At 37.3% G+C, this 72,089-nt stretch overlaps 2 protein-coding genes and 1 pseudogene across 2 annotated transcripts; 1 reads left to right on the top strand and 2 right to left on the bottom strand.

The window, feature by feature from the left end:
• Positions 1–37,893: 37,893 nt before the first annotated feature.
• LOC149402780 (uncharacterized) lies at positions 37,894–42,098 on the bottom strand (annotated as a pseudogene).
• A 5,817-nt stretch (positions 42,099–47,915) lies between these two features.
• LOC149402779 (putative folate-biopterin transporter 2) lies at positions 47,916–51,578 on the bottom strand. The gene is made up of 9 exons (XM_089608527.1): positions 51,543–51,578; positions 51,353–51,436; positions 50,143–50,175; positions 49,547–49,640; positions 48,934–49,193; positions 48,768–48,863; positions 48,401–48,691; positions 48,053–48,295; positions 47,916–47,951 (listed from the first exon to the last, which is right to left on the bottom strand). The coding sequence occupies exons 1-9, from the start codon at positions 51,576–51,578 to the stop codon at positions 47,916–47,918; spliced, it is 1,173 nt and encodes a 390-aa protein (XP_089464653.1).
• A 2,750-nt stretch (positions 51,579–54,328) lies between these two features.
• Positions 54,329–56,368, top strand: LOC149402778 (uncharacterized). The gene is made up of 3 exons (XM_089608198.1): positions 54,329–54,984; positions 55,062–55,141; positions 55,910–56,368. Exons 1-3 carry the CDS (start codon positions 54,615–54,617, stop codon positions 56,201–56,203), a joined length of 744 nt encoding a protein of 247 aa, XP_089464324.1. The 5' UTR covers positions 54,329–54,614; the 3' UTR covers positions 56,204–56,368.
• Positions 56,369–72,089: the final 15,721 nt, after the last annotated feature.

The following is a 72,089-nucleotide window of genomic DNA, read 5'->3' as shown; positions in this document are numbered from 1 at the left end:
AGTCATCAAATGAACTTGTCAAAAAATTTATTGACATTCATTTCATCCTTTGTCTCAAAAGACAAAAATACCCTTTTGACTATTTTCGTTCTCGTTTTGACTTAGCTTCCAGTTTAACTATTCCTATCGATGTGATTCGTGACAGTGACCTCATGGACCCAAATGAACAAAGCTTGAGCTAAACACTTGGACTCAAAAGTTCACAAACCTTTTCCAAGTTTAGCTTAATGCCAACTGACTCCACTAAAGAGCTGACACTGAAAATCTCTCGGTTCAAATGAATTTGTTTTCTACTCAAGAATTCGACCTAATTATAATGAGCGGATCCACTGAATATTATCTATGCTACCCTTCATGAATGTCGTCAGCTAGTCGGGATTTACTAAATTACCATTTTACCCTTCTAGCTGTTATTTCCTCAACTCCTATGTCGCTTGTGAATAAGTTAGAAACAATGTATTGACGAGGAGCTAACAAGTCACATTGTTTCATCCAAAAGAGTCAGGACTCAGTTTGGACACTGGCCAGTTCATTTATTCACACTCCAAGGAACAAAGCATGAGGTGACATACATTGCATTTCAGCAATCTTGTACATGAATTCCATATCTATGAGAACTTCACAAAGTTACTCATGACATACTCACAACTTAGTACTTCACCAATAGGCCCTGTTCGGAATCACATAGTGAGTCCGAACTCTGACTTTCTCAAATGAGAATACTAAGGTGTGAAATGGCATGTCTCATTTCAGGATTAAGGTAAGCATGATGCAATTCATACATAGTGACTTCGAGACATAAGAGGTTAAATGGTTTGTTCTTATCTTGTCTCTAGAAGTGCACTGGTCAATTCAGTACCTTCGGAAGATACCTAGAAGAACTATAGAGTCTCCAACTCTCAAGGCCTCATAACCAGACATCATAGATTCTTCTAACAATCATACTGAGGTCAATAGTCCTTTGACCCTTAGATTGCGAATATATCGTTTTAAGCAAACTACGAAGAGTTTGTTCATGCAAATCTACATTTGTCTCTTCGTAAGTTGTTAAGTTTGTTTATGGACTAAAAGACTAAGGTTTTATCATAAAGCTTCAAACAAAGAAAGAATGAATGAACGTTTCAACTTTATTATTAATGAATAAGCAATTACAAGCAAGAGTCTTCGTAAGACTATATGACATCAAATGTACATAAATAGACACTACTACTCTTCTTGTGGGCACCATTGACAACAAAAATCAGATCTATTCGAGAGAATCAAAGAAGTGCAAGGACGTGATCCTGAGATGTCAAGGCTGAAGGACAATGCACTGGAAGGTCCAGAGTCAAAATTTTCTCTTGGGGAGAATGATGTACTGTTTTTCGATAGAAGGATCTGTGTACCCAACGAAAATGAGTTACGAAGACATATTTTGATCGAAGCACATGAGACTCCATATTCAGTCCAGCCAGGGTCCACGAAGATGTATCAAGGCTTTCGAGAACACTTTTGGTGGAATGGAATGAAGGGCGAAGTTGCAAAGTTTGTCAGTATTTGCCTTACATGCCAAAAAGTGAAGGTCGAACATCAACGACCAGCTGGAGAGTTACAACCAATCGAGATGTTCCTAAATGGAAGTGGGAACAAATACAAATGGACTTTGTGGTTGGGTTACCTAAGACAAATGAAGGTTATGATGCTGTATGGGTAGTGGTGGACCGTTTGACCAAATATGCCAGATTCATACCGATGAAAGTCACGTATTCCGTGGAGAAGTTGGCTGAACTATACGTTAATAACGTAGTGAGACTGCATGGCGTCCCTTTGTCCATCATCTCAGATCGTGACGATCGTTTCACTTCTAACTTCTGGAGGTGTGTGCAAAAGTCTATGGGATCGCAACTGAAGTTCAGTACTGCTTTTCACCCCCAGACGGATGACAAATCCGAAAGGACTATTTAGACTTTAGAGGATATGCTATGAGCATTGTTGCAAAATAACTCGCGCACGCTAGCGTACGTATGTGGCTCAAGTAATATAGAATGTAAATTCGAGTATCATACCCACAGAGAGTAGTGAAACAGGGATTTCCTAAAACTTGATGCTAATTAACTTCAAGTTAAATTAAGAAGATGTTTGTAACAAGAGTAATAATATAAACTAAAGCAGAGAATTAAATACGAGTTTTGCAAGAAGAGAAGGTACGGGTCAGGACTTCAACAGAGCTAACTAGGTCGGGGAGTTTCAGGTTCGAACAACAAATCTACTCCTATAAACCCTAATCTCACTTTGTCGAAAATATTCACTAGCCTATCTCGAGTGATCTAGCAAACCTATGCAATTGACGGATTATTATCCTCTCGGCTTATAATCCTATTAAAACAATCATACGCAATAAAACAAGAGTTCAAACGATTACATAAATTGCCTAGATTTTCTAACCTAGGATCAACTATGAAGCCATGAATAAACGCACGATTATCGATTCTCTCTCGAGTAATAAACAATCATAGATAACAGTTATAATGGTGATCAAGCATTAGACAGCATTAAACATGATTCATGACAAGCAATTTAATAGATGGAGCAAACAAGCATAATCCAACCTAACAAAATCCCCGTCCCATTGTTAACCCTAGCTACATCGTAACCCCATAAGAATCTAGCCGCTAAAGGAATCCATGATAATCACAACACAAAGCAAAATAATTAAAATCAATAAGATGAGCATGGAAAGCAAAAACAAATCCATATTGAAATTTAAACGAAGTTCAACGATAGCAATAAAATAAAAGTAAAGGAAGAAGGATAATTACTGGTTGTGAGTTCAAGTGAATCGCCAGAGTTGTCGATTCCAACAAAGAACACACACTCTCTCTCTCTCTCTCTCTCTCTAAGCAATGCTCTAAAAAAACAACCTAAAAGCAATAGGGAAACTAAAAATAAAAGACCAACTATGTTTCTAGGTTACAAGAGTGGTTTATATAGGAACTAGGGTGATTTTCAGCCCAAAATCTTCAAAAACGGAAATAAGTCATGCCAAAACCAAAGCCTCTCGCGGCGCGTGAAACAAAGGTCATGGCACGAGGATGTTTTCTGGAGGACGTCGCGGCGCGAGGAATGCTGGTGGAGGTGTTCCGCAAAAGCCGAAAGAACATCGTGGCGCGAGGAATGAGGGTCGCGGCGCGAGGAGCTCCATAATTCATCTTCTAATTCTTCTATGCTTTATTTTAACTCGTTTTTCGTCATAAACGCTTCTGTTTGTCATCAAATACTCCGACACTCTCTAAAAACACCATTTTCTTGAAATATTTTGTAAAAACTCACAAGAACCGTTAAAAACCACTTAAGGGCTAGCTAGATTCAAGTCAAATGATGGTGGATTTGCACGTAAAATACGCTCTCATCAACCCCCCCCCCCCCTCCCCCCCCCCCCCCCAAACTTGAACTTTGCTTGTCCTCAGCAATACAAAACCTAGAAAATAAAAATAAACTCACCCAAAGAAGCTATACTAAAAATGACTAATGATCACAACATTTAGCAAAAGTCTCGAGTGTATGTTATATGCCTCAACCTATTAACAATTTCCGGAACCAAGTCAACTCTTGAATGAAACCAAACAAAAATAGAGTGACTAGATGGTCTTTATGAGACACTCTCCCAATTGATGCCCTCGTGTGAAAGTTTTTGTCCTGAAGAGATTGCGGTCAACTAAAAAAAAATTCGTTCATGCTCTCTAATGTCAAATACTCCATTAAAATGACAATTATGAATCGAACACCATAATGCTTTTTGCTGCTCACTCTCCACTGATGTCAAATACTTACCGAAGAAATCAATAGGGCTTTTTCGGCTTGTAACTTTAGGCTAGGGTCAATGGTAGGATAAAGAAGGAAAAAGGCTTAAACGTTAAGTTTCGCGACTCCAATTTCACTAAAGACTTTCATTCTCTCAATGTTTTCATTCACTCATCCCATCCCACATTCTTGGCATGAATTATCGCCTTTTTGAAACATTTCCTATCTCTCGTCGTGTAAGAACCCAAACCCCCACCCCCCCAAACTTCATTTCAACTCGGGTTTGTTTCTAACATACTAACCTCTAAAAACTTACTACCACGCCAAACAAAAAGTGAAAACAAATCATTGCGGTAAATAAACACTTTCTCTTTCTTTTTCTTTTTTTTTCTCTTTTTTTGTTATTTTGTTTTTTTATCATAATTTTTTTCGACAGACCATGCAAATAATCAGAAGACAACAATCACCGGCGTGGTGTAAACACAAAAACACCTAGAGGCTAGTTATATAATGTACAAAACCCAAACTAAAAATTCACTCAGTGTCTTTTAGGAGTCGCTAAGTTAACGGGGTTCTTTGTGGGATTTCGACACATATAGGCTTGGCTTTTTCTGACTAAGTAACGAAAAGAGTTAGCGTTTGGCTTTTTCTGAAAAGGATGCTTAAAGGGATGTTACGGGACGGCTTTTTGCCTTGGAGTGGCTAACAAAATGAAGGCCTAAATCACTTTTCCTCGGTTCATATCAAGTCATTTCGCCTCGAAGAGGGCTAGAGCGGTTCTTAGTGTTCGTGAGCTAATGTCATTTAAAAACATGATCGAACCTCTAAGGACTACTCAAACCCCGGGATGGCGTGTGTGCATATAGGAACGCAACTACTAGGGTTGTGTCACGCAAACCACAGTCAAATCACAATTAAACGCATGCTTCGGTATCAAAATTGACTCAAATCCAGAAGAAAAAAAAAATACTAGCACGCTATGGTATCATTGGCACACAACAGACAAAAACACTCTAAACATTCTACGAACATGTGATCATCAATCAAAATTAAGAAAATAAAAATTAAATAAAAACAACCTAATCTAACAAAAATCCCGCACAAAGTAGTTCACCCCCTTCCCAAAAAAAAAAACGTAATCTCTACATTGTCCTCAATGTAGATCCATAAAAACACGGGAGATAGAGAACTTACCTCGCGGGGGTGGTAGAACTCCCCTACTCGTCGCCACCGCGTCTAGGCAGCGGTGGAGCTTCTTTCACGCTCTTTTTCTTCCTCCATATCTCTTTGAACGGTTTCGGCCAATGTCCTCGCCATGGTTTAGATGGAGACTTTAGCTTTTCACCCTTGCTCGCACCTTTTGTTGATTTTTCTTGAGGAGCATCTGGCGGAGGTGGGGGTGGCGGAGTAGTGACTTCCTCATTCTTCACGCGCGTCTTTAGCTCACATTTTTGCACGTCTATGCGAACACCGCAAGTGACCAAGAAAACTCTTCCAAAGAGAATGGGAATATCACGATCTTTGTCCATGTCGATGACGTAGAAATCGGCCGAAAAGGTGAATTTTCCGACATTGACAAGGAGGTCTTCAACGAAGCCGCGCGGGTGCCTTACGTTCCGATCTGCCAGTTGGAGAGTGGTGCGTGTGGGCTTTAGCTCACCCACCCCGAGTTTGTTGAAGACGGCCAAAGGCATGAGGTTGATGCCCGAACCTAGATCACACAAAGCGTTCTCGATGAAGATGTCTCTAATAGTGTATGGCAATATGAACTTGCTCGGGTCTTCTAACTTTGGCGGGAGCTCTTGTTTTAGAAGTGCGCTACATTCAGCGGAAAGCGCCACCATGAGCCTTTGCGGGAACGAAAGTGGCGGCTTATAGGTATGGACCGGCGAGGGCGGCTTAGGACCTTTGGTGACCAGGGAAGCCTCTTCTTCTTCTCTCTTCGGGCTCTCGATAACTGCAGCGTGTTGATGTGAAATGGCATTGCAGTGCTCCCTTGGATTTACTTTGGAGGTGCTTGGAACTGTGCCTTGGGGTCGTGTGTGGATGGCGGTGACGAATTGCCCCACTTGCGTCTCGAGATTTTGGATCTGAGCCGATTGGTTCGAGAGTGCCGTCTTCGTATCGTGCATGAATTATGTGGTGGAATTTATGAAGGTGGTTGTTGACGTGGCCAATTTGACGATGAGCTCATCTAGGTTGGTCTCGCCCTTATATGTCTGGAATGGATGGGCTTGGTATGGCAGTGTTGGGGCTGATTCTGTGGCGATCGAGGCCGGGCTTGAGGTGCGGGTTGCATTGGCATGTTGTTTTGGGGACCTCTTCATCCTCCATTCTGGTAGTTGTTCCTCGGGCCTTGGTTGTAGTTGTTTTGGGGCAGCCTGTTGTTGATGAAGTTGGCCTATTGGCCATTGTCCCCATAAGCGCACTCGTCGCTATTGTGCTGCCCGTTGCACCAGAAGCAGGCCTAGGGGTGTGCACGGCTTGGACGGAGGCCTTCTGTCCCTAGACTGACTTTGTGAGATCCGCCACCTGTGCCGCCAGTGCCTTCATCAGCTCCATCTCGGGAGTGACTGGCATGTTCTTCAAGATACGCCGCTCGAACGAGCATTGATCGTTGTTGTATGCCAGCTCCTCAAGGATGCTGTGAGCTTCCTCCTCCATCTTCTGAAAGAACGACCCTCCAGCGGCCGTGTTGAATAGGGTGCGAGATGATGGCGAGAGACCGCCTTAGAAAATCTGTATCATCATCCACTCTTGGATGCCGTGATTGGGACACCACCGTTTAACTCCTTGAAGTGCCCTTATGCTTCACATAAGGACTCCCCGTCGTATTGCGCAAACGAGTGGATCTCGTTGCGTCTCTTGTGCATCTTCTCAAACGGGAAGAACTTTGAGACGAACTTGATCCGTAGGTCTGCCCATGAGGTGATGGAGCTCAGCGAGAGTGAGTTGAGCCACGTCTTGACTCGATCCTGTAGAGAGAATGGGAAGAGGCGAAGACGGATGGCTTCGTCGGACACGTTATGGAGTTTGAACGTGTTTGGGATCTCGAAGAAGTTCGTCAGATGGTCTTGCGGGTCTTCCACATGTGATCCAGAGAATTGATTCCCTTGGACCATATGTATTATGTCGGTCTTGATCTCGAAGTTCTGATTACCCGCAAGAGCCGAGAGAGCGATTGCCGATTGCGCAGCGTCAGCTGGTGGTAACCCATATTGAAATAGGGTCATTGGCTCTTCGATCGCCGCGTTGTTTGCTCTATCTCCCATTGCTCGTTCCTTTGATTGCTTTCTGTTTGTCTTACAGAATTTTTTGATCTCAAGATTGATTGGAACGAGGTTTGATGTTGCCTTACTCCGCATGCACCTTCAAAAGCAAGAAAGTGACACAAAAGTTAGAAAACAAAATTGAGAAATTAAATAGCAGGAGCAAGTAAATTCAATCGCTATTGTAGATTAATCCATGGCAACGGCGCCAAAAACTTGTTGCGAAATAACTCACGCACGCAAGCGTACGTGTGTCGCTCAAGTAATATAGAATGTAAATTCGAGCATCGTACCCACAGAGACTAGTGAAACAGCAATTTTCTAAAACTTGATGCTAATTAACTCCAAGTAAAATTAAGAAAATGTTTGTAACAAGAGTAATAATAAAACATAAAGCAGAGAATTAAATACAAGTTTTGCAAGAAGAGAAGGTAGAGGTCACGACTTCACCGGAGCTAACTAGGTCGGGGGGTTTCGCGTTCGAACAACAAATATACTCCTATAAATGCTAATCATTCTATCGAAAATATTCACTAGCCTCTCTCGAGTGATCTAGCAAACCTATGCAATTGACGGATTATTATCCTCTCGGCTTATAATCCTATTAAAACAATCACACGCAATAAAACAAGAGTTCAAACGATTACATAAATTGCCTAGATTTTCTAACCTAGGATCAACTATGAAGCCATGAATAGACACACGATTATCGATTCTCTCTCGAGTAATAAACAATCTAGATAACAATTCTAATGGTGATCAAGCAGTAGAAAGCATTGAACATGATTCATGACAAGCAATTTAATAGATGGAGCAAACAAGCATAATCTAACCTAACAAAATCCCATTCCCATTGTTAACCCTAGCTACATCGTAACCCCATAAGAATATAGCCGCTAAAGGAATCCATGATAATCACAACACAAAGCAAAATAATTAAAATCAATAAGATGAGCATGGAAAGCAAAAACAAATTCATATTGAAATTTAAACGAAGTTCAACGATAGCAATAAAATAAAAGTAAAGGAAGAAGGATAAACACTGGTTGTGAGTTCAAGTGAATCGCCGGAGTTGTCGATTCCAACAAAGAATACTCTCTCTCTCTCTCTAAGCAATGCTCTAAAAAAACAACCTAAAAGCAATAGGGAAACTAAAAATAAAAGACCAACTATGTTTCTAGGTTACAAGAGTGGTTTATATAGGAACTATGGTGATTTTGGGAGCTCAAATGAGCTTTTCAGGAAGTTGACTCAGCCCAAAATCTTCAAAAACGGAAATAAGTCACGCCAAAACCGAAGCCTCTCGCGCCGCGTGAAACAAAGGTCACGGCACGAGGATGTTTTTTGGAGACGTCGCGGCGCGAGACATGGAGGTCGCGGCGCAAGGAATGCTGCTAGAGGAGTTCCGCCAAAGCCGAAAGAACATCACGGCACGAGGAATGAGGGTCGCGGCTCGAGGAGCTCCAGAATTAGTCTTCTAATTCTTCTATGCTTCATTTTGACTCGTTTTTCGTCATAAACGCTTCCCGTTTATCTTCCATTTGTCATCAAATACTCAGAGACTCTAAAAAAATACCATTTTCCTTAAATATGTTGCAAAAACTCACAATAACCGTTAAAAACTACTTAAGGACTAGCTCGATTCAAGTCAAATGAGGGCGGATTCGCACGTAAAATACGCTCTCATCCAGTATGTGTCAAGGATTTTGGTGGGAGTTGGAATAAGAGGCTACCACTTATTGAATTCTCATATATCAATAGCTACCAAGCTTCAATCGGCGTCGTCCCATATGAAGCTCTTTATAGTAGAAAGTGTCGATCTCCGATTCACTGGTTCGAATATGGAGAAAATAGCCTCGAGAAGACAGATTTTATTCGGAAAGGTAGCCTACCGTCTAGCTCTGAATCCCGAGTTAGCATCGGTGCACAATGTGGTTCACGTCTCTATGCTAAAAAAGTACCTACTCGACCCAAATCATGAGCTAATCCAAGAGCCTATCGAAGTACACGAAGACTTGATGTATGAAGAAAAGCCAGTACAAATTCTTGATCATGAAGAAAAGATCCTAAGGAACAAGGTGATTCTGTTAGTCAATGTACTTTGGCGGAATCATAAAATCGAAGAAGCAACTTGGGAACGCGAGGATGATATGAGATCACGATCTCCCGACCTATTCCTAGAAGCTTAATGTTGTCAAGTAAGAATCTTTATGTTCTATCTCAACCCTTATATTAATTTTCGGGACGAAAATTCCAATAAATAGGGGAGATTGTGAAATCCCGAATCTTAGCCTTAAAAAAGAAATTTTAATTAGAATCTGTTTGTGTGAGAAACCCTTATTCGAGTTATATGGCTTGGCGGTATGTATGTTTTTTTTTCTCTAATTGTTATGCTGACTTCGAATTTAAGTTCGGGGGATGATTTCTCTTTGAGATAAATTTAAATCTCATAAATTTTTTTATCATGAATTATTAAAAAAAAAAAAAACTGTATATATGTATATGTATAATATTGTTGATATATGTAATTCTAGTAGAAGCTAGTATGTTCAGTTATACATTTATTATATGTATAAATGTCTCTCTCTCTCTCTCTCTCTCTATATATATATATATATATATATATATATATATATATATATATATACGCTGATTTACATTGGTTAATATATATATAGTATCAATATATATAATAGATATATATTACCTCAACTTACTTTACAAATATATATATATATATATATATATATATATATATAATAGATATATATTACCTCAACTTACTTTACAAATATATATATATATATATATATATCACGTGTTTACCTTTTTATTACTCTATGTATATTACGTCAACGTAAGGAATTCAAAAAGAAAGAAAAAAAAAAAAAAAAAAAAAAAGTAGCAAATTTTGTGGTTAATAAATGGCCTTGATTATGCCATAATCGAATCTGATCTTTTTGCCAATTGAGATTGATATAGCACGTTAGAAATTATTTCAAGGCTCTTTTCTCTACAACCATATACCACATACATTCAAAATTTCTTTTCTCTCATTCTCTTCCTCAGACGCTTTACAAATTCTCTTTTTCTTCTTCTATCGAAGAAACAAAAAACCATAGTCACCATATTATAGTTTCCACTACTCTACTTTGAAAGCCTTAGGACTATTTTTCAAACAAGGTTTTCACAACTCTCAAGGTATTTTCGAAAATATTTATCTCTCACTGTTTTTGGTATTTTCTTTTCAGTAATTATGTTTATTTCTAAGGAAATCTAAAGTGAATTTGATTTCATCACATTTCAGGGCAGTAAGAAAACATGTTTTTTTTAAATAGCTACCAATTTTTTTGAGCCAATAATTTTAAACATGAACTTTTCAGATGTTATTGATACATTTCTAAAATTTCAAGATTTTTGGATAAACTGTTTTTATTCTAAAAATATTTTACCATTGGTACGTAGAACGTTTTTTTCATGATCCAAACAGCGTGTTTTGATTTTAATAAAATAGATACAAAACGAATTTTTATTCGAAATTTTTATACCAAAATATTCAAGATATTTGTAATACACATTTTAAATTATTAAATTTTTGGACTAACCGTGGTTTTTTCTAACAATCAATTATGATCAGCACACAAACTTTTTATTTATGTTTCAAACAACATGTTTTGCAATTTTTTTAAAGTACTTGCAAAACTTATTTTGGCATGAAAGTTTTATACGAGACACATATATTTGTTATTGTTATATATAAAAATAATTAGGATTTTTCTGTTAAAAAGTATTTTTGTCAGTATTTATTTTAACAAGTGCTCAGATCTGTACCGTTTTCTCTAAAACTCAATTTTTAGACAATATATGTTTAAATTAGATTTCATCATGTTGGAGTCCGATTTTGGAACTTTCACCAAAGAAGAAAATGTTTGAAATTTTATTTCCTATTCTATGGAATATTTCCAGAATTTTTCTCGGAAATTATTGTTTTGCCGAAACCCTAGAGCGAAGGGTCTTTTTGTCTTTTCACTTTCGAGTCCTGCCTCTCAGTGTTTCCAGAAACTTTATCACGCCAAAAATTATTAATTAGAACCTGATTTTCATTCTTTCGTTTAGGTCCCGAGCAAAATACATTTTCCGATCGTTCGATAGTTTAAAGTCGCACGTTTCCGTAACAATGTGAGAATAATCTCACTACAATTACGGATTAGTTTAAAATTAATTACGATGAGTGTGTGATCTGAATTGGTTAATATGTGTTATATGATTGATTGTGTGATATATCTTATATGCGTGTAGTTGTTATTGAGTGAATTGTGATTATTATGTTATGTCTTGTTATGATGAGTTTATGTACGAGATTAGTACAACTATGGCATAACATGTTCCAACTGTTTTGTATGTTTTTATTTATGTTTATGTCATATGTCATCTTTGTATGTAACGCAAATAATCAAGTGATAAGATAAGTAAGAGAGTTGTACCGCCTCGAGCTACAGAGGTATTAAGAGAATTCTCTCGAGCCGACCTAGGGGCTCATAAAGGGAGTTTTCTCATATGATATGTTTATTAGATGGTGCGAACTATGGAGGTCGCAGCCCCGTAGTTCTTTTTCAAAGTATACACTGAAATTGGTACGAATACTCTAGGGGCAACACGAATAAAATATGATAAGATTTATGATACGAAAGACCATGTCACCGTTAGAACTAAAACACTAATTAATCGGTCATGCATTGCATTACTCATCTTTTTTGTGAGTTATAGTTATTCTCGCTGAGCGTTAGCTCATATTATGTATATTCGTCCATATTTTAGGTAGACAACAAATGAACAAGTGAGGAGGGTGGATCAGCGGCGTTCGATGGCTAAGGGGTTGGGTTGTGGTTCCGCTCGCTTATTTAAAAGACTTCCGCTACGCAATTTTCTATACACTGGTTTGAGATTTTTATGCTTAAGATACTTTTCAAGTTTAATTTAGTTTTGCAAAACTGAAGTTGAATTTTTATGATTTTCTTTTCGTTGAATATTCCAACCATCTACTTTAGTTTGGAATTCCGAATTAACTATTTCTCTTATTTTCATCAAATGTTTTTGTAAGATTTCAAATGTTGGTTATTTTCAAAGTTGTTTTATTTTAAAGTCTAAATTTTATAAATAAATGAAATGATGTTCAAAAGAATAGCGTTGAAGTCGAAGATCAAACCGGTATACTGAACCCTACTCAAGCTCTACCATCAAAAGAATGGCGTCATATGGCATTGATTCTATTTTCCTTTTTTAATTATTTTCCTTTTTTTTTTTGCTATTGACATTGTGTTTGAATATGAGAGGGATAGTTTTTTTTTTCTGTGTGTAATAAGAGTTACAAATCTACCTCGAAGTCAGAGAGAGAGAGAGAGAGAGAGAGAGAGAGAGAGAGAGAGAGAGAGAGAGAGAGAGAGAGAGAGAGAGAGAGAGAGAGAGAGATTTTTAATATATAAAAGTAATACAAATTAGTTTATTAATTTTTAAATTCTCAAAATTATCAGATGTTTACACGTGTCATGGACATCCAAAGTTAACAGCTTGGTAGTTACGGAGAGATAAAAAATCGAAATTGAGTATTTATCCCGTGACTGCCCTTTAAACAATAGGTATACAGGTGTTATAACTCGTAAACAATAAGTATTTTTCCCACTATTTTCTCCCATTTTAGCTTTAATTCCGGTATATGTTTAATTTTAGGGTCCATTAGGTATATTGCCATATTTACAGTTTCACATTATTATATAGTTAACGTTTCGTAAAACTTAGGTAAATAGTAACGTCTATGTATTTACGCGCGTAAATTTACGTAAAGACTCCACCCTTTTATTTTAATGAAAGGGCAAATTAGGAGTACCACGTCATCTTTATAACTATTTTATCTAAGATTTATAAAATGTTGGCTATATAGCAATTTCAAACGTTTTAGTTGAATAGTTATTTAATTTTTTTGTTACTTTTATTACATATATTGAATTTATTTACATTTTGACAACTTATTACTTTGAAATGTGTCGAGATGTAAACATATTCCGTGAATGTTAAAAAATTGAAAAAAAAAATTAAAAATCAGAAAATGTAGAAGAAAAAAAATTACAAATTAAAGATAAGAAATTTCGAAAATATATTAAAAAGGGAAAAGTGTCCACATGTGAGTAAAATTTATATTTTTGAAATTTTAAGAGGCTACCAATAATTATAGAATTCCAATTTTCAAACTCTGTATATATGTCTTTTTCCAAATATATATTTATATATATATATATATATATATATATATATACATATATAAATAATGTCTTTCTCCACCAAGTGCATCGCATTAATCATTTAATATTTATTATGTATAAAAATATCAGATCGTGAGACTACATGCATGCACATTTTAGGACAACATTTTATATTCATTGGTAAAAACAATTCAATATCTAAAAATTCCCGTGTCCCAAATCACCAATGCAACGCACGTTGGCTGACTTGAATTTTTAAAGAATTGCACAAATAAATTCCACCAAATCAATGTTGGAATATGTGATTTTGCTCTCTAATTAACAATATTGACTACAGTATTGATGGACTAGACGCGAGTTATTTACTTTAATTCTCGGACTATGTAGTTTAATAATCAATAAAAATATTCATTTTTGAAAATAGTCAACGTTTGCAAATTTTTAGAAAAATAGTCAAACAGCTTAGGTAGCATAAGTGATAGCTAATAAAAAATTACTTTTATGACCTTACCTTTTTAAATTCGTCACTTTCTCTCTCCTGATTTTAAATTCGTCACTTTCTCTATACTATTTTCTTTCCTACATTTTTTTCATGAAAACTTCAAAAATTCATATATATTTCATACGAACCCGAAATTGAGTGATTCAAAATCCTACGAATTCGTGGCATCGAGATCTTAAAAAACAGATCCATTGTGTTTAATGAAAAATCATGTTTAAAGCCATAGATGTAGAAAAATCACGTTAAATCACGTTACTGCGTTATATATAGAAATAACTGAAAATTTTCAGATATAAAAGTCATTAGTAACACACATAAACATGACGCATTAAACATGATTTTTCATCAAACACAATTGATCGGCGCCACGAATCCGTAGGATTTTGAATTACTCAATTTCTAGTTCATATGAGATAGATATGAATTTTGAAGTTTTGATGAAAAAAAATGTATGATAAAAATTATGAGAGAGAAAAGTGACGAATTCAAAATCAAGAGAGAGAGAAAGCGATGAGTCTAGAAAAAAAACTGCTAAATTGATTTAAGGACACATTTGGAATTTTAACCTATTACCCCAACTGTCACCTCATACATTTGACTATTTTCCTATAATTTTTCAAACGTTGGCTAAATTCCAAACGTTAAGATTAAGATGACTTAGTTAGTTACAAATTTCTTAATTTTTTTTTTATAAATGGACTAGCTAGTTAAAGTTTCACCTATAAAAGTACTTACTTTAATGATTATAAATTATTCAAATTAGTTTTTGGCACATGATTGTACTTTATGTATGTCAATATTCGAGCATCATATAAATGATGGCTAGGTTGCGTTTATATTAAACCAATTGCTAAATTGTTAACATATAATGTTTTAATTTTGGAACAATTATTGCTCTAATATGGTTGCCAAAAGCACAAGTAAGAGTAGTGTTGGGGTAGCAACTCAAATCCCACATCGCAAGAATACGCAAGAATTATTTTGGATATAAGAGTCTCATCAACGCAATTAGTATGAGGTCTTTTGGTAAGGTGCTCAGATATAAAAACCGTGCGGGCTTAGATCCAAAGCGGACAATATCATAGTAATGTGGATTCATGTTCAGGTGATAGTCCAACAAGGTGGAAGAAAAAGGGCTCAACAAAAAATTGGTATCAGAGCAAGGTTGATGGAGTTTTTTTTGTGTTGTGGTTTCATGTGCATACCAAGTGCTTGAGAAATTGTTTCCTTGAAGTTTTGGGTTGATTTGTGATGGCATCGACTTCGAAAGTAGATATTGAGAAGTTTGATGGCTTAAATGACTTCGGGGTATGGAAAGTGAAGATGTTTGCTCAACTCGAGAATATGGGTCTCGAGAAGGCTCTTGACGGGTCCAATAAGCTTCCGGCGACGTGGGACGTGACGAAGGAGGAGGTGTTGGAGAGGGCTTTCAACACCTTGATTCTTAGTCACGGTGATAAGTTTTAACGGGAAGTGATAAGGTGTACGTCAGTGGCCGAGATATGGTTGAAGCTAGAGAGACTTTACATGACGAAAACGTTGTTGAGTCGGTTGTTTCTCAAGGTGTGATTTTTCAAATTCAAGATGACGGAAGGAAAGGATTTAATGGAGCGTCTCGACGAGTTCAACAAGTTGATTGTCGATTTGGAGAACATTAACATGAAGTACGACGATCGAGATCAAGCGTTGGTTTTGCTTTATTATTTGTCGAGGTCGTACGAGCACATGGTTAACATTCTTCAACATGGTAGAAAGGAGAATACGCTCGACGAGGTTGTTGGAGCTTTGAAGTCAAAGGAATACAAACGATGGATAGAGATGGAAGGTACTAGCAGAGAAAGCTTGTTCATGGTTGGAGGTAGATCTGAGAAGAAAGACACTAAAAGAAAGAAAAAGGCACGATCAAAGTCTCGGAACTCGAAGAAATTCATCATCAAGTGTTACAAGTGCCATGAAGAAGGGCACGTGGTGAAGAATTGGACGAATCGGGGAAACGATGCGACGGAGTGACGAAATGGAGAGGCGACAGTTGTTCAAGAAGTTGTTGATGGTTATGAGAGCTCTAATGTTCTCATTGTCTCCACCACTCATTCCGAAAAATATTGGATCATGGACTCCGGATGCTCATTCCATATGACACCGAACGAAGATTGGTTCGAGACCTACGACAAATCCGCGATGGGAAAAGTGTTGCTCGAGAACAACATGTCATGTAAGATGGCCGGAATCAATACGGTGTGGATTAAGTCGCATGGTGGGATTGAGCGGATTTTGACGGAGGAAAGGAATGTCCCGAAATTATGGAAGAAGCTCATTTCACTTGAATCTTGGACCAACAAGGCTTTTCCTGCAAAGGTGAAAATAATGTCTTGAAGGTCACGAAAGGTTCGCTAATTTACATGAGAGGTGTTAGAGAGCGTGGTCTCTACGTCCTTCAAGGTAGCACCTTGGTCGGTGATGCGTCGGCGATTATGGAACCACAAGAGAAATCTTTGGCGAACCTTTGGCATAAATGATTGGGTCATGTGAGTGATAGTAGTTTGAAGGAGTTGAGCAAGCAAGGTTTGTTCGAGAGTGACAACCTTGGTGACTTTGGAGTTTTGCGAAAATTGTATCTACGGCAAGGCCATGAGATGAAGTTTACATGTTCCATGGAGGTTAACGTGAGATATGTTGAGCTACGTGCACTCAAATTTGCGGGGACCGTTGAGGAGCCAACTCTAGGTGAAGGCCGGTATTTCATCATGTTCATCGGTGATTGTTCTCGGAAGGTTTGGGTCTACATCTTGAAGCATAAAGATGAAGCTTTTGGAATTTCAAAGAATGGAAGAAGATGGTAGAGGTACAAACCGGGAGAAAAATCAAGAAGCTTCGAACGGACAATGGTTTGGAGTATTTGGGTGAAGGAATTCAAACAGTTCATCAAGGATGAAGGGATGGTTAGGCACAAGACCGTCCGGGGGTACCCCGCAACAAAATGGAGTTGCGGAAAAGATGAATCGAACACTACTTAAGAGGGTGAGATGTTGTTATTTGAGGCCGATTTTCTAAAGCGATTTTGGGGATAAGCCATTAACACGGTGGCACCGATGCCCATCAGTGGTGTTGAATTGCAAGACACCGTACGAAGTGTGGAATGGTTCTCCACTGAAGCTCGAAAACTTGAAGGTATTTAGTATGCACCAAAGAGAGGACACGCTAGATCCGAGAGCAAAGAAGAAGCCCTCAATGTGATGACCTCACGATGGGAGTGTCTTGTGTTGAAAGTCTTCCTGACAATGGCAATGGTCAGTAGGCGTGTCGCGTTAGCGCCAAATGGCGGTACAAGATGATTGCGCTATAAGGGAGGTCACGTGTATGTGATTCTTGGTTTGAAGAGATGATTATTGGGGTAGCAACCTAGGTCCCACATCGGAAGTGTAGGCAAGAGTTTCCTTGGATATAAGAGTCCCACCAACTTCATTAGTATGGGGCCTTTTGGGAAGGTAACCAAAGATAAAAACCATGGGGGCTTGGGCCTAAAGCGGATATCATTCTAATGTGGAGTAGTGAGGTGCGAGCCCTACGATGTGGAAGAACGAGGGCCCAACAAGGAGGATATAATAATAATAGTAATTTTCTATCATTCCTTAACGAACGTAACTGAATAGATTGAGAATGTGAGAAAGATGGAGATACAGTGCTCCAATATAGGGATATGTGCTAAAAAACGCATCCCCGTCAGCTTTGTCCAGATTTGTACTAGAGCGAATTGGTGTGGGGCTTGGGTTTGACAATGTCATGTTTGCCTTGCGCAGTAATTCTCTCAGATACTTCTTCTGAGTAAGGTTTAGGCCATGCTCATTTCTACAGGCCTCAAAGTCGAGAAAAAAACTGATTGAAGCAAGGCTTTTCAATGTGAAAAACTTGTCCATGTTAGCTATTGCTTTGGCTATGAGTCGAGGGTCATTTCCTGTGACTAAGATATCATCAACATATACAAGGAGGTAGATGCACGAGTGACCTTTTATTGTTTATGAAGAGAGAGCTATAGGAGACAGAGTTGGTGAAGCCCCATGATATCAAAGCAGAGTTTAGTTGATCATACCATGCTTGTGGTGCTTGTTTAAGACCGTTTAGAGCCTTGTTAAGCTTGCACACGTGTGTGGGTTTGGTGTGATCAACAAAGCCTTCTAATTGATATGTGAACACTTCTTCTTGCAACATGCCATTTAGGAAAGCATCGTTCATGTCCACGTGCTTGATATCCCAATTGAAGGTCATAGCTAAGCTGAAGATGACCTTGAGTGTTATGGCTTGACCATACTTCTCGAAGTAGTCGACTCCGGCTGTCTGCACAAAACCATGTTCCACCAATCGTGCCTTTTGCTTGAGAGTGAGCCATATGCATTTTTCTTGACTTCAAAAAGCCATTTGTTGCTAACAATGTTTGTTGCTTACTCACCTGGTACTGGGGACCACATCTGTCTCTGCAAGGCAATAAACTCTTGGTCCATGGAATCTTTCCATAACGAATTAGACAAAGTTAGGCTCATCTACAATAGTACACATAGGTGATTCAAGATTAAAGACTTTGGCTTTGGTGATTCCTGTTGGTGATTATTGCACCTTGATAACCATATTATGTGCGGAAAAGATTAATTACACCAACAAGAGATAATTAATATTATGGTTATCTAACAAGATCTAGATCTACTAATTAATTATTCATTAAAGAATTGTCAAGCAACCAATAAGAGCTCGTTTCAAATATTCAGTAATACTTACATGTTTTGGATCAGCTACTGAATCTTCAAGCTTTGACTCCTCCGTCTTCAGTCTTAAAAGACTATCTTCAAGCTTTTAGCTCCTCGACGCTCTGAACTCGTCAGTGATGACACCGTAATCTTCCGAAACGTAATCTCCGACACGAATAGGAAATATGAGTGGGCACAATCTTTATCTCACTACGATCTACAACGAGGTGTTTAGATCGCACCGTGTTTATGGGATTGGAACCACGGAGTTCCAATAGGATTAGGGAGAAGTCGGACAAGAAAGAGAGGAAGAGACTCTTGGTCGAATTTTTTGATTCACAAAAGTGTGTGTATTGACTTCTTATGAACCCATATTTATAGTAGTGGAAATGATATCTATTCTTGGTAGTTTCCAAAAAATATTATTTCCTTTCATTGTGTTCACACTAGTGAATCAAAGTTTGGCCCTTGGATCTCACCTAATGAATCTTACTTTCTCTCTTAGCCATTAGATCAATATCCATGAGATTTTATTTCCTGTTTAAATAGAGAATATTTATTAATGAGAGAATAAAGGAAATATCTTATTTCCTTTTAAATATTATTCTCTCCTAATATTTATGAGAGAGAATAAATGACAATATCTTATTTCCTTTTAAATATTATTCTCTATAAACATTCATGAGAGAGAATAAATGACAATATCTTATTTCCTTTTAAATATTATTCTCTCCTAATATTCATGAGAGAGAGAGAGAACAAATGACAATACCTTATTTCCTTCTAAATATTATTCTCTCATAATATTCATGAGAGAGAATAAAGGACAATATCTTATTTTCTTTTAAATATTATTCTCTCGTAATATTCATGAGAGATAATAAATGACTATATCTTATTTCCTTTTAAATATTTTTCTCTTTCTTTTATTTAAAAAACTAAAGAGAAAATATTGGTAAGTACCAATAATAGCATGGACGAATTTTGGCACACGACCCAGGAGGGATTAGCGCAAATCTCAATGCCCGAAACCCCTAAAAAATCGTCCACCTCAATATGTGCAAGGCCTAATTGCTTAAAATCAATTAATTATTTATTTACTTGGTCCAACAATAAACAAATAAGAAATTGATTAATTATTTACTTGATCAAATAATAAATAATTAATACTACTATAAATAAATATTTAATTATGCAAATACCCATATTTCAGAATTCATGATGTCAATCACAATTACATCTAGTGAGATTATAATAATGAAAACATTATTATTCAAAAGTTCTTATCCGCCTTTATCAGAGCCGAACTGGATACTATGGATCTAGTATTACAAGCTTAACAAATCCGATGAAAAGACGAAAAAGTCCTCCTCCAAGGTTGCAAGCCGAATTGAGAAAAGTCAATTATTTCGGTATACTTTTCTTGACACCTAAAAGCCCTAAGCATTGTTACTTCCCCAACAAAAGATTCTTCCGAACATACAAACTTCATAAGTGCGCGCAATGTATCAGTTTTGGAATCAACCCTTAGGTGAGAGAACATTTACCTTCTTTCAGGAAGGTTGGATTCCATATCTGTAAATCACTTCCCACTCGAGCCATGTTCCGCAGTTCTCCCAAAACATAAGCCGTGATTAACATGATAGTGGCCTTTTAGCGAATGAGTCAAAGAGTGCGGTAACATAATCCAGTTTCCATGATCACTTCAGGATACAGATCAAGTCTCACTGTGACCATCATCGACCAGTTTTAGTTCACCGCCCAAGCTTAGATGCTGTGCATGTAACTCAGTTTGATACGGAGAGTATGGGTTGATGAATGTTTGATAAATCTTAATATATATAAGAAATAATGCTTACGATTCGAATAACTTTAAAATCTCAAAACTTTATCTTATTAATATTTCATCGAGAATTTACAAAAACATCTTCTCGTGGGCAAGAATTCCTAACAATCTTCCACTTTGACCTAGAGAAGATGTGGCATATATCTAAGACCCATCCCTTCTATGTGTTTCAAGAACACATGTTCAGGCAGTCCTTTACTCATCGGATCCGCGATGTTATCCAGCGTCGAGATCTTTATGACAACCACGTCTCCCCTTCAAACTATCTCCCGTATGAGGTGGTATTTTCGCTCTATATGATTTCCTCTCGTATGGCTGTGAGGTTTCTTCGAGTTTGCAAGCGCTCCAGTGTTATCACAGTGGAGTTGCACATGCTCGATCATATCAGGAACTACCTCCAGTTTGGATATGAAGTTCTTAAGCCAAACAACCTCTTTGGCTGCCTCGGATGCTGCAATATATTCAGCTTCCATCGTAGAGTCTGCGATACTAGATTGCGTAACGCTTCTCTAGACAATCGCCCCTCCATTGAGAGTGAACACTGTTGTCACGGTCTACTTGAAATCAGAATAAGTGTATCCTTGTACCACCAAGTCATTACTTGTCTACACAAGCATCATGTCCCTAAGATATTTCAGGATATGCTTAACAGCTATCCAATGATCAATACTAGGATTTGACTGGTATCTATTAACAACTCCCGATGCATAGCATCTGTCGGGTCTAGTACACAACATGGCATACATCAGCCTCCCAACTGCCGAGGCATATGGAACTCGACTCATATCCTCCACTTCTTGAAGTGTCTTCGGACACTGCTCTTTTGACATGTCTAACCATGTCCACATCGATAACAATGCGCCATGTGCGTTTTTCATCGAGAAGCGGGCAAGTACATTATCAATATAAGTACCATGAGACAAAGCTAGTAGTTTGTTCTTCCTATCATGTATGATTTGGATTCCAAGAACAAAAGACGCATTTCCTAAATCCTTCATTTGGAATTGCTTTTTCAGCCTTGCTTTTATCTTAGACATATCACTTCCTATTAGTAGGATGTCGTCTACATAAAAGCACTAAGAAAACCACTACCTTTCCCTTTGAGTACTTGTAAACACAAGGCTCGGAAAGGTTTTGTTGGAAACCATAGGTCTTGATAACCACATCAAACCTTTGGTTCCAGAATCTAGACACTTGTTTGAGTCCATAAATGGATTTCAACAATTTGCAAACCTTGTGCGCTTGATCCTTTTGTATGAATCCGTCTGGTTGAGCCATATAGATTTCTTCTTCCAGATAGCCATTCAAGAATGCTGTCTTTACATCCATTTTCCAGATCTCATAATCATAATGACGGGCAATGGCCAGAAGAACTCTTAGCCGATTCCTTCTCTTTGGGTGAAACCCTTAGCCACAAGTCTAGTCTTATAGGTTTCGACTTTTCCATCAGCTCTTTTCTTTCTCTTATAGATCCACTTGCACCCAGTCGGTCTAATTTGTTCGTGTACATCTACAAGAGTCCAGACTGAGTTTGAGTGCATAGACTCTATCTCTTGATTCATGGCTTCTAGCCATTTATCTTTGTCCAAGTCGACCATTGCATCATTAAATGAGGTGGGGTCGTAGTTGCTCGCATCCAATGCAACGACGTTTTCTTTAAAACCAAGATATCAGTCAGGCTCTCTAGAGACCCTCCCACTACAACGAGGCAATGTAGCACTTGGACCAACATTTGTGTTTTCTTCTTCATCTCCCACTCTCACATCAGTTGTAGGTGGAGATGGTTCCCCTAGGACGTTAGTCTTTGGGGTTGGTCTAATCGTTTCCTCGAGTACAATCATACTACGAGGTTTATGTGGTTTAACATAATCCATTTGAAGAAAAGTAGCAAGAGCAGAGACGAAGGTTTTCTAGTCCCTTCCGGATAACCAACAAAGAAACATAAGTTTGTTTTTTGTTCCAGTTTACTCGCAAAATTACCCGAAATTTCTCAAACTTGTCAAAAAGTGATTTTACTCATGAAAAAATTAAAAACTTTTAGAACTGATTCTAGTGTTTTAATATCATCCCAAGTTTATAGAAAATAAACATGCTTTTAATTTAAAGACACGAGCAATAAATTAAAAAAAAATCTAAAATGACAATTCTAGCAAAACCATAACTCGAGTAAATTCAAGAAAACGATTTTCAAACTCATATTTCAAATTACATGTACATGCTAACACTTTGACCATAGCTTTGATACTATTTGTTGGAATAGATCTAGGGTTAAGAAAAGTTTATCGCTTCTGTCAAGCGACGGAATATAAAAAATTTCTTTAAAACATGTAAAACGTTTTTACAACCTAGACAAAGCGCATGAACATATAATTTAAAATTTCAAGACTACATTTAGTTTTTACTCGGTACCAACCTTGAATAGAGCTTGAACGTTGAGACGCCTTCGGAAGGTTGAAACGTTCGTCTCCCCACGCAGCACGCCTCTCCCACTAGTCTTCTTGAACCTGTTTGAGCAACCACAAAAGTTTCTACCACTAGAGTCTTAAGAGAATGGTTGGATTTAGTGTGTAGGCACTTTTAAACACGATGACTCAAGAACTAGTCTTTGAGCCAAAGAGCTAAAACAAATGCTAGGTCTAATGAGGACCTAGGTGCCAAAACAAAGAACAAGAGGGATTCTAGAGAGAGAGAAGGGGCGGCCAACTTAGAGAGAGAGGCTCTCAATCTCAAAATTGTGTGTTGTTAGTTGTGAATGAGGTGGGGTATTTATAGGAGGAGGATTACCTTCAAAAGGTAGTTTCCTCTTCTCTATTGAATATCACATATTCATGAGCAAATATTTTATTCCCATTTTCCTCATGTCACACGTCCAAATTGAGCTTCTAGAAGCCAATTCGTTTCCTATTTTGATTGCCTCTCTCCTTGTCTTGGTTGCCGCCCATATCCTTTCCTCATAGAGGAAATTTGTTTCCTCTTTTTCTTTTGGCAAGTATCTTCATATATCAATTCACAAAATAATCTCTTTTCTCTTGCTATGTTGGACGAGTAAGGCCTTCTAGAAGGAGCTTCTAGATGTTTCTTCATTTGTTCATGACAACATAAGAAAAGCCCACAAAGACTTTTCACATAAAATTCCATGTAATGAAATTCAATCCTCAAGGCCATATTAATACATTATCGCCGAGTGACATGAATTTATTGTCATCACATGACAATGTCAAAAAACTTATTTATTGACATTCATTCCATCATATGTCCAAAAAGACAAAATTACCCTTTAGACAATTTTCGTAAAAACTTGTCTAGTTCTTGTTTTGACTTAGCTTCTAGTTTAACTAATCCTACTCTAATGACTTGTGGTAGTGACCTCATTGATCCAAATGAACAAAGCTTGAGCTAGCATACTTGGACTCAAAAGTTCACAAACCTTTTCCAAGTTCTAGCTTAATGTCCACTGACTCCACTAAAGAGTTGACACTGAAATCTCTCGGTTCAAATGAGTATATTTTCTACTCAAGAATTCTACTTAATTGTAATGAGTGGATCCATTGAATATTATCTGTGTTTACCCTTCATAAATATCATTAACTAGATGGGATTTACAAAATTATCATTTTACCCTTCTAGCTGTTATTTCCTCAACTCATTTGTAGATTGTGAATAAATTAGAAACAATGTATCGACGAGGAGCTAGCAAGTCACATTGATTCATCCAAAAGAGTATTGACTCAATTTAGAACTGGCCAGTTCATTTATTCACATTCCAAGGAACAAAGCATGAGGTGATATACATTATTGCATTTCAGCAATCTTGTACATGAATTCCATATTTATGTGATCTTCACAAAGTTACTCATGACATCTTCATAACTTAGTACTTCACCAATAGGTCTTGTCTATATCACATAGTGAGTCTAGAACTCTGACTTTCTCAAATGAGAATACGTAAGTTATGAAATGACATGTCTCATTTCAGGATTGAGGTAAGCACGATGCAACTCATACGTAGTGACTTCGAGACATAAGAGGTTAAATGGTTTTTTCTTATTATGTCTCTAGAAGTGCACTGGTCAATTCAGCACCTTCTGAAGATACCTAGAAGAACTATAGAGTCTCCAACTCTCAATGTCCCATAACCAGACAGTCATACTGGGATCAATAGCCCTTTGACCATTAGATTACGAATATATTGTTTTAAGGAAACCATGAAGAGTTTGTTCATGCAAATCTATATTTGACTCTTCATTTGTTGTTAGGTTTGTTTATGGACTAAAGACTATAGTTTATTATAAAGCTTTAAAAGACAAGGAAGAATGAATGAACGTTTCAACTTTTATTAATAATTTAGCAGTTACAAGCAAGAGTCTTCGTGAGTCTTTATTACATCAAATGTACATAAGTAAAGACTACTACTCTTCTTGTAGGCACCATGGACAACACTCCCACTGCGAGAACATTATCCACGGGTTGTCTTATCGGGGAGTAATAATGATATAAGATTGCCACACCAGCAGAGTGCAATCTATAAAGGAACTCGTCCTTTACTAAACCATCATGCCAGGCTAGAAGTTCAACTTGGAACTTCTTCATGACGTACTTTGGGCCGAAACCACGAAAGTACTCTTTAAAGCCGATGTACTCCTCAGCGAGGGATTCAAGAATTATCTCGACCCGAGTAGCTTCATTAATCTCAGTGTCTAAGAATACGATCAGATTCAATCTACCGGTTATCGACTTCATGTGGTCGATGTCACACTCTCTGCTCTTCATCTTAGTGTCCATTATTTCTTTTAACAAGGAATAGGTTGAAGCCATGCTGAAATTTAATAAAATACAAGTACATGAATAATTATGGGAAAAGAAAAACATTCATCACAAAGGTTTAGGAAATTAAAAAAATAATGCATTGAAGCACGAGGAAAAATACTAATCTCTAAAAAGACTTATTTTTTTATATTCCATGGTAATTCGCCAATAGCCACAGTCTGTTTCACTAAGGTGACGTAACGGAGTGCACCTAGCGAAAATGAGGACCATCTCAAATTAATAAAACAATCATGGTTCATAGACATTCATAATTATGCTTTACTAACTACCAGTTTTATAGGAATCTTTTGCCATATGAGACAACCACCGGTCATCTCATACTTTAGTGGACCCAACATTTCAGCAAACAACGCTTAGCCCGTGTGTGCTAGGGAAGCCTAGGTCAGACACGAGATCCACTTCTCCACCTATCGCCAGAAACACAACCTTGGTATTGGAATGTGCTTACTCATTCCAAAGGGAATGGACCACCATTTCGAAAAGACCGTCTGTCACGAAGCGAGCAAGAACACTCTCACGGTGTTATGTTAATGTTGGAGGCCTTACAGACTCAATATACTTTTAGTATTTTAATTTTCCTAGCATTAACATTAATCTAGATGATCCACTTGAGTTAACTAAATCGTATTAAAAACTCGAGTGTTTCTAAGCTACCTTTAAAAACATAAGTTTTGATATAGATTAGTTATTAGAAATTTCGTGATATTCTAGTCTTGAAAATCCTAATAGTTTTCCTTCATGGAAAAAGCTTCCAGTTGGGAGGGAAGACATTGTCTTTTATTAACCCCCTAGCTTAGCCTCTTATCGGCTTGGTGACAAAGCTTTCCGATACATTCAACTCATTTATTAACTAACTATCCTAATCTGATTAGATAATTTTAAATTAATAAATGAAAGCCCATGATAACCCAAGACACAAGTTCCAAGTTATAACAAGCATGGCAAGGCAATTAAATAAACAAGCAAAGCAAGCATGGTTTGATCGTATCCTATTTGACTCTTAATAAATAAAACGAGATAAACCCAATATCATATTGGTTCATGGATAAGTTGGGTCCATATCAATGTCCCCTTGGAAAATAAATCAATATCAAATTATTTATTTTTCCAAATTTATTTTTATTTTTATTTTTAGTAAGTGGGCCCGGACTATCCTCGAGTCCACCCGCCACGGTAGGACTCGACCCGAGTGGTCGAGCCGTGTGCCAGGTGGGCCACACGGCCACAGAGGCGTGACAACAGAGGGGCGGCGGACGGGCTATCTGCCCCTTTTGGTCATCAGTCGTAGAGGCCCTCCTTCGGTTCCTTCACTTCTCCTCATTGTGGGTCCGTCTCTCGCCAATCGTTTTGATCAACAACGTCGCTCGTCGGATTACAATAGTAATAATAAAGTTTACAAAAAACCAATACCCTTTCAATCTCGGGTTTAACATAAAATCTAGAAAAGCGAGAATTAAATATTCTACGATCAAACCCGAATGATAATTCACATAATCATATATTGAATTGCATGAAAAAAGATTATCTAAATATTTTTTTTTCATTTAAACCATTTAAATTAATCACATGAACAAGTCAATTAATAACGTAAATCAACTAGCTCAGATACCACTTGTTGGTGTTTATTGCATCTTGATAACCATATTAAGTGCGGAAAAGATTAATTACACTAACAATAGCTAATTAATATTATAGTTATCTAACAAGATCTAGATTTACTCATTAATTATTCATGAAAGCAATGTCAAGCAACCAATAAGAGCTAGGTTCAGAGATTCAATAATCACTACTAGAAATTTGGTTTTCTGATGCGCATGACTATTGGGTGCGACAAGTCGCATCCAAAAGTCGCCTCTAAATGACTTTCAGATGCGACTAGTCGCACCTGATTGTCGGCCGAGAAAAAAAAAATTCGCTGAAATTGAGTTTGATTTTGACTATCCGGTGCGACTTGTCGCACCAGATAGTTTAACAAACTATCAGGTGCGACTTGTCGCACCAGATAGTTCAAATTTTTTCCGAAATTTAAATCTACCCCACATTTTTCGTCCAGTTATATGACATGGCATTCTGATTTAATTTATTTTCAAATATCATCAGGTGCGACTAGTCGCACCGAAAAGAGTCATCAGGTGCGTCTATGTCGCACCTATTCTCTAGGTTTTTATATGTCGCACCTATTCTCTGGGTTTTTATAGTCGCACCTATTCTCTAGGTTTTTATATAAAACCAAATCGCCTGCACTTCGTCTTCTTCATAACCAGCGCCGATTTTCTCCAAAAAAAAAAACTTCTCGCGCTCATTTTTACTCTGCTCCGATCTCTCCACCATCATAAACCATCACAACCACCTCCACGAACCTCCACAACCACCAACTCCTCCACAGCCACCACAGCCACCTCAAAATCTCTGCCTCACACTCTCTCCAGCCGGCCGCTCACTCTCTCCGACCTCTCACTCTCTCCGACCTCTCACTCTCCGGCTCACTCTCACTCTCCGGCTCTCTCCCTCTGCCCTACTCTCACTCTCTCTGTCAGGTCACTCTTCCGGCCGAGCTTCCGACCGACGCTTGCTCAGCCTCAGCATCGCTGCAATTCCGGTAAGCTATCTTTCACTGCCTCTCTCTCTCTCACTCACTCACACTGTCTCATTCTCTCAAACGTGCTCAGCCTCGGCGTCTCTGCCCCGATAGCCCCGCTGCCTTGACGCGTGTTCAGCCTCGGCGTCGCTGCAATCCCGGTAAGCTATCTCTCACTGCCTCTCTCTCTCTCTATCTCTCTTTCTCTCTCTCTCTCTCTCTCTCTCTCTCTCTCTCTCTCTCTCTCTCTTATTTTCCCTTTGACTGAACTGTTGCGCTGTCCCATGCTCAGCCTCGTCAAGCTGCTGTCCTGAGCTGCCTCGTCCCTGCTGTTTCGACGAGTCCCTGTCCTCGACGAGTCTCCCCACTGCACCGAACCGTCGCTGCCTCGATCCCTCCTCCGCCGTTTCACCGAGCCGCTCTTCCGCTGCATCGAGTCTCTATTCCAAGTAAGTCTAGCTTTTTTTTTAAAAAAAAATTATTGTTTGTTATATAAGCTGGCTGTTAGTTTAGTTAGTTTAGTTAATTAGGCTAGTTGATATAAAATGTTAGTTAGTTAATTAGTATGTAAATGTTAGTTAATTAAATAGATATGTTAGTAATTAATTGTTTAGAATGTTAAGTGTTAGTATGTAAATGTAAATGTTAGTTAATATAATTGTAGTTAATAATTGTAAATGTTAATTAGATAGTTAGTAATATGTTTAGGTTCTTTAATTTAATTTTGATTAGTTTATGTTAATTGTAATTGTAAGGAAATTGTAATTAATTACAATACCATGTTAATGTTTAGTAATGTGTTTAGGTTAGTGTTTAGTTTAAATTTGTTTTGTTTTAATTAGTTTTGATTTATTGTAATTTATCAATTAGGAATTGTAATTAGTCTAATAATTACATGAATAGGTTGTTTAGTTTAAAATTATTTAATGAAATTAAAATTGTAATTGTAACATGCTACTTTGAAATTGATTAGTAATTGTAATTGATAATGTCACATGTTTAATAATTTGATTAGTTTAGGTTAAAACTACGTTTTATTTGTGTTTTGTGACATGTTTTGATGTTTTGTGACATGTTTAGTATAAAATGAAGTTTAGGTTAAAATGAAGTTAATGAATTTGTGATTAGTTTCATTTGATTTAACATGAAATGAAATTGTAAGTTTAAATAAGAAAAATAGTTTGTGAAGTGTTTTGATAGTTTGTGATATTTTGTTTATTTGGCTTTTTCATTTATAAAATGTTGTGACCGAACCACGGAGGTTCAGTTTAGGGCTGAGCTAATTTTTAGGATAGTTCTGGATGGTTTGTATATGTTTTTAAATAATTTTGCAGGTTTTTGGTTTGTCAGTATAATAGGGGAAACTCTGCCAAAATTTCGGTAGAGTTTCGAATCAATTAGTCTTAAAACTCCGAACTTATTCAATCCGAGCTCAAAATAACATACAATTCATAATCTCTCTTTCATTTTGTTCTCCGTCGTCCTTTATCAATAACTCTTCAAAACTTTCATTTCTCGCTCTCATTCAGGGAAATGTCCAATCCAAGTAGAGATTGGATCACGGAGAATAATCGGGTGACATTGCAGTACAAAACCGGTGTTAACGAGTTTATTCACGCTGCAAGAAGATTCCCTAACGAAAATGGCAAATATCGGTGTCCTTGCAAACCTTGCAACAACGTGAGATGGCACGACATCGGGGTTGTCAGGAATCATTTGCTGAACAAGGGGTTTACCCCAGGCTACACAAAATGGTATCATCACGGAGAGCTCGAGCGTGTCGTCCTTCCTCATGAAGAAGATTCCATCGGAGGAACAGATCAGAGAGGAATAGGAGGATTGCACGGTGCTCTGGAGGATATCAGGGATCACGAGGATTTCGACGATGCTACGGAGCCGACCCAGAGCGAGGTGCGTGCAGAAGAGCAAGTGGAAGACCTCTTTGCCGAGTTGGAAGCAGAATTGTACCCTGGATGCAAAGAGTTTTCTTCTTTGTCGTTCTTGGTTTCGTTGATGCACCTCAAAGTCACGAACCATTGGACGAACAAGTCGTTCACAGAACTCTTGCAGCTCTTGAAGAAGTCTCATCCAGCTGGTAATCGAATTCCGGAGAAGCACTACGAGGCAAAGGCGAAGCTGAAGCGTTTTGGCATGGGATACGAGATGATCGATGCGTGTATTAACGACTGTGTCCTATTTCAAAAAGATCTCGCGGAAGTCGACGTGTGCCCAGTATGCACCGAGAGCAGATGGAAGCCAACTGGGAAAATGATACCGCAAAATATTTTGCGATATTTTCCCCTGAAAGATCGATTGAAGCGGTTGTACGCATCTCGACACACGTCGCTTCTTATGCAGTGGTACGAAAGAGATCGCGTCAGGGAAGTTGGTGTTCTACGACATCCTGCGGATGGTACGACGTGGAAAAACCTGGACGAGAGATATCCAGGCTTTGTTGCAGAGCCTCGAAACGTGCGGCTTGGACTAGCTGCGGATGGATTCAATCCGTTCGGAGAAATGAGTCTATCGTACAGCATGTGGCCTGTGGTACTAACTGCGTACAATTTGCCGCCTTGGTTGTGCATGAAGAAAGAGTACTTGATGCTGACACTTTTGATCCCGGGGCCTCACTCACCAGGAAAGGACATGGACGTGTTCTTGCAGCCAGTTGTCGAAGAGCTGAAAGAACTGTGGGAGACCGGATTCCGCGTTCGAGATGGCGCCAACGATGAAGTGTTTCAATTGCGTGCCGCGCTACTCTGGACGATTAACGATTTTTCGGCTCGATCCTATTTATTGGGATAGAGTGGCCAAGGGTTTCTCGCTTGCCCGACGTGCAATCTTGACACACCGTCCTTGAAAGTCAGAAACATGATCGTCTACTACGACCATCGTCGATTCTTGCGTACGCGTCACCGATTGAGAAAAAGCACCGATCACTACAAGGATCGCCACGAGAAACGCAGTAAACCCGAGAAGTTGACTCCGCAAGACATACTCGCTCAGTTGGCTAGTGTGTCTTGTACGACAACTGGCAAACATGCTGGCTCCGTGGGCAGAAAACGAAAGCGAGCCGAGTGCTAACTAAATTGGGCCAAGAAAAGCATCTTTTACGAGTTGCCGTACTGGTCAGATTTGGAGTTGAAGCATAACATGGACTTCATGCACATAGAGAAGAACGTGTGTGAGAATCTTCTCGGAACCATGCTCAGCTTAGAAAAGAAGAACTACGACACGGATAAGGCGAGGTTTGATTTGATGGACTTGGGCATCAAGACCGCTCTCCACTTGAAAAAACAAGTGGATTCGTGGTACAAACCGCGAGCATCGTACACTTTAACCCTTGATCAGAGGCAGCTATTTACCGAGTTCCTCCAATCTCTCAAATTCCCAGATGGGGTCGCTGGGAATTTGAAGAAAAATGTGACTGCTGATGGAAAGCTCACAGGTTTGAAGTCGCACGATTTCCACGTGATCTTGCAGAGGTTGTTGGCTGTTGGTATTCGTCCTTTTGTGCCAAAAGAAATACATCAGACGATCTCCGAGCTTTGCAACTTTTTCAAGCTGATAAGTTCGAGAACCTTGAGAGTAGAAGATCTTGAAAATGTGCAAGAGTCTATCATCGAGATCTTGTGTAAGCTTGAGATGATATTTCCACCAGCTTTTTTCACGATCATGATTCACGTGACGATTCATCTACCAGAGGAAGCGTTGTATGGCGGCCCGGTGTATATGCGGTGGATGTACCCATTTGAGAGATACCTTGGGACGTTAAAACATTTTGTCAAAAATAGAGCTAGACCAGAATGCTCTATTGCGGAAGCTTATGTTGTAGAAGAAGCTCTAACGTTCGTTGCAAGGTATCTTGAAGATAAAAAAAAAAGTGTCGATGAAGTTCAAGTGCGAGAGCTCTCTGTTTTTCGATCCGAGATGTGTGTGCCTTATGGGATGATGAAATCGATAGTATTAGACGATGAACAGAAAGAGAACGCGGAGTGGTACATCTATACCAACTGTCCTGAAGTGGATCCATATTTGACGTAAGTTATCGTTGAGAATGTGTTTCAATTCATTCTTTTATATATTGCTATTGAAGTAATGTTTTTAATAACAGTGAGCATTTGGATCTCTTGAGCGAATATGGAGTTCGCGATATTGAAGCGGAGCATAGAAAGAGGTTCAAAATTTGGTTTGAGAAGAAGGTAATAACACAATATCAATGCAATTTTTTGATAAACGCACAAGTGCTAATCAATGCTTTCTTTCGTAATCAGATTTTTGATATGAAAGCTAGTGGTTCTGACGTGTCTGACGAGCTCTATTCGCTTTCTATCGGTTCCCTTCAAGTCGCCTATCAATATCCGAGCTGCTTTGTAAATGGCGTGAAGTTCATCACTCGTCGTCGCGATAATCAACGAGTCACTCAAAATAGCGGTGTATGTGTGCTTGTGGATGATTTCACTTACTATGGTTGAATGGAAGATGTCATCGTCATGAACTATAGGCATAACAGTAGTTTTGTATTGTTCAAATGCATTTGGTACGGTGACAAGTATCATGCAAACCGACTAGTGCACACCGATAAGACTACTGGAAAAACGAGTGCTTATACTGCGAAACAATGGTTTAAAGAGGAGCCGTACGTACTCGCGACTCAAGTCAAACAAGTTTTTTACATCGAAGATCTTGTTAAAGGCGGCGACTGGGAAATCGTCCAGGAATGCAATCATCGAGGGATTTGGGACATTCCTGAAGTTGACCCCTCCAACTCAGCATCGATCCCATTGACTATAGAGTTGTCAAACATCGAGCGTTTGAATCATCGACACGAAACCGATGAAGCTGAGTTAGTGACTCTCGTTGACGATGATGAAGAAGACGATGAGGAAAATGAGAGACGGGTCGTTTTTGAGGGAGAAGATGTTGATGTCGATATAGAAGATGATATTAACATTATAGGCATAGATGACGATGAATAAGTAATATCTTTTTTGTATGTTTATTTACTATAGTATGTAACCACGGTTTTCCTCCGCCATATGTGAGGTTTGTTAATAATAAAATCCGTGGTGCCGTCCACATTTTTTTTAAACAGAAAACTAATATTTATTTACTAATATTGTTCACATCTTACAGGATGTCAGATGCAGGTGGAGATGAGTCTCCGCTACACCGTTCAGGAGTAGGTGGAGATGAGTCTCCGCTAGAGACACCGGGTTCCCAAGGTCCTAAGAAAACAAGTGGACCAACAATCGGCTCTACTTCGGCAAAAGCAGCGCTTGGGGTACCCGATGCGAAAGTTGTTAGGTATGACCTACTAAACCAAACCTTCTACCAGGACGTAAGGAAAACAATAAAAAAAAGGTAGGAGTATTCAACAACCGCGTCGGCGCTTTGGTGAAAGTCCATATCCCGGTCACACTTCGTGATTGGAACGAAGTGACGCCCCAGATGTTGGGCAATATTCTGAGCGCACTTCATTCCGAGTACACTTTCGTGTACAAGGATGATGAGACCGAGGAGCTGCTTCCGGCGGATTGCTTTCGTCATCAGATTGACCAGACTATCATTCACGATGCAAAGCGAATGAGGCGCAACCAAAAGTCTAGATTATCAGGGACTTTCTTAGGCAAATGTTGTGAGCAAATAAATGTCGCCAAGAAATAAATCCCAAAAGGATGTCAAAAAGACGATTGGGAGAAGGTGATAGAGGAGTTCGCAACTGACGATTGGAAGGTAATGTATAATTCAAAAAAATTATGTTATCTTCTATGAAATCGAATTATAACGCAATTTGATATGTGCAGAAAAAGTCTACTCGCAACAGGGACAATTCAAAGAACAAGAAAACGAAGTCCACACAAGGGTCGATTTCTTTCTTGGCTCATCGACATTTGAACGTAAGTTTATTCTAATTTTGTAATTTTTTTTTGCAATAAATACATTACTCATATTTTCATAAGAACTGCAGAGTAGGGAAGATGGGACTTTGGCCTCGGCGTTAAACACGTGGGAGAAAAAACATCAAGATGATCAAGGCAATTGGACAACAGATTGGGCGCAACAAGCATTTGTAAGTTACTTGTGTTAATTACTTAATAATCAAGTTTCGATAATCTTAATAATTTTTTTTAACATATGTTTGAAGGCACGAATTATGACTCAAGTCGAGGATATTCAGCGACAAGCAGCGGAGTCAGGCCAAACGTTTGACATAGACCAGGCGGAGCAGTACGCGATGGATACTATTCTCGGGCAACGTTGAGATTGGTATGTCGGGATAGGTCCCTCGATCCCGAGATCCTCGTATCTCTTGGCTCAGGCTCAGGACGACAGCTCGTCATCGGGTTCTTCATCGAGGCGCGTTCCAGATCCAGTGCTTAGCGAGCTACAAGAAGCGTTGGCTGCACAACAGGCCGCAATGGAAGAGATGAGGCGTGAGCAACGAGCTCAGATGGAGGCGTTTCAGTGACAGTTCTTTGCCTACACACAGCAGCATCCGTCTCCCATGAAGACATCCCCCGCGATGATGCACCCTGGGACGACGCCGCCATCAGCTTCAATGCCGAATGTTCAGACGCCGCCATCCGCTTCAATGCCGAATGCTCAGACGCCGCCACCAGCTTCGATGTCGAATGCTCAGACGCCAGATTCGGTAGAATTTCAGCGATATCGTTCGAGCGGCAGCGCACGAGGAAGATCTGGCGGAAGAGGAGGCCGTGCATTCAAGAATTGGAAGACTTCGAGTGAAAAAGGGAAACAAAAGGAATAGATTGTAATTTTTTTTAATTTATTGAACGTAAATTATCAAATTTTATGAATTTAATATTAGAATTTCTATTAAATTATTTATATAATTATTCTAATTAATATTATATAATAATTATTATTAAAATTATTTAATGAATTTAACAAAAAAATATTGATTCTAATAGAATTTTTTATAAGTTCATTCTATTAGAATCAGCATTTAAAAAAAAAACTACAGACAATCAGATGCGACTAGTCGCATCTGATACTTTCGCGGGAAAAGTATCAGATGCGACCAGTCGCATCTGATTGTACTGTAACCCGCCAAAATATTAGGCGGGGAATTACTATCAGGTGCGACTAGTCGCATCTGATACTTTTCCCGCGAAAGTATCAGATGCGACTAGTCGCATCTGATACTATATTTCCCGCTTTAATATCTTATTTTGGAGTATATTTAGGTGCGACTTTTGGTGCGAGAAGTCGCACCTAAACTGTCGCACCTGATAGTGATGACTTTCAGGTGCGACAAGTCGCACCTAAAATCATCAGGTGCGGACTTTCAGATGCGACTTTGTCGCATCTAAAGTCGCACCTGATGATACTTTAAGGTGCGACTGTGGTGCTTTCAGGTGCGACTTTTGTCGCATCTGATGCTATATTTTGTACTAGTGAATACTTACATTTTTTGGATCAGCTACTGAATCTTCAAGCTTTGACTCCTCCGTCTTCAGTCTTAAAAGACTATCGTCAAGCTTTTTGCTCCTCGACACTCTGAACTCATCAGTGATGACACCGTAATCTTTCGAAACCTAATCATCGAGACGAATAAGAAAAGTGAGCGGACACAATCTTTATCTCACTACGATCTACAACGAGGTGCTTAGATCGCACTGTGTTTATGGGATTGAAGTCACGGAGTTCCAAAAGGGGGAGGGAGAAGTCGGCCAAGAGAGAGAGAGAGAGGGAGAGACTCTTGGTCGAATTTTCTGAATCACAAAAGTGTGTGTGTTGCCTTCTCATGAACCATTATTTATAGTAGTGGAAATGATATATATTCTTGGTAGTTTCCAAAATATATTATTTCCTTTTAATGTGTTCACATTAGTGAATCAAAGCTTGGCCCTTGAATCTCATCTCATGAATCTTACTTTCTCTCTTAGCCATCAGATCAATATCTATGAGATTTTATTTACTGTTTAAATATAGAATATTTATTAATGAGAGAATAAAGGAAATATCTTATTTCTTTTTAAATATTATTCTCTCCTAATTTTCATGAGAGAGAATAAATGACAATATCTTATTTCCTTTTAAATATTATTCTCTCCTAATATCCATGAGAGAGAGAGAATAACTGACAATATCTTATTTCCTTTCAAATATTATTCTCTATAAATTCTCATGAGAGAGAATAAAAGACAATATCTTATTTCCTTTTAAATATTATTCTCTCATAATATTCATGAGAGAGAATAAAGGACAATATCTTATTTCCTTTTAAATATTTTTCTCTTTGATTTATTTAAACAACTAAAGAGAAAATATTGGTAAGTACCAATAATAGCATGGGTGAATTTTTGCACACGGCCAAGGGGGGATTGGTGCATGATCACGCTCAAATTGTGCAATCGCTAAGCGGTCGTTGGTAGCAAAAGAAAAACGGAGTTGTATCCACGAGGAGGCAAAAACTGAAAATGAAAACCAAACGTCAAGTGGTAAAAGAGATTGTTTTTATGATTAAAAAGTTTATAAAATCAAAGAGAGAAAAATACAAGACGTCGGGATACTCAATTGCTCCATTTACCAATTACCAATACGGTTCCACACTTATAACTCAATTACAAGTTTCACATCTCAAACAAGTAATCAGAAAATCAACGTTAAGATCAACCACTAAAACTCATGTATTAATTTAAGAACAAACTCTTCAAATTAAAACCGTGAATAAAATCTCGCCGACTAAACAAAACGACGATATATCAAAGTGTGATTATAACGCAGTAAAGAATTAGTCTAACACAGTAATATTCTTATAACAAATTTTATAGGCAATCCCTAAACTTACAATATATCTCATCGATAAAGTTGTAATAAAGGAAAACCACAACATAAGTGTTATAAGAAATTGATACTCTTTAAAAATCACATAAATCAAGCATGACTAAATTCGTATGAAAAATAAAAGAGTATAATTTTATGAGAGGAGAAAAAAGTTTGATTCATAAATAAATTAAACATTAAAGCACAACAAGTGGAACCATAACCGGATAGGTAAATTTACACAATTGAGATCGCTCTTAGCCTTGCTAGCTAGAAACTTAACCAAGAACACAACTCATTCTCACAAAATTCTAGAGAAAATAAGAGAGAATGAAATGATATTATTTAACTAATTTTCGGAATAAAAAATGTGTTGTTAAAAATCTAAGTCAAAACCTCTTATTTATAGTGTTTTAGAGGTGGCAAAATAAAGAGAAACTAAAATAAAATGGAAACCAAATATTACACACATAAATATTGATTTTCAGAATTACAAATTGCATTATTTGGGCTGATTTTGGAGACCAGCGCTGAAGTCAAATTTTTTGGTCATCTTCGCCAGGTGTCATGCACGAATTGGTTGCTTTGGAAGTTAATTACACATGGCAATGGAGGAGTGGTTGCCTTGATGAAGTATATATCCCATAATGCACACTTGCCTTTGACGAAGTCAGACTTGATTTCTTGGGAAAATACTTTCCATAATGATAATGGAAAGCCACGCACGTGAAGAGAATTGATGTTGTATGCTGTGCATGGAAGAGTTGACTTGCGGGATTGTATCTTCTTCACCAAAATAAATATTTTCTAATAAAAATTATAATCCTTAAAAATCATGAAAATATTTGAAATAGGACAGACAAATATGAACAATTAAGCACAAAACTATTACACGTCTGTTTACTAATCACAATCTCCAACCAGCTTATTACTAGTCTCTAGCAATTCAAGCGAGAAACAGTCATGTCATAAAAAAAAATACTAACAACGTTACCTAAACAATTCAATCAAAGAGACTATTAAGCATCAAAATCTGCTATCTAAATTATTTCGGTTATAACTACAGAGTGTGTGTATGTGTGCGTCCCAAACCAATCAGTTTACCACAATGCTTGATACAAAACAACTTTGAACAACCCTCAAATATCGGCCTCGACTTCACTAATCGTCAAGGGTATTGATTTTTTTGTGTAGGCTAGGATTGTCTCTTGTGAATTCGGAAATAAAAGATGACACTCAAAATATGGGAAATGCTATTTTTTTAGGATTGACGGGCAAACTAAAATTGATCACAAGATAGGAAAATCAACCGCTAAGAGCCTTCCACCAATCATACCACCAATCCAATATAAGATTTCTTGGAGACTAAACATGGATATATGTACAAATAATATAAGAGTCTATATAAGAAGAAGAGAAGAAGACATGAAGAAGATGAGAAGATTGGATATTATGAAGAAAATAAGAGAGAGAGAGAGAGGGAGAGAGAGAGAGAGAGAGAGAGAGAGAGAGAGAAATATTACAAAGAAGAAGAAGAAGAAGAAGAAGAAGAAGAAAGACTAAATAATAATTCATCACTTTTTTTTTCAATTTTTCTTCCTTTTTTCTTGTTTTCTTTTTTTTTTTCTTTTTTTTTTTTTTTTTTTTGCTTTTTTCACATTTTAATGAAACAAACAAGTATAAAATAAAAGAAGCTGATTTATACGGAGTAAAGGATGGAGAAAGAACATAGAGAATGACTAAAGAAGAATGAAAGAGAGGAAGAACGAAGAAAAATTGGCTCTAAGAATCAAGTATCAATGTTTAATCAAGAATCGTCTCACAAAATATCCAAACAAACCACCAACCATGTAGAGGAGCTCTAAGCAGTGACTAAACCAATTCAAATAATCAATGAAAGTTCGCAAGCTGTTTTCTCATCTCACTGACTCTCATGAAAACTGTTGTGCCTAAACATGAAGGTTTATCTCGGCCAAAATGTATCAAATACCATGGTACCATGAGGGTTTAGTACGAACACACACACAAACTCTAAGTCATTTCCTAATAATGACATAGCAAAAGTTGATGCAAAATAACCTAATCAATCTTATATTCAGGCAAAATCATAAACATTTCCACAAACGGATACTATATCTAAGCATGAATGCAAAAGACTAGCTCTAAGCATGAGTTAGCAACCACCCCCAACCAAAATCAGACAGTGTCCTCAATGTCACAAAAGATAGAAAATGAAAAACATAGGGATCAGAGTACACCTGGATAGCGAACAACACTAGAAACAGCTCGTCATGTGTGCGAATATCTGAGAATGCGCAAAATGATAACTAAAAAAGAAAATAATAATAGTAATAAAGAAAAGAAAAATATAATTCAAAAGGATACAATGAGGTACAAGAAGACTACTCGGACGGGTATACCGGAGCCATTAGAGTGATCTCTTCAGGCTTGGGCCACCGCTCAACATAGTGCTTCAATCGCTGGCCATTGACCTTGAATGTTCTCCCGTCGCATGGATCCTTAATTTCAAAAGCTCTGTGGGGAGATACTCTTTGAACTACATATGGACCAGTCCACCGGGACCTCAACTTCCCAGGTTGGAGATGCAAACGGGGGTCATAAAGATGAACTCGCTGCTTCGGCTCAAATTCTTTCTCAATATTTGCTTGTCATGAGCCGCTTTCATTCTTGCCTTGTAGATCTTTGAGTTGTCGTACGCGTCGTTTCGTAGCTCCTCTAATTCGACCAATTGGAGCTTTCTGTTAATGCTTGCTGCACCGATATCAAAGTTTAGGGTTTTGGTGGCCCAATGTGCTTTGTGTTCTAACTCGACATGTAGATGACAAGCCTTTCCGTAAACTAGCCTATAGGGAGACGTCCCAAGGGGGAATTTTTAAGTGGTACGATATGCTCAGAGTGCGTTAGTCAGTCGTAAAGACCAATCTTTGCGATCCGGGTTGATCGTCTTTTACAAGATTTGTTTGATCTCCCTATTAGCAAGTTCAGCTTGCCCATTTATCTGTAGGTGGTAAGCCGTTGAAACCTTGTGGATTACCCCATACTTTTGCATCAATGTCTTGAAAGATCGGTTGCAAAAATGAGTACCTTGATCACTGATGATTGCACAAGGTGTACCAAACTTTGGTAACACATTCTCTTTTAAGAACTTTATGACTGGTGCATTATCATTGGTATGACATGGTATGGTTTCCACCCATTTTGAGATGTAATCAACATCAAGCAGAATGTAAAAGTAGCCAGAAGAAGGTGGAAATGGCCCCATGAAGTATCCCCCAGCGATCAAATACTTCTATGACAATAATCGGGGTCAAGGGCATCATGTGACAACGAGAAAGGGCTCCCAACTTCTGACATCTCTCACATGAACGGCAATAGCTATCGGTGTCCTTGAACAAACTAGGCCAATAAAGACCACACTTTAAGATTTTTGCGGTCTTCTTCATAGAAAAATGACCACCACAAGCTTCATTATGGAAAAAGTTCAAGACACTGGACACCTCATCATTTGGAATGCATCGTCTTATCATCTGGTCAGGACAATACTTGCAGAGATATGGATCATCATAGTAGAATTTCCGAACTTCGACAAGAAACTTGCGTTTATCTTGGGCACTCAAAGATCAGATGGGATTTTGGTGATAGAGAAAAGGTGTTCATCGGGGAAGTTGTCATTGATGGCAAGACCCTCAAGGGAGTGGTTAAACTCAAGCCGAGACAAATGGTCTGCCATAACATTCTCAACTCCTTTCTTGTCCTTGATCGTTATATCGAATTCCTGCAACAGAAGGATCCGCCTATTAAGACGCGCCTTAGCATCCTTTTTGGAAAGGATGTACTTAAGGGCTGCATGTTCTGTGAAAATCTTGATAGGTGAACCAATCAGGTAAGCACGAAACTTTTCAAGTGCAAACCCCATAGCAAGCAATCCTTTTCAGTGGTAGTGTAGTTCATTTGGGCACTATTGAGTGTCTTACTTGCGTAGTATACTACAAAGGGCTTGCCGTCCCTCCTTTGACCTAGAACGGCCCCCAATGCAAAATTACTTGCGTCACACATAATCTCAAATGGTAAGTTCCAATCAGGTGGTTGAATGATGGGGGCATAAGTCAGCTTGGTGACGAGAGTACGAAATGCGTCCTCGCATTGTTGTGTCTAATCAAACGTGGCTTTCTTTTCTAAGAGGTTGCATAGTGGTTGAGATATAGCTAAAAAATTATGTATGAACCTCTGATAGAATACGGCATGTCCATGAAAAGAACGAACATCCTTCACAGTCTTTGGGGGCGGCCACTTTGAAATGAGCTCAATTTTGGATTGATCTACCTCAATTCCTCGTTCAGAAACAATGTGCACTAGACAATGCCAGATGAAACCATGAAATGACACTTTTCCCAGTTGAGCACAAGACCTTTCTCGATGCACCTTTGAAGAACAGCTCATAGGTTAGATAGGCATGCATCGAATGAATCTCCAAAGATAGTTAGATCATCAATGTATACTTCCATACATTTTTTGACCATGTCGCTAAACATACTTATTATGCCCCTTTGAAATTTGGCAGGGGCATTGCAGAGGCCGAACGGCATACGTCGAAAAGCAAATGTTCCAAAAGGACACGTGAATGTGGTCTTATCCTGGTCCTCTAAAGCAATCTTTATCTGATAGTAGCCTGAATAACCATCGAGAAAGCAATAGAAAGGATGACCTGCGACTCGCTCTAGAATCTGATCGATGAATGGAAGTGGAAAGTGGTCCCTGCGGGTGGCAGTGTTAAGCTTTCGATAGTCAATGCACATACGCCAACTCGTCACGACCTTTATTGGAACAAGGGCCTTTTTTTCATTCTCAACAACTGTGACTCCGGATTTCTTGGGGACTACTTGTGTTGGGCTAACCCATTTACTATCCGAGACTGGTTATATGATACCAGCATCCAACAACTTCAAGACTTCTTTCTTGACAACCTCTTTTATTGTGGGATTCAGTCTTCATTGTGGGTCTCGTCTTGGTATAGCCCCTTCTTTGAGATGAATGTGATGGAAACAAATTAAATGGTTGATACCTTTGATATCAGCAATCGTCCAACCCAACGCGTCTTTTTGTTCACGTAATGTGTCAATCAAATGTTTCTTTTGTGACATATTGAGTTTAGATGATATGATAACAGGAAAGGTATCACCAACTCCCAGAAATGAATGTTTGAGACCATCGAGAAGTTGAGCGAGTTCGAGTTTTAGGGTCTCTTCATTTGACAGTTTTGGCTTTGTTCTCTCTTGCGGTAGCTCTTCAAAGCGTGGTTGCCAAAACTTAGTTTTTCGATCTTGCGAGTCTTTAACTATCGCCAAAACATTGGATGTCTACTCTTGATCGAAAAACTTGAAATCATGAAGAAGATTGGATTCTTCGACGAGTGTGTCTATCATGTAGGTGTGGGCAAACTCGTCTTCATCATGTGGTTGCTTTGCAACGTTGAAGATGTTAACTTCCATAGTCATGTTTCCAAAAGTCATCTTCATGAGGCCATTTCTACAATTGGTTAGGGCATTTCCTGTTGCAAGAAAAGGCCTTCCTAATATGATTGGAATTTTCGACTCGGAGTCAACCACAAAATGTGTATCCAAGATCAGAAAATCCACGGGGTAGTAAATTTATCAATTTGAACTAAGACATCCTCTATTATACCCCGAGGCTTCTTCACATATCTATCAGCCAGTTGGAGCACTACACTTGCGCTAAGGTGTAGTAATGCTTGGCCAAAAAGTTGTGTCCCAATGTAGCATGCCAATGCGCCAAGGTCTAGTAATACTACCATAAATAATTATTTAATTCTGCAAATACTCATATTTCATAATTGATGCTGTCAATCACAATTACAGCTAGTGAGATTATAATAATGAAAAAATTATTATTTGAAAGTTCTTATCCGCTTTTATCAGAGTCGAATCGGGGACAATGGACCTAGTATTAGAAGCTTAACAAATCTGATGAAAGACGAAAAGTCCTTTCTTTTTTCTACATCGATTTGTCTAATATTGGTCTGAATCCTCCTTGGTACTAGAATTATATTTATTCATCGTGACGAGTGTCTACTGATATGGTCAGTTCGTGATCAAGATCCTCCAGGTTCAACCCGTGTCGAGAAAAGTAAATTATTTCGTTATACTTTTCTTTATACCTATAAGCCCTAAGCATTGTTGCTTCCTCAGGGAAAGATTCTTCCGAACGTACAAACTTCGGAAGTGCGCGTAATCTATCGGTTCTGGAATCAACACTTAGGTGAGAGAACATTTACCTTCTTTCAGGAAGGCTAGGTTCCATATCTGTAAATCAATTCTCACTCGAACCATGTTCCGCAATGCTATGATTAGCATGATAGTGGATTTTAGCGAATGAGTCAAAGAGTGCGGTTACATAATCCAGTGTCCAGGATCAATTCAGAATTTAGATCAAGTCCTACTGTGACCATTATTTGTGATCTCGGTTAGTGTGTCGTAACGGTCCTTAAACGACACATCTACAAGCAAGATCTATCCGGGACACTTACCACCAGTGTAGAATGCTCCCACTAAGTGATCAACCTTCACTTGTGTTCCACATATATGATTTCAAATTCAGCTACCCATGCATGAACCAATCATTGACCAGTTTTAGTTCACCGCCCAAGCTTAGATGCAATGCATGTGACTCAGTTTGATACAGAGACTATAGGTTTATGAATGTTTGATAAATCTTAATATATAAGAAATAACGCTTTCGATTCAAATATCTTATAAATGTCAAAACTTTATTTTATTAATATTTCAGCGAGAATTTAAAAAGGCATCTTCTCGTGGGCAAGAATTCCTAACAACTCCTACTTTGGAATGTGTAAGCATGTGATGTGAGTTGGCATGATTGATTTATGGGTTTGGTTCAAAATGTGGTTCAACTATAGGTGGCAGTTGTGATATAGGAGGGAAGGGAAGAACAATTTGTCGATGTGTGGGTTCATGTGTGGGAGACTATGTGGTTTATTGTGTGATAGACTGAGTTAGGGTGTTTGTTGTGATTGTGTTTTGTAGTGTATTGTCTATGTTTTGTGTATTTTGGAAAGGACTAGTGGATTGAGGAGTGTGGACTGGTGGTTTGTGATGTGTCTCTATGATTGGTACTTGGTGAAGACATGTGAGGGTGGGGACCAAGAATTGACCTGTCATTATAGTGAGACACATACATATATGGTAGGAAGCAAGTATTGAAGGGTACTAGTGTAGTGTTACGTGTTTTCTGAAACAGTTCTATATAGGGAAAATGATGCTCATTGAAGATGACTGAACGTGTTATGTGTTGTCAATGGTGCCCACAAGAAGAGTAGTAGTGTCTATTTGTGTACATTTGATGTAATATAGTCTCATGAAGACTCTTGCTTGTAATTGCTTATTCAATAATAAAAAGTTGAAACGTTCATTCAATCTTCCTTGTCTGAAGCTTTATGATAAAACCTTAGTCTTTTAGTCCATAAACAAACTAAACAACTTACGAAGAGACAAATGTAGATTTGCATGAACAAACTCCTCGTAGTTTGCTTGAAACGATATATTCGCAATCTTAGGGTCAAAGGACTATTGACCTCAGTACGATTGTTAAAAGAATCTATGATGTCTGGTTATGAGGCATTGAGAGTTGGAGACTCTATAGTTCTTCTAGGTATCTTCCGAAGGTACTGAATTGGCCAGTGTACTTCTAGAGACAAGATAAGAACAAACCATTTAACCTCTTATGTCTCGAAGTCACTATGTATGAATTGCATCATGCTTACCTTAATCCTGAAATGAGACATGCCATTTCACAGCTTACGTATTCTCATTTGAGAAAGTCAGAGTTCGGACTCACTATGTGATTCCGAACAGGGCCTATTGGTGAAGTACTAAGTTGTGAGAATGTCATGAGTAACTTTGTGAAGTTCTCATAGATATGGAATTCATGTACAAGATTGCTGAAATGCAATGTATGTCACCTCATGCTTTGTTCCTTGGAGTGTGAATAAATGAACTGGCCAGTGTCCAAATTGAGTCCTGACCCTTTTGGATGAAACAATGTGACTTGTTAGCTCCTCGTCAATACATTGTTTCTAACTTATTCACAAGCGACAAAGGAGTTGAGGAAATAACAGCTAGAAGGGTAAAATGGTAATTTAGTAAATCTCGACTAGCTGATGACATTCATGAAGGGTAAACATAGATAATATTCAGTGGATCCGCTCATTATAATTAGGTGAATTCTTGAGTAGAAAATAAATTCATTTGAACCGAGAGATTTTCAGTGTCAGCTCTTTAGTGGAGTCAGTTGGCATTAAGCTAAACTTGGAAAAGGTTTGTGAACTTTTGAGTCCAAGTGTTTAGCTCAAGCTTTGTTCATTTGGGTCCATGAGGTCACTGTCATGAATCATATCGATAGGAATAGTTAAACTGGAAGCTAAGTCAAAACAAGAACGAAAATTATCAAAAGGGTATTTTTGTCTTTTGAGACATATGATGAAATGAATGTCAATAATTTTTTTTTTGACAAGGTCATTTGATGACATGCATCACTCGGCCAAAATAAGTTTTATTGGGCCTTGTGGATTAATTTCATTTCATAAGAATTTTATTGAAAATTCTTAATGGGCCTTTTTCATGTTGTCATGAACAAGTGGAAAAGCTTCTAGAAGGCCTTTCTAGTATTAGAATAGGCGCCCACCACCCAAGAGGAAAGAGAGAATATTTTGTGCATAAATGTATCAAGATACTTGCCAAAAGAAAAAGAGGAAACAAATTTGCATGTGTATGCATTAGGGTAATCGGCCAAGTGAGAAAAAGGCAAGCCAAGGAACAAAAAAGGAAACAGATCCAAGCCTCTAGGAGGCTGCCTTGGGCGCCCAAAATGGAATGGGAAATAAGGGATTTTTGCTCATGAATATGTGATATTCTATAGAAGAGGAAACTACCTTATTGAAGGTAAAACCTCTCCTATAAATAGGAGCCCCATTCCTCACTTTTCATTCATCCAAAGTTTTAGAGATTGAGAGCTTCTCTCTCCAGACTTGGCCGCCCCTTCCTCTCTCTCTCTCTCTAGTTTATTTTCGATTTTTTGTTTTGGCACCTAGGTCCTCATTCGACCTAGTGTTTAGCTCTGCGACTTCAAGACTCGTTCTTAAGTCGTAGTGTTTAAAAGTGTCCACTCACTAATTCCTTCATTTCGAGTGATTTAGTGATAGAAACTTTCGTGGTTGCTCGAGGTGCCGAGGAAAGAAAGAGGGACGTGCTGCGAGGGGAGACGAGCGTTGCAAACTTTCCAAAAGCTTCTTCAAAGTTCAAGCTTCAAGAAAGGTTAGTAAACTTCTTAGCTCATAATAGTTTTTAATTACGTGTACTTGCTCTTTTGTCTAGGTTAGTAAAAAACCGTTTTTACTTGTAAAAGAAAATTTTTAAAATTCCGCCGCTTACCGAAGCGTTAATTATTTTCTTAAACCCTAGATCGATTCCAACATTATGTAGAAACGGCTAGAGGGATAAAGGCATCTATAAGATTTATGGAAAGGACTGTATCCAATAAAAATGCAGATTGATGACTTATTAAATATGAATTTTTTTTTTGTTGCAAGGCCTCAAAAAGGGAAACATGCACTATTGAAAACTTTTATAAAAATTGTAATCAGTTTTGTGTTTGAACATGACTTCAAAGGGTGATTGGTTTTTTGAAATTTTGGATAGTGTTTTATTTATGATACACGGATGTGACAAATGAGTCCCACCAAAACATATATTGTAAAGAGAATATGGATAGGAGTGTGAGACCCATTTCAGTTATATATTGGTTCTTTCTTTCTGCTCTACCATTTATGAACCAGTCTGTTTGAAGAACTTCAAGCTATGTTTTGAACTGAGTTTTGACATATATTATGAACCTGGTTACAATGGTTTTGGTTTCATTTTTGGATTTGGTGAATCTGGTGAAGTCATCAATGAAATGGAAGTAGTACCTATACCCATCTTGGGACAAATCAAGGGCACGGCCCCATAAACATGAGACTTGATTTGGTTTCTATAGGAGAGAAATTAAATTGACGCAGTTTCCTATAGCACAATCAGCACAAAAAATCAGTTTATTTCTATATATGGTTGTGGTTACATGTCTGAGAATACATTTCAAAATATCCTAACCCTTTGTGTCAGGTATCAACATCAGTAGCACTTGAATTATGAGAAGTATTACAGACATTGGTCTCAACTATAACTTTTTACTCAGTATAACACTTGACACTAGACATGTTTCAAGACTTCAAAGCAGTGCAATTTTGAGAATTATTAGACTTCAAATAGTGACTACAATAAGAAAAGAGATGACCATTAAGAGAGGACACAAAAACTCTAAAATTTGGCTTGAGAGGCACTTCAAGTTGTGATAGATCCAACTGGTACAAGTCATCCTTAAGTAGTGATGCAACCAACAGAACTCTCATAGAATATTGTCCTTGATATGACATTGATCATAAAAAAATTCAATCTAAACATTGTTATTTTTAGTGAATTGAGAGATGTTTAGTATGTTTTTCGTGATGTTGGTAACATGAAGAATGTTTTTCATGGAAAGCTTGTCTTGATTGACTTTTAAAGTTGAATCACTGATATGTAACACTGGAAATGAGGGACCATCATCGACTATGAGTTTGTTCTTGCGGTTGTAGTCGGATTGAAGGTTGATGTTAGACATCTCGGCGGTGACGTGAGTTGTTGCACCGCTGTCCAAGTATCACTCATGATTGGCCTACTCATCTTGATTTGTTGCCATGTAAGATTGTGCTCCTTCTGATTGTCTTTCACTAGTACAAAAAAGACCTTTGGGTGCGACTTTTTTCGCACCCAAAAGTCAATTTTCGCACCCAAAGATATCTTTAGGTGCGACTTTGGGTGCGACTTTTCCGCACCCGAAAATCCGCACCTAAAAGTCTTGGGTGCGACATTTAGGTGCGACTTTCCGCACCTAAAGTCGCACCTAAATTGTCACCAAAATCCGTGGAAAGGCGTGTAAAAGAGCATTGGGTGCGACTTTGTCGCACCCGATACTCTCCCGCCATGACAAGAAATAGTGTTTTAGACGTCACTTTATTATAAAGTGACTTTAAATATTTGGAAAATAGTGTTTTAGACGTCACTCTATGATAAAGTGACTTTAAATCTTTGGAAAAACACATAATTGATGCACTGAATATGCTACATTCTTGAGACCAAAATATACAATTATTTAATTACATAAAAAAAAAAAAAGAGAACATCGTTTTCAAATCCTCATGCCTCTCGTACCTCGTTGTCCAATACACATTTCTTTTGTCAATTGAAAAGAAAATGAAAAACAAAAACATCTGTAACACACAAAATAATAAAAGAAAAAGCATCAGAACAAAACATGAGAGTGAGAACAACACTCTTCTCTTTGTTGAGTAGTGAGGCAGAGTAATATCAGCCAAGTCTTCTCTGAATGGAATGGCTCCAACTCCAGTGTGGCCATTTTCCATCTGCGAGTGATTGGTCGGCTCGTACTTCTCCGGCTCGACGAAAGTCACCACCGTGTCCTTCGGAAACACGAGGATTCCGATGAACACAGTCAACCCTTTGGGCAACGAGCTGTGGATGATCCCGTACCCCAGAATCCATGACACCACTATGATCTGAAAAAAAAAACACGTATCATTTATATTATTAATCAACCTATATATATAACAATGTATGTTTTTTGGTTTTTGTTTATGATTAATTTGGCTAAAAATACTCACAAACATGGAGTTCCAGAACAGCAAGTCCCTGAAAGGCTGCTCCTTCAGGATGTTATGGTACATCACCGCTCCCACCAGAGACCCCACCGAGCCGATCGAGAATATGAACCCCACGTTCTCCTGAGAGAAAGATGGACCGTCCTTTGCATCTGTGTACCAATAAAACATTCCCTCCAGGATGTTCAAGCTCAACGCAAAGGACAAGTACATGTACAAACATGGCCTCCACACACTCGCAGACTTCAGAGTCGTGTACATTGCGTGTCCAGCGGCAATGAACTTCTGATTCACCTGAGTCCGTCTCAAACTTTCAGCATGAAGAGGAAAAGAAGAAAGATAAAGCCGAGAGATTGAGAGGACAAAATACCTGGCGGTACGAGAAGTCGGGAAAATGTGGTTCCTTAAGCATAATCCCAACTAAAAATACAAGGCCGAACGGGATGGTCAACAAGCCAAACACACCCTACAAAGAAGCAGAAAGTGTTTCAAAATATGTGGTGTATAAATGGAAAATAGAGATCGGTTTTCCTGACCTGGGAGCCAATGAGATGAACAAAGACACCGCTGATAGAGAAACTGAGGAGGGCGCCGATGGAGGAGCTCAAGGCACAGAGGCTCTGCATGTCGGCGGCCCGCGAGGGCACGCTTATGCTGTTCTGTGCCACGCAGGCGTCGATGGTCACGTCCGCGATGGCCACCCCTGCGCTCCCCGCTGTCAAGAATGTCACGGCTAACACCAAGTGTAGACTCTCATGGAACCACAGCATCGCCATGGATATCATCCCAACGCACCCTGAAAATCATCCACACATCACAATCTATGAATCTTGAACCTCTTGCCTTGTTCCCAACCTTACAACAACTTAAAAGTGTGCATGTCCTAATTTCTTCTATAAAAGAACCACTTTTTATTTTTATATTATTTGTAATGGGTAGGATTTCAACCACTGATCAGGCCAAATTCCATTTCGGACGGTATTAAATTTGGAAACTATTAAGACTCCATAATGTTGATAACACTTTCCACGCATTACACAAAAGTGGCCGGATATAGGGGGAATAAATCTCAAAATCCAACTCAAACACTTCAAAATAAATAATAAATAAACAGAAACAAGGATGGGATGGGATGAGAGAGAAAGTGACCGGCGAAGACGAAGTAAGGGCGTCGGCGATATCCGAAGACGGGAACGACGTCGGTGAGAAGACCCCAGAGAGGCTTGATGTACTCCAAGAAACCCTTTCAAAGAAAAAAAATCATCACCAAACGAGCCAATAAACACTCCAGAATCATCAAACTAATCTCAGAAATTAAAAGCCCCAAATCATAATTCCTCAACCCTAATTTTTTTCCAATTTTCGGCCAAAAATTCAAACACACCTCAGAATTCCCAGCTTTAAAACCCTGTTTTCAAGAATTCATAACTCACTCAAATCTCAACGGATTTACACGTTCTTGGTCATTTTAGAAAGCCCATAACGTCTACTTTCCAGGAAAAATATCAACAAATCTAAATTAAATCGGTACTGATCTGACCACGTCAATTTACAGAGACTGTTCACAGCGAACTTAAAATCGATTCAAACTCACGTATCCCAGCACAAGCAATACAATCCGAGCACCAAAACGAGCTCAAACTCACTTAAATTCCACAACCCAAGCTCAGAAATCAAAATCCCCAAATCCAAACTAAGAACCCTAATTTTTTCAAAAATCCATTTCGGGTAAGAACTTTTCTTACCTTGATTTCGTGAAATTTCTTGTTCCCGGTGCTCTCTCATCCTTTTCCCGGGGGTGACTCATGGTCGGCGTGCTCCGGTGACTCACGGCCATCGTGGCTCGTCTCGGTCGGAGCGCACGCACAAGGAGGCTCGGCCTCTGGCCGGTGGCGTGCTAAGGAGAACAAGGACAAGAAGATGAAGATGAGAGGATGGTGATGATGGTATGGCCGAGTTGTTCTTGTGGCCGAGATATATATAGTGAGCTGGAGAGAGAGAATGTGAGAGAGAGAGAGAGTAGGATAGAGAGAGAATGTGTTCTTGTGGCCGATTCAGACTGATTTTTTTTTATAACATGACCTAGAATTTGGGTGCGACTTTGTCGCACCTAATAGCCCTTTTGGGTGCGAAAAGTCGCACCCAATAGCCCTTTTGGGTGCGAAAAGTCGCACCCAATGTTTTGACCGGTCAAAATTTTATACAAAAGGGGGGAAAAAGACCGCTTAAAACATTTGGACTTTTAGGTGCGACAAAGTCGCACCCAAAAGGTAACCTTGATTTTTAGGTGCGACTTTGTCGCACCCAAAGGTATTAATGAACTTTTGGGTGCGACTTTTCGCACCCAAATTCAAAATAATCAGCGAAATTTTTTAGTTGCTTCAATGTCTTTTGGATGCGACTTTTCGCACCCAAAAGTCTTTTTTGGTGCGACTTTTAGGTGCAAAAAGTCGCACCCAAAAGTCATCCGCACCGAAAGACTGTATTTGTAGTAGTGTTTGTTGTGCTCCATTGAAGTTTAGTTGTGGCGAGATCTATGGAGATGATCCTTGGTAGCTTAGGTCAATCGATGGAATCATTTGACAGCCATGTGTCCTACTCTGCCGTACAACTGACACGTAGGGCGGTTGTTGGCATTGCGACCACCTAATTTTCCTCGACCATGGACGCGATTTCCATTGTGACCACCTGATTTTCCGCGAACACGGCCATGATTTCCATGTGACCTCTACTTCTGTTTCTACCGCTAAGGAATGCCTAATTTTCCATCGGAGTCGCGTTTGGATCGGGAACAATTGCAGAATTCTGAGCTTTCAATCGCATTTCTTGATATTGTAGGGAAAATTGCAATTCTAGTAGAGAAAGTGGATCTGCACGATTGGTGAGATTCACGACAATTCGTAATCAGATCCTAGTCCTCTAATAATAGAGGATTAGATCGTCATCGCTGATTACTGAATCAGCACAACTCAGATTGTCGAAAATCGTCTTCATCTTCAAGATGTACTCGTCGATGTTGAGGTTGCCTTTCTTCATCATCTGAAGTGATAATCACAATTGAATCACACACGCCTACAATGTGATTTGGAAGATATGGCCAAGAGTTGACTAGATGGTGGTTGAGTTAAGGAAATGATCCACATGCCCTAACATACTCTATGAAATCGATGCAAATAGCCATCTCAGAAGAAGCTGATTGTGACGGAGCCAGATGATATACTATGGATTGTCCATTGTGCTTGCAACGCCATCAGATATGGTGACTTGAAGGAATTGTGGTGTACAAGAGAGAGTTCGTAATAGAGATCCTTTGAGGCCATGAGCGCGAGCAGATGAGAGGACTTGAGTGCTCCAGAACCAAAAATTATTTCGATCGAGTCTGAGACTCAGCGGATTGACGTGATGGGCAAAGTTTTGGTAGATCTGCATCTGATTCGCAGTAGTTTGGTTCCTAAGATCGGTGTCACTTGGAGATGCAGTCACATTCGTCGGTGAGAACGCCATTGATGAACTTGAGCTTTGTAGTCCAGTGGTAGTATTCTGATCATGGTTCTAGTTCATCAAAGTCAAGCTTTCTGGTGCTAAGCTCGCATTGTCCATCATTGTATCTTGGGAGGCTTTCATTCAACCAATATTGTACCACTGGGAGGGCGATAAAAAGCTTCAAGAAAAATCGTCAAACTAAGCTCAACGCTTCTTTTTACATCATTGTGTGCTTATTCTTACCGGTTTTATTAATTTATTTCTACTTGTCTTCTTTTTTCCTTATTATTTATCTATTTTACTAGTTTTCTTATTCAATTATTTATTTTCTTATTTTCACAAATCGTCTTTATATTGCCGCACAATATTATTCCTAATATTACCGGCGTAAAAGTAAACTTTAAGACTTGTGTTGGTTTGCAGAGCCACAACTCCATCTAGAAATCAATCAAGGTTACGTACTAGTGTATATAGACCACGAGTTTGTTGGTAGAGACCAAATGGCGACTTCAAATAGAGCAGTACAAGTGGTATTTAACGAAACAATTAGTGTATTAATTATGTGATGTTTGACAGGTGATATAATGTGCCTTAAATACTTCATCTTGAAAACTATATCATAAATACAAAAAATGTTCGAGGTCATCATCAAGGACTAACACCTAGATGACCATACATATAATTATTTTCCTAGGAACAATGATCAATTATATATACCTTAGTCTATTAGACCTACTTACGACCTCGAACTAATATGTATCAACTCTATAATCATGAGAAGATCGAGCACCGACAACGACCTATATACATTTTATGAACTTAAATTGAGCACAAAAGTCAATACTATTGAGGTGTGGAGCCTAATTGATTGATTGACAATGATTGAAGACCTTACGACGATAATGTGCGGATCGATCTTACAAAGTCAATATTATGTTGTAAGGCATTTTAGTCAAGGGTATTTTGAGGATTTAGGCCCATCTGTTAGCCCTAGTCTTTTCACTTAAATACCATACGTGTCGTTATTGTTTGTAGAAAACAAGTAAGAATTGTAAACACATCTTTCGAAATTATTGTTTATAGAAAGCAAGTAAGAATTGTAAACACATCTTTCGAATTCGGTTATTAGTGAACTTTGCAACGGTAAAGTGGACGTACATCTCTCTTTTAGAGTGAACCACTATAAATCTGTGTAAGTGATTTTATTTTTCATATTTTGATTGTTTCTTGATTAGATCAATTTTGGGCTCAAATCCTAACAAATATGTTCTAACCGAATCCAACACATTCTAAACCTAAATCGTTCACAAACTCAATATGTTATATTCGAATCCATCAAATCCAATAGGGGTATTGCAGTCGATAAAATCTTATAAACAAATATGATAGTTACTGGATATCCTAATACATAGATGTATGCATTCGTCAGCAAGAATCATTTTTATATATAAAGCTCCTAATAGGTAATTTGGAATCGAATTGAAAACTCTGAGCAAAGATGGTTAATCTCTCCGTTTCAGACGTTAAACAATCGAAAGCCTTGACAATGGCATTATAATATTCACGTAGTCGTCTCCACAATGGTCGAGCATATGTAGAGCATAAAAAAAATTAATTATGGAATATACATCAAAATAATGTTTACATTAAGCAAAAAAAAAAATCTATATAGCAAAAAAATTCAGATGAAAAGTATATATATTAAGCATATTGTTACATTTAAAATTTGAATAATTTTTATTTATTCATAGCTTTATTTATAATATTCATGTATTTTCCTCGACAATGGTCGAGCATATATAGGGGCCATACCACGACCCAATAATTAAGAAGAAAAACATAAGAAAGTAAGATTGTAAGTTCTAACCGGCGACTTAAGTATGAGCATTCACCGTGCTAGTCGAGAAAGTTAGACGTTGAACAAGGTGCATGCAAAACATAAGAAATAAATTATGTATTGAAAAAACACACATAAATACAATGCATCTTCCGTCAGAAGTTTTTTCTACACTTTGATATCTGTTGGTCAGCCCTAAAAAAGCATTGAGAATACAAACTATTTATGGAAGATATCAAAATGAAGAAAATTAATTTAGTAAAGTTTTTTATAAATAAATTATTAGCTGTTCTTTTTCCTTCTTTTTTTTTTATCGAAATATAACACTAATCTCTTTTTCATTTTAATAATAATAAAATCAGTTGTCTAATTTTATGATAATTAAAATTATATAATGACTTCTCATAATTTGGTTTACTTTATGATCATTGCAATTTAAAGATATTTTTGTACACTATCATTTTCTCTAGAATTAGCCAAGTCTCTAGCAAAAAAAAAACAAAAAAAAACAAAAAACCAAGGCAGTCTGAGCTAAAGGACCAACACAGAAGGAAATAGACAGGCCCTACAACTTCACGACAAGCACGTTCACTATAATAGCATGTAACATAACACCCCCACCACAACAACAAAACTATCACCAAAAATACATAAAATAAAATGTAAAAAAATACTAAAACCAGAGAATCTGACATGATTACAAATGAAAAAGAAAAAATAGATAGAGATAAATAAAAAGCGAAAGCAGAGACAACAACAATCCAATTTCCAAATGGCCCTAATGACAAACCTCTCAATAAATTCGCTTAACAAGTCCCAAATCTCTCAACCTCTTCTCTAGTTTGTGATACATTAGTGTCTCATAATAAATAAATAAAAAAAAAATAAAAAAAAGCGATGGGAAAAACTAATGGGCCAAAGCTGCCAAGTTTCTGCCTGAGCAGAATCAGGCCCGTTGTTAAAGTCCGGTCACCGACGATACAGTCGAAGCCGAGCGAGGCCCAGAAAGCGGAGCCGAATAATATTGTTGTTGAGGCAGTGAATAAGTCAAGTGATCAAGACTCTAGTGATGATCATCTGAAGCCTGGGATTGGGAGTGGAATTGGAAGGAAGATCATGATCGTCGTTGACTCAACCTTTGAGGCCAAGACTGCTTTGCAATGGGCTTTATCACACACTGTCGAGTCCCAAGACAAGCTTCTTCTTCTTCATGTCACCAAGCCTTCTTCTTCTTCTTCTTCTTCTTTTTCTTCTTCTTCTTCACAAGGTAATAGTTTCAGAAAGATTTGCATGTCCAAAAAATAATGGTTTAATTAATTGTTTTTTTGTTTTCTTTTTCTTAAGGTAAAGTGGAAGAGTTGAGGAAAGACAGAGCTCAGCTTGTAAATTCTCTCAGGAAATTTTGTCAGTCTAAGAGACCTGAGGTAAGATTCTAATTATGTTTTATGAGTTTTGTTCATGCATTTTTCCTAGTTGAGGCCATAATTAAGAATTTGTCTGTGATTGGTGAAAGTTATGAAATTAACAGAAGAAAAAACAAATGAAAGACTACATATTAAAGTAGACATTTTAAACCGTAATGATATAGTAATAAAAAAAAATCTCGATATATTACTAATAATAGTAATAGTTAAAAGAACTAGACTCAAAAAGTTTCATTTCGCAGCAACTTTTTCATAATTTTTTACCTCGGGTTAGTGTAAAATTTTGGTAACAAAAACAAATATAACAATGTGATTTTGCAAAAGCCACATATTCATGCAGTCTGTTGCATCTTAGGAAGAAAGAAAAAAAAAAGTTGGTTAAATTTGACCCTTAAACTTTCATATCAATTTTTTTTCCTTCTATTCATCTTAATTTATTCAATTTCTTTGTAGCTTAGACTAAAAAGGTTTCATTTCGCAGCAACTCTTCGTAATTTTTTTTATAGCAACTAATCCGAATTTTTGCCTCAGGTTAGTGTAAAATTTATGTCACAAAAACAAATATAACAATGTGATTTTGCAAAAGCCACATATTTCTGCAGTCAGTTGCATCTTAGGAAGAAAGAAAGAAAGAAAAGTTTGTTAAATTTGATCTTAATTTATTCAATTTCTTTGAAGCACACACAACAACAACTCTTATCTTTGAATCAAGTGAATGATTGAAAAAGAGAGGGAAATATGCTTTAATTATTAGGGCGCCTTTGACAGGTGGAAATTGAGGTAGCTGTAGTGCAAGGGAAGGAAAAAGGGCCCACAATTGTTGAAGAAGCGAAAAGGCAAGGTGTGGCCATGTTGGTATTGGGCCAGAAAAAGAGGCCCACAACATCGTGGCGCCTTCTCATGGCTTGGGCTGGGAATCGGGCCACCGCCGGAGCTGGCATCGCCGACTATTGCATCCAAAATTCCGATTGCATGGCCGTCGCTATTCGCCGGAAAAATCGCCGACACGGTGGCTATCTGATCACCACAAAGAATCACAAGGATTTTTGGCTCTTGGCCTAATAAGGAAAGTTAGCTCTCGTAATGTTTTTTTGTTACCATATATTTCAATTGATGATTTACCTTTTTTTTTTATTTGTTATTATATATAATCTAAATGATGTATCATGAAATGATCAATGTCCGTTTGTGTATTGGCTGTGCATAGAAATAAAGCAAGTTGTGGAATGAATGATTCGTGTGAGTTTATTTTAATTGGGATTATTGTTTTTCTAATGTTTGGGTGGGGTCACATTGGGTCAAAAGAGAGAACATTTTGTGGTCATAAATTTTTGTCCTTTTGCCTTAGGACAAGTACGCCTTTTCTTTTTTAATTTAGCTATGTGATATCATAGGTTATTAGTTATTAATTGTTGTGATTGTATATTACCAAATTTGACTGAAGGCTGTTCTAATCGCTATAGCTGTAAATTGTGAAATTCGCTAATCAATCAAAAGCGGAAAAAGTTGCAACAAACGTGTTTCGGATTGTATGTGTACCAACTAAAGGTGAAAAAGTGGTAAATTGACTGATATCCACTTTTTATTTTTATTTTATATATACATATATAGAAAGAAAGTGGAATATTTTGTCTTGTGATACTTGGCTTCATATTTTTATAGACTCCATTTCTAACCTAGATGGTTGAATCTTTAGTCAAAGAACAATTAAAAAAAAAAAACAACAAAAAAAAAAAAACAAAAAAACAAAACAAAACAAAACTATACGGCATCTGAGAAATGGACATAAATGCATTTTTGTAATGATATATGTTTTTACACATCTCACTTTTAGTTTTTTTTTTCCTTCAAATTAATATCAAAATTTAATGTATGCATGGAAGAATTAGGTCACAATTCATTAACCAAGGCGTTAAAGTTACAAAACGAAAGGATATATGTGTATGAGCGACAACATCAAAGACCACGACAGAAGGTATCTTGCAATGTTACTATAGATAGGGCACAAACCAAAACGGATGTAAGTTTGACAATATCGAAGACCACAAATGAAGGTATCGGATAATGTTAATTACTTCACATGTTCAAGGTACAAAAGAAAAATGGTAATGGTAGTAAGCATGATTTAAACAATCCTAATTAGCCAAGATCTTAGAATTAGATTATTTTCATAAAGTATTAGAGATTAAGAAAACCTATTTCGATACATGACGAAAACAACGGAGGTGGTGGTGGAAACACCGAAATTGTTTTATCTCTCTTGACCCATTTAGTCTTGATAGTTTTCTTGTGATAGTTCCGGAAAATTGCATAATGAGTTGAGAGATGACCAATCCATAGAGTTAGCTTTATATAGACTCATCATCGGGGTATAATAGTAAATTATCTTTTATTTATTAACAAATAGAATTTATCTTATTTATTATTAATCCCTAATAGGTAATACACTTGGGTCACATTTTATTTCCCACATACAAAGCCCACTAATGGGCTTCGGAAAATATACGGTCTAACATTCTCCCACTTGGCTCATGTGTCATATCATATAGCTTAATAACAAAACATAAGTGCGCACATCATAAGATAAACCCATCATTATATCAGTTACATCATAAAATCTCTATTAAGCATGAAAACTAATAAGGATCATAGCGGTTGTACGTCAATTTGTCGACATAGTCCCTTCTATGTATCACAATACTAGCTTCACACTTAACATGACACATAATAAGCTATTCATAACGGTTCGAAAGTAATGTCTTTGTCAGAGACAAAATGAATCTTGACCACATAATGCATTCAGGTATATACTAATCATAAAACAAGATTCATTACTTCATATCAGAATAAAAATAAACGAGCTCAAAGTGTCAATCACATAAAAACATAAATTACATCAAGGATGACATACAAGGATCCCCATTCTTTCGACATGATCTGTAAATGTCTTAGGGGGCAATCATTTTTTATTGATGGATCTGCAACCATAAGCTTTGTGCTAATGTGATTGATTGACACATTTTTGTTTCTAAATTTCTTCTTTAACGACAAAGGATACCAATTCTATAAGCTTAGCACCTTTCAAATACTTGTCTTTCTTAGAAAAGAAGACTGCTGCAGAATTATCACAATAAATTTTCAGTGGCTTAGCGATAATATCGACGATTCCAAGTCCTGAAATAAAGTTCCACATCCATAAACAATGAACGGTAGCCTTAAAGCATGCTACGAACTCAGCTTCCATAGTGGATATAGCAATGACAGTCTGCTTCGCACTCTTCCATGAAATCGCTCATCCGGCTAAGAGGAACAAATAGCCAGAAGTGGACTTTCTGGAATCCATGCATCCGGCATAATCTGAATCTGAATATCCTATCACCTCGAGGTGATCAGATCTCCTATATGTGAGCATACGATCTTTCGTTCCTTGCGGATACCTAAGTACTTTCTTTGCAACTTTCCAATGATCTATTCCTGGATTACTTTGATACCTGCCTAGCATTCTGACATCAAAACTGATGTCTGGCCTGGTACAAGTCTGTGCGTACATCAAGCTTCCAACAATAGATGCATAAGGAATTTGTTTCATTTGTTTGCTTTCCAATTCATTCTTTGGACATTGGTTGAGACTAAATTTATCTCTCTTTTGAATTAAAACGACACTTGCAGAGCATTTATCCATCTTGAATCTTTCAAGAACTTTATTAATATATGCTTTCTGAGACAATCTCAACCATCCTTGTGATGTATCACGAGATATCTCAATCTTGATCACATAGGATGCCTCACCCATATATTTCATTTTTAAAGTTCTTAGAGAGAAACTCATTGGTTTGATGTAATAAACAAAGATCATTAGTAGCAAGCAAGATATCATCAACATACAAAACTAAGATAATAAACTTACTCCCACTAATCTTTAGATATATATATATATATATATATATATATATATATATATATATATATATATATATATCGATCAATGATGTTTTCATTAAATTCAAAAGATGTGATGGTATCGTTGAACTTGAGATACAATTGTCGGGAAATTTGTTTTAGTCCGTATATTGACTTCTTCAATTTACATACCATATATTCTTTTCCGCCAACCTCAAAACCTCCAGGTTGATCCATGAACACTTATTCATCTAAATTATCATTCAGAGAGGTGGTTTTCACATCCATTTGACTGAGCTCTAAATCACAATGAACTACCATAGTCATAACAGTCTTGAGAGAGTCCTTTATAGAGACAGGTGAAAACTCTCCTTGTAGTCAACACCATCTTTTTGAGTAAAACATTTGGCAACGAGCCTGGCCTTTTGTCTCTCGATATTGCCATTTGAGTCGAGCTTAGTCTTGAAGACCCACTTGTACCCTACTACTTTACAACCTTCAGGAAATTCAACAATGTCTCAAACTTCATTGTGATCCATTGATTTTAGCTCTTCTTCCACGGCGTCTAACTGCTGGTGATTATTGCACCTCAAACATCTATTTAAATACGAAAAAATTAATTACGCTATCGTAAGCTAATTAAAATATGGTTATTAATTAAACAAGATCTAGATTTACACTATTTAATGAGAGAAAACGCAATATGTCATGCAACCGATAAATTTAATGACAAGTCCATAAACTTACGAATTTGGGCTCACGAAACGAAACTTCAAGCTTTCACAATCCGTCTTCAGTCTATAAAAGATTCATCACGATCAGGCCTTCGAGATGACTCTGAAACTCTCGGATTCATTCTCGTCGTGTTGATGACACTGTAGTTTTCCGAAACGTAATCTTCGAGGAAGATAAGACTAATGAGTGGGCAACGATTCTTGATCTCACTTAGATTTGAAACGAGGTGTTTCGGATCTTTCTCTCTTATTTCTAAGAATGGAATTGAAGAAATTCCGAGGGGAAGAGGGAGAAGCAAATTCTTGACCAAACCAAAGAGAGGAGGCCGAACTTTTTAATACTGTTTAGGTTAAATTATGTTTCACATCAACCCCCTATTTATAGTAGTTAAAAGGAGATATTCTAGAATATATTATTTCCTTTTATTGTGTTCACACTAGTGGATTTATTCTCAGCCCTTGGATCTCATCTCATGAATCCTACTTTTTCTCTCATCCATTAGATCATTATCTAGGATTTTATTTTATATCAAAATATAAAATATTTTATTTGCTCAGAGAATATAGGAAAATATGTCTCCTAAATATAAGGAGAGAATATAGGACAATAACTAATTTTATTTGCTGAGAGAATATAGGAAAATATTTCTCCTAAACATTCTCCTAAATATAAGGAGAGAATATATGACAATAACTAATTTTCTATATTTTCTCTCCTTTATTTTAGGAACAAATAAATAGAATAAACTGGTATAAAACCAATATAAAAAAAAATCGCCCACCTCCTAGTAGGGAGGTGGCGAATTTTTTCTTCAGCACAAGGCCCGGCCCAAAAATCCAAAATTATTTATTTACTTGATCCAACAATAAATAAATAACTTATTAATTGATTATTTACTTGATCCAACAATAAATAAACAATTCTAGTAAAAATAGTTATTTAATTCCGCAAATACCAGTTTTAAGAATTAGTGATGTCAATCACAATTATAGCAAGTGAGATTATAACAATGAAACCATTATTATATGAATGTTCTTATCCACCTTTATCGAAGCCGAATCGGGGACTATGGACCTAGTATTTGAAGCTTAACAAACTCGATCAAAATATGAAACAGTCTTTTCTCTTTTACGTATCGTTTTATCTAATCTTGGTAAGTACTCCACCGTGTAAGCCAAGACTGAACTCTCCCATAAGACTAGAATTATATTTACTCATCGTGAAAAGTGTCCACTGATTTAGTCAGTATGTGATCATGATCCTCCAGGTTCAACCCGTATCGAGATAGGTCAATTTGTTCCGTTATACCTTTCTCGTTACATATATACCCTAAGTACAGTTGCTTCCCCAGCGAAAGGTTCTTCCGAACGTAAGCCAACTTCGGAAGTGCTAGCAATCTATCGGTTCTGGAATCAACCCTTAGGTGAGAGAACATTTACCTTCTTTCAGGAAGGTTGGATTCCGTATATGTAAATCACTTTCTTCTACGATCATGTCTCGACTTCCCAAAACATCTATTTAGTTAGCATTTCATTAGCCTTTAACGTGGTGAATCAAAGAACCCGGTAACATGATTAGAAGTCCATGATTACTTCAGGATTTAGATCAAGCGTCACTGTGACCATCATAAGCGACCTCGGCTAGTGCGTCGTAATGGTCCTTAAACGACACAATTATCCAAACCAAAGTCTGTCCGGGTGGTTTACTTACCAAAAGTGTAGAATGCCCAGCATGTGACTCAATTTGATACGTAGACTACGGATGATAGTTGTTATTGATTCTGAATTTTATCTGACCTTAACCCACTAATCATATTATACTAATAAAGTAACTTCTTATCTTATTTAGTAATCATCATCTTCTAGTGGGCAATATTCCTAACACTAACCATTTAGTACAAATCTCACTTTCTATGGCTTGTGAAAACGAAACTTGATCATTATCAATTTCGAAGTCGTATTTCTATTCTTGTAGATAAACCATGTAATCAACAGAACTAGTGGATCTACATTCTCTTACAGATCTTCTTAATGCGACTTCTTGTGGTTCATTTATGATAGGTTCATTTGGTACAATATCATTTAATGGTGCTTGGTCGTTAATTTGTTGTTCTTACAAAACATTATCATGGTCAACATGAACATGAACAACAACTTAAGAATAGGATAGAGGCAATAGTACTTGCACTCTAACTTATTGAATTTCCACATTACGTGGTTCTAAACTCCCACTAATTTCACCATTTTCAATGAACCTAACATTTCTAGTTTCGACAATTCTCGTACTATGGTTAGGACAATAAAATCGATACCCTTTAGATTTTTCTTGATAACCAATGAACAAATCACTAATTTTTCTTGAGTCCAATTTCTTTTCATGTGGATTATAAATTCTTACTTCCGTTGGGTAGCCAAAAACATGCAGGTGCCTTAAACTAGGTTTTCTTCCTCTTTACAGTTCAAAATGTGTTTTAGGAATTGCCTTACTGGGAACCTTGTTCAATAAATATACAACAGTGTCTTATGAAGATACTGAATTGACCAGTGCACTTTTAGAGACAATGTAAGAACAAACCATTTAACCTCTTCTGTCTTAAAGTCACTATGTATGAATTACATCATGCTTACCTCAATCCTGAAATGAGACATGTCATTTCATAGCTTACATACTCTCATTTGAGAAAGTCAGAGCTCTAGAGTCACTATTGTCGGTGAATCAGGCGCGTATCAGACACGAACAATCGTTCTGATGCTACTCGTTTGAGATGATTCTACCATATAACCATATTAATGCGGAAAAAATAATCAATTACGCTGATCATAAGCTAATTAAATTATGGTTATAATTAACAAGATCTAGTTATGTTTAATTAATTTAATTCATGAGAGCATTTTTATCAAGCAACCGATTTGAGCGAGAAACGAATACTTACATTGATTTTCGGTTCAGCTACTGAACGCTCCTAAACCAATCGCGTACTCTTTGCGTCGTCTTGATGAAGAACTCGAGGATGACACCTTAGTCTTCCGAAACGTAATCTCCGAGGTGAATAAGAAAGGTGAGTGGGCACAGTCTTTATCTCACTAGATCACGAAACTAGGTGTTTCGAGATCTCTCTCTTATTTTACTAAGAATGGAAACGAATTTCCGAGGGGAAGAGAAAGAAAATTTCGCACGGCCAAGGGAGAGCCACGAAATTATTAGGTCAAAATCCTTAATTTTTGCCTTCTCATGAACCCCTATTTATAGTAGTAAAATGAGATATTCATGGAATCTTCCAGAATATTTTATTTCATTTTATTGTGTTCACACTGGTGGATTAAATCTAGACCCTTGGATCTCAACAAGTGAATCCTACTTTTTCTCTCATCCATCAGATCAATATCTATGAGATATTATACTCTATTTAAATAGAGGATATTTTATTTAGTGAGAGAATAAAGGAGAATATATTATTTCCCTTTAAATATATTCTCCTAAATACTTTCCTTTAAATAATGAGAGAATATAGGACAATGTCTTATATTATTCTCTCTCCTTTATTTAAACAACTAAAAAGAAAATATTGGTAAATACCAATTTTGAATTTTCGAACTTGATGGCACACGGCCAAGGAGATTTGCGCAAACCCTAGTGCCAAAAATCCTAATTCGACTTTTCATGTGTGCAAGGCCCAATTGCTTAAAACTCAATTAATCATTTATTTACTTGGTCCAACAATAAACAAATAATTAATAATTGTTTATTTACTTGATCAAACAATAAATAAACAATTCTACCATAAATATTTATTTAATTATGCGAATACCCGTTTTCCAGAATTAATGTTGTCAATCACAATTACAGCAAGTGAGATTAATAATGATAAACATTATTATACAAAATTTCTTCTCCGCCTTTATCAGAGCCGAATCGGGGATTATGGACCTAGTAATAGAAGCTTAACAAATCCGATGAAAAAAACGAAATAGTCATTTTCTCTTTTTCCATCGATTCGTTTAATCTTGGTCAAATACTCCACCTTGTAAGCCAAGATTGAACTCTCCTTTATACTAGAATTATATTTACTCATCGTGACGACTGTCCACTGATATAGTGAGTTCGTGATCAAGATCCTCCAGGTTCAACCCGTGTCAAGAGAAGTCAATTTTTCCGTTATACTTCTCTTGATACATATCAACCCTAAGCATTGTTGCTTCCCCAGCGAAAGATTTTTTCGAACGTTACTTACTTCGAAAGTGCTAGCAATCTATCGGTTTTGGAATCAACCCTTAGGTGAGTGAACATTAACCTTCTTTCAGGAAGGCTGGATTCCGTATCTGTAAATCACTTCCCACTCGAATTATGCTCTGAGAAAACTCCCAAGACATAAGCTGTGATTAGCATGAATAGCCTTTTAGCGAATGAGTCAAAGAGCCCAGTAACATAACCCAGTGTCCATGATCACTTCAGGATTTAGATCAAGTCTCACTGTGACCATCATAGTGGCCTCGGTTAGTGTGTCGTAACGGTCCTTAAACGACACATCTACACCAAGACCTGTCCAAGTCGTACACTTACCACAAGTCTAGAATGCTCCCACATAGTGATCAGCCTTCACCTATGTGTTCCACATATATGACTTTAGATATAGCTTTCCAGGCGTATATCAGTCATCGACCTCGTTTTAGCTCACCGCCCGAACTCAGGTGCCCAGCACGTGACTCAGTTTAATACGGAGGCTATGGAAGATAGTTGTTATTGATTCTAATTGTTTAGAACTCAACCCACTAATCATATAATGCTAATAAAGTAATCTTATTATCGAATTTAGTAATCATTTATTCATTATCTTCAAGTGGGCAATATTATTCCTAACAACTATGTGATATAGACAAGACCTATTGGTGAAGTACTAAGTTATGAAGATGTCATGAACAACTTTGTGAAGATCTCATAGATATGGAATTCATGTACAAGATTGCTGAAATGCAATGTATATCACCTCAAGCTTTCTTCATTGGAATGTAAATAAATGAACTGACCAGTGTCCAAATTGAGTCATGACTCTTTTGGATGAATCAATGTGACTTCTTAGCTCCTCGTCAATACATTGTTTCTCACTTATTCACAAGCGACAAAGGAGTTGAGGAAATAATTGTTGGAATTGATCTAGGATTAAGAAAAAGTTTAACGCTTCGAGCAAGCGGTGGAATTTAAAAAATTTCTTTAAAACGAGTAAAACGATTTTACTAACCTAGACAAAGAGCAAGTACATTTAAATAAAAACTATTATGAGCATAAATTATTTACTAACCTTTGAGAAGCTTGAACGTTGAGAAGCCTTTGGAAGGTTGAAACAATCGTCTCCCCTCGCAGCACGTCTCTCTTCTTTCCTCGGCAACTCGAGCAACCACGACAGTTTCTATAGCTAAAATCACGACGACTTGAGAACAAGTCTCAAAGTCGAAGAGCTAAAAATACTAGGTCAAATGAGGACCTAGGTGCCAAAATAAAAACGAAAGAAAACTAGAGCGAGAGAGAGAGAGACGGAAGGGGGCGGCCAAGCTAGAGAGAGAAGCTCTCAATCTCTAAAACTTGGGATGAATAAACAATGAGAATGATGCCTCTATTTATAGGGGAGGGATTACCTTCATAAAGGTAGTTTTCTCTTTTGTAGAATATCACATATTCATGAGCAAATATTGCATCTATCCCCTTTAATTCACACGGCGATCTTTATGCTTCTAGAAGCAAATTTGTTTCATCTTTTGCTTGCATTGGCCGCCCATCATCCTTTCCTCCTAGAGGAAATTTGTTTCCTCTCTTTTGGCAAGTATCTTCATACATTAATGCACAAAATAAACTCTCTTTCACACTATGTCATGAATAGGTTCCTCTCTTTTGGCAAGTATCTTCATACATTCAGCCTTCTTTTCCTAGGGTTGGACGTGCAAGGCTTCTAGAATGAGTTTCTAGATTTTTCTTCATTTGTTCATGACAATATAAGAAAAGCCCATTAAGAATTTTTAAGTAAAATTCCATGAAATGAAATTAATCCTCAAGGCCCAATAAACTCTTCATGGCCGAGTGTTTTAAGTTTCATTTGTCATCATATGACAATGTCAAAAAATTTATTGACATTCATTTCGTCCTATGTCTAAAAAGACAAAATACCCTTTAGACAATTTTCGTAAAACTTGTCTCGTTCTTGTTTTGACTTAGCTTCTAGTTTAACTATTCATACTCAATATGATTTGTGATAGTGACCTCATGGATCCAAATGAACAAAGCTTGAGCTAAAAACTTGGACTCAAAAGTTCACAAACCTTTCCAATTTTAGCTTAATGTCAACTGACTTCACTAAATAGTTGACACTGAAAATCTCTCGGTTCCAATGCATTTATTTTATACTCAAGAATTCAACCTAATTATAATGAGTGGATCCACTGAATATTATCTATGTTTACCCTTCATGAATATCATCAGCTAGTTGAGATTTACAAAATTACCATTTTACCCTTCTAGCTGTTATTTCCTCAACTCCTTTGTCGCTTATGAATAAGTTAGAAACAATGTATTGACGATGAGCTAACAAGACACATTGTTTCATCCAGAAGAGTCCAGACTCAATTTGGACACTGGACAGTTCATTTATTCACATTCCAAGGAACAAAGCATGAGGTGATATACATTGCATTTCAGCAATCTTGTACATGAATTCTATATCTATGAGAACTTCACAAAGTTACTCATGACATCTTCACAACTTAGTACTTCACCAATAGGTCCTGTTCAGTTACACATAGTGAGTCCGAACTCTGACTTTCTCAAATGAGAATACGTAAGCTGTGAAATAGCATGTCCCATTTCAGGATTAAGGTAAGCATGATGCAATTCATACGTAGTGACTTCGAGATATAAGAGGTTAAATGATTTGTTCCTATCTTGTCTCTAGAAGTGCACTGGTCAATTCAGTACCTTCGGAAGATACCTAGAAGAACTATAGAATCTCCAACTCTCAATGCCTCATAACCAGACGTCATAGATTCTCCTAAAAATCGTACTGAGGTCAATAGTCATTTGACCCTTAGATTGCGAATATATCGTTTTAAGCAAACTACGAAGAGTTTGTTCATGCAAATCTACATTTGTCTCTTCGTAAGTTGTTAAGTTTGTTTATGGACTAAAGACTAAGGTTTTATCATAAAGCTCAAACAGACAAGGAAGAATGAATGAACGTTTCAACTTTTATTAATAAATAAGCAATTACAAGCAGGAGTCTTCGTGAGACTATATTACATCAAATGTACGTAAATAGACACTACTACTCTTCAGTGGGCATCATTGACAACAATAACAAGTAGAAGGGTAAAATGTTAATTTTTTAAATCCCATCTAGTTCATGATATTCATGAAGGGTAAACATAGATAATATTCAATGGATCCACTCATTACAATTAAGTAGAATTCTTGAGTAGAAAATATATTCATTTGAACCGAGAGATTTTTGTGTCAACTCTTTAGTGGAGTCAGATGACATTAAGCTAGAACTAGGAAAAGGTTTGTGAACTTTTGAGTCCGAGTATGCTAGCTCAAGCTTTGTTCATTTGGATTCATGAGGTCACTACGACAAGTCATTAGAGTAGGATTAGTTAAACAAGAAAGCTAAGTCAAAACAAGTTCAAATGTTGAACTAGACAAGTTTTACGAAAATTTTCTAAAGGTTAATTTTGTCATTTTGGACATAAAATGGTATGAATGTCAATAAATAAGTTTTTTGACATTGCCATATGATGACAATGAATTTAGATCACACGGGCAACTTAAGTGAATTGGGCCTTGAGGATTGAATTTCATTTCATGGAATTTTATGTGAAAATTCTACATGGACTTTTCTTATATTGTCATGAACAAATAAAGAAATATCTAGAAGCATGTTCTAGAAGGTCCAAAATCGTGCATACCATCAAGAGAAAGAGATTGATTTTGTGCATTAATGTATGAAGATACTTACCAAAAGAAAAAGCGGAAACAAATTTGCTCCATGGAGCAATGAAGTGGGCGGCAAGAGAGAAGCAAACAAATGAGGAAACAAATCCAAGGACTTGGTGCATCATGTTGCACGTCCAAGGAAAAAAAGAGGAAACAAGGATTTGCTCATGAATATGTGATATTCAATGGAAAAGAGGAAACTACCTCTTCAAGGCAAAACTTCCTCATATAAATACCCCACCTCATTCACAATTCACAACACACAATTTTAGAGATTGAGAGCTTCTCTCTCTAGAACTTGTAGTCACCCACCCTGTCTCTCTCTCTCTATCTCTTCTTGTCCCTTTTTGTTTTGGCACCTATGTCCTCATTAGACCTAGCGTTTTGTTTTAGCTCTTTGGCTCATAGACTAGTTCTTGAGTCATAGTGTTTAAAAGTGCCCACCCACTTAATCCAACCTAAACTCTAAAGACTCTAGTGGTAGAAACTTTCATGGTTGCTCACAGGTTCAAGAAGACTAGTGGGAGATGCGAGCTGAGCGGGGGGATGAGCGTTTCAACCTTCCTAAGGCTTTTCAACGTTCAAGCTCCTTTCAAGGTTGGTACCGAGTAAAAACTAAAAGTAGTTTTAAAATTTTAAATTATATGTTCATGCACTTTGTCTGGGTTCTAAAAACATTTTACGAGTTTTTAAATAAATTTGTTATATTCCGCCGCTTGCTAGAAGCGATAAATCTTTTCTTAATCCTAGATCTATTCCAACATATTGAGCACAGATGCCACGACTTTTTAGGATCTTAGCAAATGGACTAGGGCGATGTCTAATTTCATCATCTCTTTCATAGTATTCACTAGTTCTATCAAACCTAACAATTTTCACCTTTCTATCTAATTGTCTTTCAACTTCATTGACAAACACCTTTAAGGTATCTACCGATTGAGATTTTTCATGCAACAAATAAACATATCCATAACGTGAAAATTCATCGATAAAAGTGATGAAATACCTTTCTCCACCAAGAAATGGAACGTTAAATAACCCACAAATATCGGTATGTAGGATTTCAAGGAGCTGTGAGCTTCTTGTGGCTGCTTTCTTAAGCGTGTCTCGTGAGCTTTACCTTAATACACTCAACACAAACTCCAAGATCAGTAAATCCAAATCAAGTAGGATATCTTTGTTTACCAACCTTTTTCATTCTTTCTTTGGATATATGACCTAGACTTTTATGCCACAAGTGAGCCGATGATTCATTAGATAGACATGACAGGTACAACCAGAAGAAATCCATCAAGTATTATAAGGAACTTAAGCCATATTTAATTCAAAGCATACTAAAGCACTAGACTTACCCTTTCTTTTGAAGCGTACCTTACGTTTCAAGCAATCATTCTGATAGTGTCCAATCTTTGTACAGAAATGGCATGTATCTTTGGCTCGTTCCTTCTTGTGGATTTGGACAGATGACTGGTTAAGCTTTGACAGTCCTTCCTTTCCCTTTCCATTATTCTTCCATGGTTTCTTTCTAGCTCTATTATGACCAATGAGATTGGCTAAAATGATTTCTAGATTTCTTAAGCCTTTCTTCCTTTTGATTGGGCATACTTTGCGATTCATGCACATTCCATTTATCCTTTAGATTATTGTAATGCACATGAAATGTGCCATACTCAGAAGGTAAAGAATTAAGGATGACCGTTACTAGCAAATTTTCGTTCTCTTCCATTCACATGGTCTTTACTCTTGCTGCAATATTCTTCATTTCAACGACATGCTTATGGATAGTACGAGAACCATCAAATTTTGTGGTGGTCAATGTACCCATTAGTGTCCAAGCACGCGACTTATCAGTAGAGTCGGATTGAGAGCTATCTTCCACAGATTTCATAGATTCTTTAGCACTTTCAGTTTTCTTAATTGCTAACTTGAGGTTGTTTTCTACAGTCATTCACATAAACATCAGGCTCAGTTTGTTAGATATCTCCCAAGCTTTATGAAAAGATCTCTGATTTTCTTTAGTAAGAACATCAAGTTTCTCACTTAAGAGGGCTAAATCATGATCCATGACACCTAGATGAAACTGAATTTGTTCAGACCATTCAGAGAAGTTGAGTCTGTTAAACTTAATAATAGACATAGCTTGCGAGTGATGAGAAACAAGAATATAGACTACAAAGTACGTAATATATGCTTACACTTTAATGTTTTGAATATAACTTTAATCTATAACAAAAATTCAGATATACGTTGAAGTCACCTTTGGGCAGATCAACAATATATACAATAAGGTAAATGATAAATTACACTGTTTCCCCCTCAACTATATCACTCTTAACGTTTCACCCCCTTAAATATGAAATCGTACATGACAGACCTTAAAATCTTATATTGTAATAAACACTTCCTTCCGTTAAAAACTATTTGATAGTGTTAAATAAATATAGGTAAAAAAGTATTTTTCATTTTTTCTTTAATTTTTATTATTATTCTGTTTTAAAAAATTAAAAAGATATTTTTATCACTTACTCTCCCTCCATCTTTACATTATATCTTTGCCAACAAATACAACCGCAATTTCTTCAAATTAAAGCATCTGCTTCCATGGGCAATCTTCCCAACATGATAGAACATAAATAAAGATATAAAATACAACGAATTATCTAATATTTATTACCTCCAAATGCACATGGCTTCTCTTTTCTCCCATTGATTTTTTCTCTTTCCCTTTCTCATAGACTCACATCTTCTCTGAGTTAATCCAATAAAATTGTATTGATGTTGAAAGCTTGTTTTTGACTCATCACATGAACATCTTCCTAGTAAATGTTCTTGCTCGTTCCCAGCTTCATTTTCTTCTATCAAAACAAAACCTCGTTTTGTGTTTAAAATTCTTGGAGCTTCAGAGGAAGATATTCCACGGTCTGGAGGGACGAGACATAGCTCAGAGGCTAAGAGGAGGCCTTTAATGGTGGAAATTTTGTGGCGATTCGGTTCTAATTTTGCATTCTCAGATAAACCCTAATTTTTTTAGTTCCCAATCTCTCTTCTCAACAAGGGCTTGCCTCAGCCGATTCTTCACTAGCTACTATCTCATCCTACCATCCTCGCACAACATGTTTCGCCTCGGCCGATGGTGTTTAATAACGTCGGTGAAGATGATTTTTAAACCTCTCGGACCCTGAATTCTTTGTTGGTGTTCGAGTTTTATTTATTTATTTATTTTTCCATTGTTGCTTCCAAAGCTCTGCAACCGAGAATAAGAATAAGAGAGCAATTCCTGAAGAAAAAAGAGGAAAGAGCATTGAGTTTTTTTGACAACTTATGTTATATTGACACATTTAAAATATGTATGCCACGAGGATTTAAGTTCAAATAGTGGTGTTAGTATAATTTCACTCAAATACCAATTCACGTGCTTAAAACGTGACCAAAGAAACGATTTCCGTCAATAAAACTTAAAAGAAGGAGGTGTTTGTTACAATATAAGATTTTAAGGTCTGTCATGCACGATTTCAGATTTGACGGGGTGAAACGTTACGAGTGATATAGTTGAGGGGGCAACAATGTAATTTTTCACATAATATGTAATTGACATACTTCAGTTAGATATATTTGCAATCTTTGCATATACTATACTTGACCAAGCATATCAATTTACCACCATAATGTTCATGAATTGTAAAACGAATAATCAACCTTTGGGCGATCCAAAAAGTTTTATAACAATGAACTTTAATGTACTCATGATAAACTTTAAAAATTTCATAATGTCATTAAACTTTAAAGCATCAAATAAACATGAGTAATTGAATTTATTTAATTTGATACCTAAAATAAAACTTTTATAATTTGGCCACTTTGGTGACTAGCAAATTAATCATAATATGGATATCAAAATCAATAAATAAAAAATTATTCTATAATTGATATCATCCTACATTTGGCAACATAAAACTTTATAAAACCATTGGTGATCAAGTTTAAGTTGATACAATTTCTAACTTGTCAAATAAATTGTAAGCTTTATTCACATACTCAATGAGGTGTATATTTCAAAGAACTCGAGCACAATCTCTATATTTTTCAGTTTTATAACAAGGCCAAGGAGTCAAAAGTAGTTGATGTTGCAGCAATCATGCATTGACATAGTCGAAACTTAGTAAAGCTTCAAAAGAGCAATCACCTAGATAAAAGTGGACCATATATGGCAACAAGCAACGTGCAATAGGACAACGATTCTCTCGAAGATCCCATCAAATTTTTATGTGGGATGCAAGGGAGAGTTATACGTGGCATTAAATTCTGGTTGCTTGTATATGATGCACGTGGTGTTCGAGTC

The sequence above is a fragment of the Urtica dioica genome, chromosome 3, assembly GCF_054948205.1.
Source record: "Urtica dioica subsp. dioica isolate 48M chromosome 3, U.dioica_male_clone48M_v1_H2, whole genome shotgun sequence".
Lineage (NCBI taxonomy): Eukaryota > Viridiplantae > Streptophyta > Magnoliopsida > Rosales > Urticaceae > Urtica > Urtica dioica.
This window is presented reverse-complemented; position numbering and strand designations above follow the sequence as displayed.

Bases quoted from the DNA above. Each gene is read 5' to 3' on its own strand.
- LOC149402779 (XM_089608527.1), bottom strand. From the start codon at position 51,578: ATGGCTATTTGCATCGATTTCATAGAGTATGTTAGG. The intron at 51,437-51,542 runs GCATGTGGATCA...TTATCACTTCAG, and splicing joins ATTTCATAGAGTATGTTAGG to ATGATGAAGAAAGGCAACCT. The intron at 47,952-48,052 runs GTGTTGTTCTCA...AATTGACAAAAG, and splicing joins ACTACTCAACAAAGAGAAGA to AAATGTGTATTGGACAACGA.
- LOC149402778 (XM_089608198.1), top strand. From the start codon at position 54,615: ATGGGAAAAACTAATGGGCCAAAGCTGCCAAGTTTCTGCCTGAGCAGA. The intron at 54,985-55,061 runs GTAATAGTTTCA...CTTTTTCTTAAG, and splicing joins TTCTTCTTCTTCTTCACAAG to GTAAAGTGGAAGAGTTGAGG. The intron at 55,142-55,909 runs GTAAGATTCTAA...CGCCTTTGACAG, and splicing joins GTCAGTCTAAGAGACCTGAG to GTGGAAATTGAGGTAGCTGT.